Below are 72,089 nucleotides of genomic sequence, written 5' to 3'. Positions count from 1 at the left end.
AAAAATAAAGCTTCAAGTTCCTCATTGTAATTATTACCAACAATTTGACCTCAACCAACCTCATTGACGATACAGCCAAGAAAGCACACCAACTCCCCTTTCCATTCCCGTACTGACCTTTCTGTCCTGGGTCTTCTCAATTGAAAGCTTGGGGATAGAAAAGGATAAATAATTGTTTATCCATTGTAAATGGGACAAATGGAGGAGGGTGGGGGGACATTCTATGTTAGTTACTTTTCCAGTTTTAAGTAACTTAAAACATTGAATTTTCTAATTTAAAAAAAACATTGAATTATCTAATTTTAAATAACTTCCAGATTCAATGTTAGTTATTTAAAATTAGAAAATTAAATGTGTTATTTAAATTAGAAAATTCAATGTTTTTTAAAAATTGGAAAATTCATAGTTACTTAAAATTGGAAAATTCTTCAATCAGTCTGAAGAAAGGTTTTGAACCGAAACATCATCCATCCATTTTCGCCAGGGATGCTGCCTGACCCGTTGATTTACTCCACCACATTGTGTTGTTGTGTCATTTGCAGTTCCCTGCATCAACATAATTAAAGATCTTTCCCACCATTGCCTCTTCTGCCATCTCCTGAGAGCACATACCACCAGATTCAGGAACAGCTTATTTCCCACTGTTATCAGACTCTTGAATGTACCTCCCATATACCAAGGATGCATTTCTGATCTTCCAATTGATGCATTCTTGTTGTGGCCTTCCTACTTTTTTTCATGACACTGCCTGGATGGTATACAAGTTTTTCACTGTACTGTATATCAGTACACGTGACAATAATAAACCAATATCAAGAGATAACCTGTAGGAAGGATCAACAAATGAGGGTAAATGAAAAAGGCAATCACATTGTTAAGAGCGCATTATTGTGCTCCAAACAATTAAGGGAGACGGAAGAAGAACTCAAAGTAAAATTTCTGACAAGTGCAACAAGAGTGAGAATTGTCCCTGAATGAGTGGAGGGGACAATTCTAGATTTAATTTCAGGGAATGAAGTTGGTCAGAGAGAAGAAACATTAATTGCGGATCATCTTTGTGTGTAAGGATCATAACTCAGTTAGATGTAGTATAGTTATAGAAAAGAACAGAGATGAAAATAAATAAAGGATCTAAGATAGACACAAAAAGCTGGAGTAACTCAGCGGGACAAGCAGCAGCTCTGGAGAGAAGGAATGGGTGACGTTTCGGGTCGAGACCCTTCTTCAGAGACCCGACCCGAAAGTTTCGATCCGAAACGTCACCCATTCCTTTTCTCCAGAGATGCTGCCTGTTCAGCTGTGGTACTCCAGCTTCTTGTGTCTTGCTTCGGTTTATACTTGCATCTGCAGTTCCTTCCTACACAATAAAGGACCTAAGAATCATCAAAAATTGACTGAAATCAGCTACCAGAAATCAGTCTTGAAGCAATGGGAAGCATTCAAGGAGAGTAATTACATTCCCTCAAAGAAAAATGTTGGGACATCAGTCATCCACGTCAAATGCCTACTGCATGACAAGTTGCGTAGAGGATTATGGAACTGCCATCAGGTGGTGCCAGCAATGGCTGCCTTGCCAAAAGTATGTCTCGTCCATTCCTTCTTGGTGTTTTATAGTAAGTTAAATGTATGTTTTAGTGTTCTTTAGCTTGTTTTATGTGGGGGGGGGGGTTGGGGGAAACTTTAAAAAAATCTCTTACCTCGACAGGGATGCGATTTTTTTCCGTATCGTATCTCCGTCCGCACTGCGGCCTAACATCGAGGAGTTGGCGGCTTCTGCTGGAGACCGACTTCGGGAGCTCCAAGCGCGGCAGCCTGCGGACTTTAACTTTAACATCGTGGAGCTCGTGGCCCCTGGTTAGAGACCGACATCGGGAGCTCCAAGCCGCAAGAGCTTCGATCGCCCCGACTGCAGATGGTTCAACTGCCCCGACAGTGGGAGAATAAAGAGGGAAGAAGATTAGACTTTATTGCCTTCCATCTCAGTGAGGAACCCGTTGTGGTGGATGTTTATGTTAATTTTTATGTAGTTGTGTGTCTTGTTGCTTTTTTTTAGTATGGCTGTATGGTAAATCGAATATCACTGTACCTTAATTGGTACACGTGACAATAATATACTTTTGAACCTTTAAACCTTTGAATGTTGGGTCTTGGCCAGAAATAGCGACCATCCCTTTACCTTCACAGATGCTGCTTGACCTGCTGAATCCATTTAGCAGTTTATCTATCGCAATAAATAAGTGAACCTTATGTCAGACACTGAGTGGCAAAACACCAAAGTCGACTTGACTTGAATATTGCAGAACGTCTGAACTAGTCGAGATGGATGCAAAAATCATGAACATTGAAGAGAACTTGAATGTGCATTTAAGATTCACGATTCCCAGAGGAAGAGCAAAGAGCGGAGCTGATCTTGGAGGGCGAGTGCACTGCGCAGTGCATGATGGGATTTGAAGTTTTCTTGCTTCTCATTTCAGGTTCCCGAAGGCAATGCGTCAACGTAGAACTACATTTCCCGAGAGGCCGCGGGGTGACTCGCTTCCCTTCCGCATACGGGGCTTGTTTTCTTAGAAACATTTAGTCAAGTATTTCAGATTTCACAAAACCGCCAAAGCCCAGGCCCAGGGGGATGGAGAGCAGAGAATAATGGAGACATAGTTAGTGTGGGGAATGGGGAGGGTGAACTAGGGAGAATCAGGGGGAATGGGGAGAGAGAGAGAGAGTGGAGAAGAGCATGGATATAAGGGAGAATTGAAAGAGAGGGAGAACTAAACAGAATGAGGGAGAAATTGAGGGAACTAGGGAGAGAATGGAGAGGGTGAAAGAGGAATGCAGACATAATGAAGAAGAGGGAGTGAAAATGTGAGAAAAGCACAGGGTGGCAGGCGGAGGCAACGAGTTTGACAGATTAGAGTAGTGGGTCCCAACCTTTTTTAGCTCATGGCCCCCTTGTGCTCTTTAAAATTTTCTGTGCCCCCCCCCCCCCCCCTGACATTATTAGCGGGAAAAAGGTGGGCCCCTTCATTGAACCTGTGGCCCCCTAAATCCCCAAATGTTTCTGTGGCCCCCCTGAGATTTGCCATGGCCCCAGGTTGGGAATCACTGGATTAGAGCAAAAGGGTAACAAGAAGGGGAGGGGCAGGGATAGAAGGAATGAGAAGGATACAGTGAAGAAGTAGGGGGCAGAGAATGATCAGTGAAGGAGCGGCTGAGTGAGGGACAGGAATGGAGAATGAAGCAAAGAGCAAGAGGAGTGACAGAAAATGTCAATAACAAAATGAGAGAGGAGATGAAATGGAAGGGAAAGTGAGAGTCGTCGAGTGATAGGATCCAGATAATGGGATTAGCTGTAATGAGGGGTTGTACAAATTTGGGATTGTTTATTCTGGAGTGATGGAGGCTGCGGGGGACATGAGAGAAGTTTTTTTTAATCATGAGAGGTGTAGATGGGATTTCTCAGAATGGAAATGTCAAATGTTAGAGTGTACAGCCTTAAATTGAGAGGGGAAAGTTTAAAGGAGATTTATGAGGCACGTAATTTTTTTACAGTGAGTGGTAAATGCCAGGAACATGCTGCAAGGGGAAGTGGTTGAAGCAGATAAAATATCAACGTTTCAGAAACAGATACATTTAGACAGCCACACGAAGAGGCAGGAAATTGAAGGATATACAGTAGTTCATGTGCAGGCAGATGTGCATTTTAAATTTGCATCATAGTTGACACAAACATAGACTGGAAAGGCCCATTACTGTGCTCTACTGTTCTGTGTTTAAGATGTAGAGGGGAGATGTTGAGTGACAGAAGATGCAGTGAAACTACGTGAAGCAGATAAATAAGGACTGAAGAAGGATAGGAGGGAGGAGAGGAACAGTGTGTATGAGGCAGAATGAGAAAGATGAATTCAAGGTTTCAAGGTCAGTTTATTGTCACATGTACCAATTAAGGTACACTGAAATTTGAGTTACCATACAGCCATACGAAGTGAAAAGCAACAAGACACATGACCACATACAAATTAACATAAACATCCACCACAGTGGATTCCACATTCCTCACCGTGATGGAAGGCAATAAAGTTCAAGCTTCTTCCTCTTTGTTCTCCCGCGGTCGGGGCAGTCAAACCATCCGCAGTCGGGGTGATCAAAGCCCCCGCAGCCGGCGATAGAAGCCCCGTCGGGGTGATCGAAATTCCTGCGTCGGGGCAGTTGAAACTCTCTCCGCGGCAAGGAGCTCCCGAGTCGGCTTCTTACCGGAGACCGCGGGCTTCACAATGTTAAAGTCCACAGGTCCCACGGTTGGAGCTTTGATCCCCGGCAAAGGGATCGCAAACTCCGCGATGTTAAAGTCCCGCGGCTTGGAGCGCCCGTTGGTCCCCAGGCAGGGTCGCCAACTCCACGATGTTAGGCCGCAGTGGGGATGGAGATACGATATGGAAAAAAAATCGCACCTCCGTCGTGGTAAGAATTCAAGAAGCGAATAGACGATTCAATAGAAAAAGTAAGACAGACAAATGATTAGCAATATGAAATTATCTCAGCGTAGGTTAATCCACACTAAATTGATGAAGGAGGTGAAATATATTTTTTCCTTGTATTATGAGCTAAACTACATTTCCTATGTGGGAAATGGTAGCAGATTCAATAGAAATGTTGAAAGGAGATTGCATTACTACTTGAAGGGAGAATGATTACAGGGTTCTGAGGAAAGAAGACGGGTGTGGGGCTAACTGGTTGTTTAATTAAAAGACCCAAAGCAACTCTGAATGGCTTCTTTCTTTGCTCTGTCATAATGTTAAATATACTATGGCTAAATTGGATAGAACTACAAAATGGTTACAGAAATATTCCAATTGATCTTTGCCTGTTTGACCAGGTAGAGGCTACAAATAAATTACACGGTTCATTATTAACAATTTACATTAACTGTACTGTTGTTTGTTTTAATGCATACCAGCGGGACTGAGTTTTGTGAATGATTAGTACCAGGTCATATTAACACCCCCACCCCGTAAAACCCTAACCCGTTATTTAAACAGCAAGCATAAACTATACTGGAAACCACCATGAGAGATGGAGCTCGCCCCCGACAAGTATGACGGGCTCGGGCCAAAGCCTCCGGGACGCTTGTGCCCCGAAAAAGAGTAACATTTTCTCTGACCAAAACTCACATGGAGGCGAACTTTCCAGAAGGATTTGGAAGCCCGGGACGCGAACCTATCGAGGGTGGAAGACGTTGCAAATGACCGAACAGAATGGCGAACGCTTGCTGTCCTATGCACCCAACAGTGTTGGAGGAACTAAGTCTAAGTTCGTCATATTAGAGCCCTGATTAAATCCATTTGTGCATACTTAAAGGGAAAGTACGTTGAGGGTGCAATTAGAGCCAGAAGCCAAGGCCAATCAATGGTAATAATTGGAATCCAGGTTTTCCCAAAATGTATCTGCAGTTAAGAGGCAGCATTCAGAGGTCAACATAGGAATTAAATTCAAGGGCGTGGACAGAATGGTTATCATCAGTGAATTCAATGATCGACGGTTCAATGACACACAAACCGCAGCACTGATCCATGATTACTCATGCACCAACAATGTCTATCAATCATGATTCATGCCTGGCATTCAACAACCTCACATACTTCCCACGTATTGCCCACACATCTCACAGCCTCCCCACTCAAGCAGCTTTCAGCTATGGTAGGTCCACTACCCATTCCAACACGTAGAGATTCAGAATTGACACGGTGGTACACATTGTCCACAGAGACTTTAGCAAGGCCTTTAACAAGGTCCCATATGGTAGGGTGGTCCAGAAGGTTAGTATACATGGGATGCAGGGTGAGAAAGTAAATTGCATACAAAAATGGCTTGATGGTAGGAAACAGAGGGTGGAAGTAGGGGAATGCTTTTCAGATTGGAGACCTGTAGCCAGTGGTGTGCTATATTAATCAGTTCATTATACTGTTGAACATACATGTTCATCATACATGTTATACATTTTGACGGGAATGTTGGTGATTTGATAAGTAAGTTTGCAATGACACCTAATTTGAAGGTACAGCAGACATTGAAAAACATTGCCTTAGGTTACAACAGGTTCTTGATCAAATGGGATGGGCAAGGGAATAGCAGATAGTATTTAACAGGCAAGTATGAAGTCAAGCATTTTGGAACATATACAAAGCTAGGACATATACATTGAATTGCAGGTCCTGTGGAGTGTTATTGAATAATGAGATGCTGGGATACAACGCACATGATACCGTGAAAGTGACCACACAGGTAGACAGAGCAGTGAAGAAGGCCCAAGTTATGTTTGCTGTCATTGCCTGAGGCACTGAGAACAGGAGTTAGATGGTCATGTTACAGTTGTACAAATTGTTAGGTAGGCTGCACTGTGAGGTTCTGGTCACAACACTGTAGAAAGGATATAATTAAGCTGAAGAATGCAGAAAGGATTCTCACAAATGGTCCTGGCACTGAAGGGCTTGAGTTATACGGAGAGATTAGATAGGTTGGGATAGACACAAAAAGCTGGAGTAACTCAGCGGGTCAGGCAGTATCTCTGGAGAAAACAAATAGGTGACCTTTCGCTTCAGACTTCAGACTGAGACTGTTTTGCCTGGAATGAAAGAGGTCAGGAGATGTACCTTGTTGTAAATATCACCAACAATGTCTCCTGGTCCAACTATGTTGATGCTATGGCCGAGAAAGCGCGTCAACATCTCTACTTCCTCACAACGTACTAACTAAGAGGTTCAAGAACATCTTCTTCTCCACTGTTATCAGATTCTTGATTATACCCCAAATCTTCCAATCTATTTCATTGCAGTCCTTGCAATGTTTCTACCTGCACTTTCTCTGAAGATGTATCTCTATATTCTGCACTGTTTATTTTCTCTTTTGTACCACCTGATGTACTCGTGTGTAGCATCATTAGCCTGGACAGCATGCAAAACAAACATTTTTGCTTCCGTACATATGACAGTAATAAACCAATAGAAACATAAAACGATGAGGGGCATAGATAGGGTAGATAATCAGGGAGTATAAAACTAGAAGGCATAGATTTAACATGAAAGGGTATTGGTTTATTATTATCATGTGTATCGAGATTTCAGGTAAAGGGTATCCTTTACCTGAAAGCTATGTCCTCTGCTACTTCACATATTCAACATGGGAAAAAGACTGACTATTTACCCTGACTATACCTCTCAGAATTTTATAAAATTCAATCAGATCTCCACACAGCCACTGACGGCCTAGACAAAACAAGTTTGTCCAACCTCTCCTTATAGTTGATACTCTCTAATCCAGACAACATCTTGGAGAACATCTTCTGCACCCTCCTCTCCAAAGCATCCACATCCTGTCCAGAACTGTACACAATATTTTAAAGGCCTGATCAAAAATTCAGAAACAGAATGGGAATAGGCAGGCAGCTGTTTGTGCACCTTTCAGTAAATTAGGGGTTAATCTTTTTGCTCAGTGCACTTGTCCGAGATGCACAAACAATAGCCACTATGGAGACCAATTGTTAGCCATTGTCTTGCAACAGTAACCTTTTATTCTAATCTTTTTGAGCAGAGTTGCTGGCACAGTAAATACAGGAATAAAACACTATGGAGGGGCAGGAGGGAAATCTACTTCTCCTCTGCTTTGTATTAATGACATAGTTTTAATTTTTTTAGCAAATAATGATACTCATTTTAAACATTTCAGAAAGGATAAAATGTCATGAGTTAAGGAAATAAAGTAATGAGGATTTGAAAAAAGGATGTAAGTAATATTTATGAGATTTATTTTTGCATATTCCCTCAGGCCGATTGCAAAATAATCTGTCACAGACATTTTTGATTTATTTCAGCTGTTAACCTGGAGACTCTTTTTCAAACAAAAGGTGGAGGGTGCATGGAACAAGCTGCCAGAGGTGGTAGTTGAACCTGGGATTATCCCAACATTTAAGAAACAGTTAGACAAGTTCATGGATAGGACAGGTTTGGATGGATATGCACCAAACGCAGGCAGGTGGGACTAGTGTAGTTGGGACATGTTGGTCGGTGCGGACAAGTTGGGTCAAAGAGCCTGTTTCCACGCCATATCACTCTGACTCTTTGACTCTATGACCAGAGAGTGACTGGCTTCACTACAGATGTTATGCAAGTACTTGAGAGAAAACAAACTGGATTGATGTTTAAATTGGCAAAATAAATTCTTCAGTAGGTAGATACAAAATGCTGGATTAACTCAGCAGGACAGGCAGCATGAGAGAAGGAATGGGTGACGTTTTGGGTCGAGACCCATCTTCAGACTGACGTCAGGGGAATGGGCGGGACAAAGATAGAATGTAGTCAGAGACAGTAAGACTGGTGGGGGAACTGGGAAGGGGAGGGGATAGAGAGGTGAAGCAAGGGATATTTGAAGTTAGAGAAATCCAATCTCACATTGGTGTGTAAACTAACCAAGCAAAATATGAGGTGCTGTTCCACGAATTAGCGCTGGGCCTCACTCTGACAATGGGGGAGGCCCAGGACAGATAGGTCAGATTGGAAATAGGAGGGGGAGTTGAAGTGCTGAGCCACAGGGAGATCAGGTAGGTTAAGACACACTGAGCAGAGGTATTCAGCGAAATGATTGTCGAGCCTGCACTTGGTCTCACCGATGTAGAGAAGTTGATACCTGGAACAGCGGGCACAGTAGATGAGGTTGGAGGAGGTGCAAGTGAACCTCTGCCTCACCTGGAAAGACTGTTTGGGTACTTGGATGGAGTCGAGGGGGGAGGTAAAGGGACAGATGTTGCATCTCCTGCTGTTGCAGGGGAAATAGACAATAGACAATAGAAACATAGAAACATAGAAAGTAGGTGCGAGAGTAGACCACCAGGTCCGTCGAGCCCGCACCGCCATTCGCTCATGGCTGAACACTAAACAGACACACTTACCCACAAACAGTAGACACAAGACACAGAACACAAGACACTACCCTCCCCTTTATACCGCTATCACCCCTCTCCACCCCAAAAAACCTCGTGATCTCCTGGGAGAGGCAAAAAACCGGATAAAAACCCAGGTCCAATTCGGGAAAAAAATCCGGGAAATTCCTCTCTGACCCCAATCCAGGCGATCGACACTTGTCCAGGAGATCACTCAGGTCTTACTATACTAACCATACCTAGGTCCATATCCCTGCCCTCTCCCCGTAGCCCCTTATCCCCTTGGCAGCTAAAAAACCATCTATTTTAGTCTTAAATATATTTAAAGTTTCTGCTTCCACTGCTCCCTGGGGCAGTGAATTCCATAAATTAACCACCCTCTGGGTGAAGAAGTTCTTCCTCATCTCCGTTTTAAAAGAGCCCCCCCTTATTCTGCAACTATGTCCCCTAGTTCTAGTTTCCCCGATCATTGGGAACATCCTCGGTGCATCCACCCGATCAAGGCCCCTCACGATCTTATATGTTTCAATGAGATCGCCTCTCATTCTTCTAAACTCCAAAGAGTAGAGTTCCAGCCTACTTAACCTTTCCTCATATGTCAATCCCCTCATTGCAGGAATTAATCTTGTAAACCTTCGCTGCACTGCCTCCAGGGCTAGTACATCCTTTCTTAAGTATGGACCCCAGAACTGTACACAGTATTCCAAATGTGGTCTCACTAATACTGTGTACAGCTGCAGCAAGACCTCCGTGTTTTTATACTCAATCCCCCTAGCAATAAAGGCCAAAACTCCATTGGCCTTCCTGATTGCTTGCTGCACCTGCATACTAACTTTTAGTGATTCATGTACTAATACCCCTAGATCCCTTTGCGTTGCATTACAACGCAGCTCCTCCTCATTTAGAAAATAACTTGCCCTATCATTTTTTTTCCCAAAGTGAATGACTTCACATTTATTAGTATTAAACTTCATCTGCCAAGTTGTTGCCCACTCACCTAGCTTATCTATATCCTTTTGCAGACTCTTCCTATCCTCCTCATCCCCTACTTTTCCTCCCATTTTTGTATCGTCCGCAAATTTTGATATATTACACTTGGTTCCCTCCTCCAAATCATTTATATAAATTGTGAACAACTGGGGTCCCAGCACCTACCCTTGCGGAACCCCGCTAGTTACCGGTTGCCATCCCGAGTATGAACCATTTATCCCCACTCTCTGCTTCCTATTTGTTAGCCAATCCTCTACCCATGCTAATATATTACCCCCAATCCCATAATTTTTTATTTTTAGCAATAGTCTCTTATGTGGCACCTTGTCAAAAGCCTTTTGGAAGTCCAAGTATACCACATCCACCGGTTCCCCTTTATCCACCCGGGTTGTTACTTCCTCAAAGAATTCGAGCAGATTCGTTAAACAGGACTTCCCCTTCACAAAACCATGCTGGTTCTGTCCGATGAAGTCATGTTTATCCAAGTGCCCCGTTAGTGTTTCTTTAATAATTGTCTCTAACATTTTACCCACCACCGATGTTAGACTAACCGGTCTATAGTTACCCGCCTTCTGTTTACTTCCTTTTTTAAATATAGGTGTTACATTGGCCATTTTCCAATCCACTGGGACCGTTCCTGCCTCCAGGGAGTTTTGGAAAATTATCACCAATGCATCCACAATCCCCACCGCTATCTCCCTCAAGACCCTTGGATGTAATCCATCAGGCCCAGGGGATTTATCCTCCTTCAGTCTCATTAATTTCCCTAATACCACCTCCTTGGTGATCTTAATAGTATTTAGCTCCTCCATTCCTACCGCCCCCTGTTTATCCAGCGTTGGAATATTTTTTGTGTCTTCTATGGTGAAGACTGATACAAAATACTCGTTTAATGCCTTTGCCATTTCCATGTTCCCCACCAACAACTCTCCAGTCTCACCCTCCAATGGACCAACGTTCACCTTAGCCACCCTTTTTCTTTTTATATAGCTATAAAAACTCTTACTATTAGTTTTTATGTTGTTCGCTAAATTCCTTTCATAGTCTATTTTCCCCGTCTTAATTAATCTCTTAGTTATTTTTTGCTGACCTTTAAATGCTTCCCAATCCTCTACCCTCCCACTATCTCTGGCTACCTTATATGCCCTTGCCTTCAGCCGAATACTATCCTTTATAGTTTTACTGAGCCATGGCTGACTGTTCTTACCCTTACCCCTTTTTTTCTTCATAGGAATAAATTTTTCTTGAAGGTTATACAGTAGACCCTTAAACGTACACCACTGCTCATGTACCGTCTTATTCTTGAGTCTGCTATCCCAGTCAACTTTGATCAGCTCATTCCTCATACCTTCATAATCCCCCTTATTTAGACTAAGCACCCTAGCCTGAGTTTCAACCTGCTCCCCTTCTATTTGAATATGGAATTCGACCATATTGTGGTCACTTGTTCCCAACGAGTCCCTAACTATGACATTTTTAATTAATCCTGCTTCATTACACAGGACCAGATCCAAGATTGCCTCCCCCCTTGTCGGTTCTGTGACATACTGTTCTAGGAACCCGTCTCTAATACATTCTATAAACTCTTCCTCTAGTCTACCCTGCCCAGTTTGGTTTGCCCAATTAATATGAAAATTGAAGTCCCCCATGATTACAGCAGTTCCCTTTTTACATGCGTCAACTATTTGCAGATTTATGTTCTGACTAACAGCGTCACAGCTATTTGGAGGTCTATAAATTACACCCACTGGTGTTTTTTTCCCCTTGTTATTCTCTATCTGTACCCAAGCTGTTTCACTATCCTGATCCTTCAACGCAATATCCTTCCTCTCTATTGCCGTTATTCCCTCCCTTATTAAAAGGGCCACCCCTCCTCCCTTTCTTTCCTGTCTATCTTTCCTAATTGTCGAGTACCCCTCTATATTTAACTCCCAGTCCTGATCCCCTTGCAGCCATGTCTCCGTAATGGCCACAATATCATAACTATATATACTTAATTGCACCGTTAATTCATTTATCTTATTACGAATACTCCGTGCATTTAAATAAAGCACTTTCAGATGATTTTTACTACCCTTCCTTTCCGTTTTTGCCCCTTTTACATCTAGAGCTTTATCTTCACACATTCTGTCTCCTGTCACATTTTGACTTTCCGCTTCCCCACTGATACCCTGCTCTATTTCCTCTACCCCTGCCGTTATTACCCCCCTTGATACCTCCCCCCCGCTACTTAGTTTAAAGACCTCTCTACTGCCCTAGTTATATGATTTGCCAGGACCCCAGTCCCAGCACCGTTCAGGTGAAGTCCGTCCTTACAGAACAGATCCCCCCTGTCCCAGTACTGGTGCCAGTGGCCCAAGAAACCAAACCCATTATTCCCACACCAGTCTTTGAGCCACGCATTCAGCTTTTTAATTTTACGTACCCTCGCCGATTTGGCCCGTGGCTCAGGTAGCAATCCGGAGATCAGTACCCTCGAGGTTCTGCTTTTTAATTTATTCCCTAACTGCTCAAACTCCTTCAGCAGATCCTCCTTCCTCGTCCTTCCTATGTCATTGGTCCCCACATGGACCACGACCACTGGATCCTCCCCCTCCCACTGCAAATTTCTCTCCAGCATCGCAGAGATATCCTTAACCCTAGCACCGGGTAGGCAACACAGCCTTCGGGACATGTTCTGCTGGCCGCAGAGAACCCTATCTACCCCCCGAATAATACTATCCCCTATCACTACGGCATTTCTTCTAACTCCCCCCTCTTGAATGGCCTCCTGATCCACGGTGCTGCAGCCAGGTTGCTCATCCCTCCCACAGCCCCTGATCCCGTCCTTACATTGGGTAAGAGCCTCGGTCATGCTTGTCAGGGACAAGGGCTGTGGCTCCTGCCGCATCTCCTCCTGGTTCCCCCTACCTGCCTCGCTTATGGCCACACCTTCCTTTCCTTGCTCACTGCCTACTGAATTAGTTAAACTGGTCGGTGTGACCATCCCCTGGCACAAAACATCCAGGTAATACTCCCCCTCCCTGATGTACCGCAGCGTATGAAGTTGGGTCTCCAGCTCATCAATGCGGAGCTGGAGTTCCTCTAGCCTCAAACACTTACTGCAGCTGTAGGGATCTTCTACATCAATGGTGTCGACAAATTCCCACATCTCGCAGTATTGGCACATCTCCTGACCGCCCATCTTATATAAGTAATTAACTGGTCCTATTTAAGAATCCCCTACTGTATTGATATACCCCTTATTGATATAATCCTACCTCCTATAAATGGGAAAGTACTCACCCCAGCCGTAAATTACCTACTGGTTTGGCTGTCTAGTGGTAATTCCGTCCGCTCTTCCTGTCTGGTCCACTGCTCCCTTGCAGTGCGTGGCAAACCTCTTTGCCTCTGTTAGTCTCTCGAGCCGCGGCTCCGTCCGTCCTCCCTCGGCAACAGCACCTGTGGGTGCAGGAGTAGGCCATTCGGCCCTTCGAGCCAGCACCGCCATTCAATGGCTGATCATCCCCAATCAGTACCCCGTTCCTGCCTTCTCCCCATATCCCCTGACTCCGCTATCTTTAAGAGCCATAGGGCTCTCTCTTGAAAGTATCTGTGGAGGGGGTGGTTTGGGTGGGAAAGGACAAGTTGACCAGGGAGTTTCGGAGAGAATGGTCTCTGCAGAAAGCAGAAAGGGGTGGAGATGGGAAGATGTGGCGAGTAGTGGGATCACGTTGGAGGTGGTGAAAATGTTGGAGGATTATATGCTGTATGCGACGGCTGATGGGGTGGAAGGTGAGGACAAGGGGGACTCTGTCCTAGTTACAAATGGGGGGAGGGGGAGCAAGAGCGGAGATGTGGGATATCGAGGAGACCCTAGTGAAAGCCTCATCTATAATGGAAGAGGGGAACCCCCGTTCTTATACATTCTTCAGTATCTGATGAAGTAATAATAGCAATTGAAATGGAATCCAGGAATTGAGAAACTTCTTTATTTTCTTCGGGAATCAATCTCTTTATAGAAATAAAGGTCTCGACCCGAAACATAGTCCATTCCTTCTTTCCAGAGATGCTGCCTGTCCTGCTGAGTTACTCCAGCTTTCTGTGTCCATCTTCTGTTTAAACCAGCATCTGCATTTCCTTCCTACACATCTTTATAGAAATAAAACATCGATCTGAATTTGTTACAACCTTTAATTTGACTATAGTTTACGGTTTGAGTGAATGAAAAGCATTCTTCAGGACTTATAATCGACAAAACCAGGTCATCAATGCTGCATAATTTTGACTTTTATAGATTTTCACAGAGATGCAGCATCAGAGGAATCACTGCTTCTGAAGGACATGATTGAAGGTGACATGAATTAGACAGCATTCTATAATATGTCGTTTCAGCCAATATCAAATAATATATGTTCGCTATCTGTATGATTATATATCTGTTTTGTCATGGAAGAAATATTATTAATCATAGAAACTACAACGCAGAATGAAGCCATTGTGCCTGTCTCTTCAACAAATGCTGGATTTTGCGATCGTTTTAAGTCTATTATTTAGCTCAGGGATTCAGATAAATCAATTGAGTGAAGTGTGTAACAGTTATTTGGATGTCATCCAAGCTTTCCTAACCTTTTCACCTTATGATTGTGCCGGTATGTGAGTGAAATAAAAGGGAATCCGTCCTAATAACAGGTACAAGATTCAGTCTTGATTCCAGAAATGTCCCTGATAATCTTGTTACATCACAACTGTTATGTCACAATAGGCCTCAATATTTGTGGATTGTGGAGAATAGAAATGGCCTATCCTTCCCCCTCTGCAATGTTGACTCCTGTTGCAGAATGCATATTAATCGTGGGCAAGGCATTATTTAAATTACTGCCTAATTTGGTTTGCAGGAGAACAATAGGCATAGATAATAACTTGCAAATAAAGAAACAAGCCTTGATGCAATCAGATAGTATGCATGCTATCTACCGTACACCTATAAACGTCTGATAGAGTATTTGGAGACATACCAAATCTCATCAATCTGCCAAGGAAGTAGAGGAAATGATGAGCTTTCTTCGTGATGGATCATTGTGCTGGGCCAAGGACAAATCTTCAGGGATGTACACACCTAAGGACTTGGAGATGTTGATTCCACTGCTGCCCCGCAGATGAAGACAGGTTCATGGAACCCGGCTTTCTTCCTGAAGAACTGTACTCTGTCGCAATTAAAGCCATAATAATGGGGGCAGAGTGGAATTAAAGCAAAAAGTGGCCAGAGTACAGGAAAGATTATGCAGAAATTATATCTATTTAAACTCATGAGATTACATTGCAAAATCACTAACTATAAATGATTCAAAACAGGATATAAAAAGGGAAGTATAATGAAACATGTTGCAGAATTATATCTAAAGTAATAAACTACATATAACTGAGCTCATATGAATAATGTGTTTTAAATGTAACCCACGTTTTATTTTTCATTATTTCCTTGAACAGAAAACTAATGCTGCAGAGACATGCTGACTTTAATTTTAAGTTTCTTACTATGTCTTAGAGTCTCAGCATGAGGGCAGCATGTGAAGCTGAGGTAGAGGTTTAGCCATGGTTTTATTTAAATGACATGTCTAGGATTGTGGAGCTGTTTAGATTACTCCGCTCACATTTCTTATGTCCTTCTACTCACCTCGCTTCAAGCAGAGGGCCTCATTGTATGAGGAAAATAGTCAGCCACCTGGTGGATTTCCAACAGATTTAGAGCTGTGATTACAACTTGGGGGGTGTGCAACACCATGGAGTTGTTGTGATATAGGAGCAGTGTGCAGGAAGATTGAGTGCTATTTGTGGCTGAGGTGGGCTATGTTGAAATTGGGCCAGGAGCAGACCTCATCCTTTTAACACCTAATTTTTTTGTTATTTGATAAGCTGCCCAAGTTCATCGTTCACCAGTGAGCTTAACCTGCTCTTAGATGTAGACACAAGGAACTGCAGATAGTTTTCATCCTGACCTGAAACATTATCTATCCATGTTCTCCAAAAACGCTGCCTGACCTGCTGAGTTAAACGTGCTCTTATCCCGATTGGGTCCTAAGGATATGAGTGGTGATTTGATTAAAATATATAAATAATGCTTGATAGGTTGAATGCAAGAATGAGACTTCCCCCGGCCATCGTTTCTAGAAACAGGAGTCATTGTTTCAAAATGAGAAACCTAGCCAATTGCAACAAAAATGGGGAGAAATCTCTTCTCCCAGAGGATGGTGAATCCTTGGAATTCTTGACCTAAGAATGCTGATGTGACGCTGTTACTAGGTATATCCGAGACAGAGAACTGTCGATTTTTTGCATAGTAAGGTAATTAATAGATATGAGAATAGTGGAGGAAAGCGATGCTGAGGGAAAATATCAGCCATAGTATTATTGAATGGTGGAGCAGTTGCGATGGGCTGAATGGTCTACTCCTGCTTTTGTTCGTTGATGTTATGAAGTCAATTCCCATCTGATCAATCAGGCCCGAAGCAGTTCAGGGTGTTCCAATTGTAAGCGGCAATCTACAAATTACAGATTTTTTTTAACAATTGGTTAAACCACTGACCTTCACAAAGATTCAAAAACTATAAAAAATGATATAAGCTCTTGAACATATTAAAAGTTAACTTTTGAATACAAAAAACACTCACTAGAAAATGCTCAGATAACTATTAAATATTATTAAGTATATTAACTCAAATTAAAATTGTAAATATCAATGTTATTTTCTTTTCTCCCTTGTCAATAAAATTCTGCATTCAAATAAATAGGTCTCTAAGCTTGTGCCAGGCTCAGTGTCAGATTTCTGATCCTCAGTGCTGGGAAATCTGCAAAAGTTGTCACTCATCCTCTGGAATGCTGCCAGCTGACTAGAAGTTTGGCTCTTCCACCGTTACAAGGAACCTCACTTAGTTATGTGGTATTAGCAGGCACCTTCCACCTAGAACTGGCAGCTTTTGGCAGGTGAACCAGGCCATTGTGGAGTGGGCAGCAGCAGTCCACAAGCTTTACTCCACATTCAGATAAAACTCTCTTGAAAAGAAACATAACTTTTGCAATTTCTGGTTGGGCTCTCGTAGATATTTTCCGTGTGAACTGTTTTTATTTAGGATCTGATATCACTGACAGGGACAGCATTAATTGTCTTATCACTAATTGTCATTGAGAAAGGTGATGCCAAGCTTTATTCTTGACCACAATAGTCCTTTTGGTGAAGGTTACCTACAGCAGTGTTGACAGGTAACCCTAGGATTTGGACTCAGCAAATAAAGGACCAGCAATATATTTTCAAGTTGGGATGGCGTGTAACTTAGAGGGAACCTGCAAGTGGCGGTGTTTCCCGATGCCTGAAGTATTTCTTCTTTATGCTGGTGTTGTAGGGGATTTGGAGAGCCTGTGTGATTAACTGCAGAGTTTTTGGTAGATCATACATAGTGCAGCCACTGTGCCCCATAGGTGGAGAGAATGAATGTTGAGTGTGGTATGTGAGATTCCAATCAAATGAACTGCAGGGGTCAGGGTGTGTTCAAGCTGCACGAACTTGAATGTTGTTGGAGTTGCACTCGTCTAAGCAAATGGTGATATTCACATGTTGCACCTCCCCTTTAATCATGAAAAAGGTTTTTTTTAAAACATAAAGATCTAAAATAACTATCTAGAATGGATAGGCGGTGTTTGGGGTTGAGGCCCTTCTTCAGACCTGACACAAAACACTCCATTCCCTCCTGAGACTTAAGTGTACTGTTGTTATAGATTAACTGCAGACTTTTTTGATTGCTTATACTGTAGCTGCACTGGTTTGAAATTGATAGTTTGTATTGAGAGAATATTACATATTGCTCACTGTCAACGTGAAATGTTACTATTGCACTTGTAGGTGCAACCAGTGGGTGTTCTTTCCATTGTCGCTGGGCAGAGAGACATGGTATCTGCTGGCCATCCGGGGCCATTCCATATCTGGTGGGAACTGTAGTGGCCAGACTGCATCCTGGACAGTGGGAATAAGATTTTTATTTAAATAATATATATAAAGTTATTATAAAACAAAAAGCACACAAAACGGGGAGCCGTCTGTGAATGCAAAATAAATGGAATCGACCTCATTTGGCACCAAGTGCATTCTGCGATGAATCAGGCTGTGTTTCTGGCCATGTGCATCTCATCTCTTCCACTCTCTGCACTAATGATGATTTCTTCATTGTTCGCTGCCTGCAGAAATTACTATCTAATCCACGCCCTGCACTGTTTCTCTTATACGTAGGGCATTCTTACTTAGCCACTCACATCATTATAGTCAGTACTGACAGAAGCTAAGCAAACTTGGCAATGTTTTCCCTATTCTGGAAGTCTGAAATAAAAGCAGAAATTGCTGGAGAAATGCTCATGTCATTGTGTATCTGTAGAGAAAAACTTTCAGTATTTCATAACAACTTTCCTTAGTGTGCCCAAGAAGGAACTGCAGATGCTGGAAAATCGAAGGTACACAAAAAAGCTGGAGAAACTCAGGGGGTGCAGCAGCATCTATGGAGCGAAGGAAATAGGCAACGTTTCGGGCCAAAACCCTTCTTCAGACTGAACCTTCCTTATTGCGCCCATTGCTTCATTCTTTACTACATGCACTTCCATGTATTGGCCATTCAACATTTCTTGCCTGACTGGGAATGGTTCTACAGTTTTGCACAACAGTGTGCATGTTTCTCGCCTTATATTTTTCTTGTAGTTGCCGCTTCTTCCTTCACTCCTAGATTCAATAAGTAGCTTGACCTCTGATGAGAGAATCTTTCAAATCTGCAAAATTGTAAATATCACCTGAAGATTTTAGGTCCTTTAGGGAAATATTAATGGATTCTTTCTGCTCTCACTCATGAGTAAGGTAATGCTAGTGGTCAAAATTTTCATTTTTAGATGTACTTGTATTGCATCTAAAGTATTCTCCAGGCACTCAGTTGGGGGCTTCATGGCAAGGGATTGTGAGATACAATAACATTTAAACTTTTATCTGCTCTGGTTTATCTTAGGGTGGCACAGTTATGCAATGATAGAGATGCTGCCTCACAGTGCCAGAGACACAAACCCAGACTCGATCCTGACCTTGGGAGCTGTCTGTGTGCATGTTATCCCTTATGACCGTGTGGGTTGCCTCTGTGTGCTCCAGTTTCCTCCTACATCCCAAAGCGGGACTCTGCTAGCGCCCGCCGGGGGCTCCAACAACAAGACCCGGAGCGCGGCCTTGCACCACCCGGCGCGGCGTTAATGGCCGTGGGACAATTACCATCGCCCGCTGGGGGCTTTGACTCTGACATCGGGAGGGGAATTGGGGAGTGCAGGGGAGCGATAAGTTTTTGCCTTCCATCACAGCGAGGAGGAGATGCGCTGTGATGGATGTCTGTGTAAATTGTGTTGTGTCTTGGGTCTTTTTCTTGTGTGTATGACTGCAGAAACAACATTTCATTTGAACCTCAATGAGGTTCAAATGACAAATAAAATTGTATTGTATTGTATTGTATTGTAAGACATGCTGCTTTGTATGTTAATTGACCTCTGTAAATTTCCCCGAGTGCGTAGTGAGATAACTAGTGTGAACGGGTGATCAATGGTTGGCATAGACTCTGTGGGTCGAAGGACCTGTTTCCATTCTGTATCTCTAAACCGAACTGAAACTATCTGCCAGATTCAGCTCAATATAGAGTGCAAATTCTTCCCTCTTTTGTCTCCATTCTTTAGATTACTTACCTGGAAATTCAGAGGTTCAAGCAACTTTGATTGATCCAGCATGTACTATCTACATTGAATTGCAAAGTTTGTAGTCTGCTAGCGTGCATTCACAGGCAGAATATCACCGGGTGCTTTGTGTTCTAGATCAGGTGTGGCATCCAAATGTTACCATTCCATCAACCAGATGTTCACTACACAACCTCCAACCTTGTTCAATGCATTCTGATGCTCCTGATGTGGCCTCCTTTACTTCAGCGAGACAAAGTGTAGACTAAAATAAGTAAAATGAACAGAGAGGTCAAACTTTAGATTCAAAAGGGGAAGGATAAGTGGACAATATAAGAGACTAATCTGGAGAAAGGGCTGAGTGAAATCAATGAAAGACACACAGTGCTGGAGTGGGTCAGTGGGTCAGACAGCATCCCTGGAGAACATGGATAGGTGACGTTTCGGGTCAGAATCCTTCTTCCGAATGAAGTGCAGTCTGAAGAAGGGTCCTGGCCTGAAATGTCACCTATCCATGTTGTCCAGGGATGCTGCCGCTGAGTTACTCCAGTATTTATCTTTTTTTATAAACCAGCATCTGCAGTTCCTTGTTACTATGATTACAATCTATAAGAATGTCTGTGTTCTTACAAGAAGGAAATTGAAGGCAGTAATTTGTACTCAGAATAGTTACCTATTTTTAGATCTAATTCACTGTCTGTTGCCTTTCTTTCAATTTGGGCTGTCATGTCAGAGAGGGGACTATTATGGAGAATAAGAAGTAGAATAAATCAGTGCACATACTATTAATTTGCTCCACATTACTATCAGTTGTAACCCAGTAATAACTTATTTGTCTCGGAATCAACAAGGTTGTGAGTTCAAGTCCCATCCTCAGCAACTTGCTCACATAATCCAGGTGGATGTTTCAACAGAGCACTGTGAGTGCTACACAGCTAAAGGTGTATTTCTTCATTTAACTGATGTCCATGTGCTCTGGAATCATTGAACATTAACCCACACAAGGAGGCCATTTACCCCATTAAGTCCATTCTTGGTTTTTGATCCATTTGTGAGTGGAGTAGCTTCTCTCGTTTCATTCTGTCCAAAACCATCACGGCTTGTGCATCAATCTCAGCATTCTCTACCCCAAGGAGAGTAACCTCAGCTCTTCCAGTCTATCCTTGTATACATCTTTTTTGGAGAGAATCACACTGCCCTATTTTTTAACAAGTTGATAGTTTTCCCAAAAGGACACAAAGTGCCGGAGTAACTCAGCGAGTCAGGCAGCATCTCTGGAGAACATGGATAGTAACCTTTCAGGTTGGCACCTTTCTACAGACTTCACCTTTCCCATTGTTCTGACTATTATTATCTTTCAACTGAGATAATTAAACAATGATTTTCCATTATTGCAGTGTGCAAATCAATCACCATGTTAGCTCAATTTTTAAAAGATCTGGATATCAAAAGCAATGAATTAATTTAAGGCATTACACAAATGCTGATCTTTCTATTTTTTCTCTTTCATTATTGCTGCTATTACTGCTTTTCATAACTAATCAAACTTCAGCACGCTTCGACAGTTCTTCTAAGTTGCACATAAAACCAAAATTGAATTAAAATTCAATTCCATTCTAGAGACCAAAGTAATCTGGCTCAGTGTTTCCCAGGTGGAGAGGAAGGATGGAAACATTAGTTTCTCTAATCTTGTATCCTCTGTACTTGTGGTTAATGGATTCTTGCTGGTTTTGGCTGCAACGTCTTCCTGGCTGAATAGCAAAGATCACAGTTGAACAATATGTAATTTTTTTCCACATTGATTGACACCGCTGTCACTGTTCCACAGTATTAGTCATCAGCTTCAGAACCAGAAACATTAGGGAGGAAAATGTATAACATTCTTTGGCTTGGAGACTGCCACTTAGTGGTTGAAACTTAAATAAGGTTCCAGCGTGAACTGGCTTTCATTCCTGAGCACTCCTGAGCTATCCCCAGAGACTGTACCGTGCTAGGTCATCTGGAAGAGGCTGTTGAGGTGTCTAATAACAGCTTATCCGTGGTTTAAAGTTGAATGCATTTTGTCATGCTTCAACCAAACCATGGCTGCCTCGCCAACAGTCTGTCTTGTCCCTTCCTTCTTTGTTGCTTTATTAGTATGTGTTAAATGTATGTTTTAGTGTTCTTTAGCTTGGCTAATGTGGGGGGTGGGGGTTCATGAAAACTTTTTTCAATCTCTTACCTCGATGGAGATGCAAATTTTTCCCCCGTATCGTATCTCCATCTGCACTGCGGCCTAAGCGAGGAGCTGGCAGCATCTGCTAGAGACCGGCGGAGCTGGCGGCCTCTTCGGGGAGCTGCAAACGTGGGGGCCTGCGGACTTGCCAACGTGGAGCTCAGTGTTCCCTGGTTTGAGACTGACTTCGGGAGCTCCAGGCCGCAGGAGCTTTGATTGTCCCAATGCGGGAGCTTCGATCGCCAGATGAGGGAGCTTCCATCGCCCCGATTGTAGATGGTTCGACTGCCCCGACCGCGGGAGAATAAAAGAGGAAGAAGTTTGGATTTTATTGCCTTCCATCACAGTGAGGAATGTGGGGAATCCGCTGTGGTGGATGTTTATGTTAACTTTTACGTAATTGTGTGTCTTGTTGTTTTTCCTAGTATGGCTGTATGGTAATTTGAGTTTCACTGTACCTTAATCGGTACACGGGACGTGACAATGAACTGGCCTTTTAACGGAGCAGGAGAGAGAAGCAGAGATATTTAAGGAGGGAATTTCAGCACCTTAGAGATCATGGAGGTTATCAAGGACAGTGCAGGTCGGTGAGCACAGGAGGAATGAGTGAGCAGGACTTTGTGCAAGTTACGATACTGCAGCAACACTCTTGTTAAATGGGCATGAGGAAACAGCGCATGTAGCAACGCCAAAAACAACATTTACCTTCGTTTTTCAAATATCACTGAATATGAAAGGAGAGTTCCCCACAAGGGTTCCAGAGCCGGAGGTTAATGCCATTATTAAAATACTATATAAAGTATGAGGGTAACTTAATTTTCAAACAAAATAAATTTGTCTAGAAATTGGTATTCATTCTATTTATGGAGTGGTTTCTGTAATGCTGACTTTTAATTAAAACTGCCCGCAAAAAAAGAGAAAATTGGTGACAAGCCCAGTTAAAAATTCACTCAGCACTTGTCAGCTGCAATCATGTGTGAAAATCTTCTGTGCCTACTTCTTGATTCTACAGCTTGCGGAGCATGAAGCTGCCACATCATTGGTGACCACGCGTGCTGGGCAACGCCTGAAGGAACACCCTTCCTGGTAGCCAGTGTACACAGCAAAAAACATTGCCAGTGAAATAAGGGTCATTTAGAAATTGTACTGTTGCAACGCCGCTTGGGGGCTCATGTTGTCGACCTCCCCGTGGGTGAGCCCTGTCAACTGACCTCACTCAGGCGAACGACAACAAACAGAGACAGCAGCAGCTTAGCGCCAACCCGGAGCATGCGCCTTTTTTAGGGAGGGCACCTACAGATGTCGAACCGGATGGCATCACCCTGCTGCAGATTTCTGCTGCCTCAAACGCAAGAAGAAGAAGAAGAACGCTGCTTGCGGATAAAAATAGAGCAGGGAAGTATGAGCCTGACAGAAGCCAGTGGTAAAACACTTTAATTCATTCCTCCTTGCTGAAGGGGAAAAGATTTAATAGGAATCTGAGGGGCAACTTTTTCACACAAAGGATGGTGGGTGTATGGAACAAGCTGCCAGAGGAGGTAGTTAAATGACTGCCCCAACGTTTAAGACACAGGTACATGGATAGGACAGGTTTGGAGGGATATGGGCCAAAAGCAGGCAAGTGGGATTAGTGTAGCTGGGACATGTTGGCCGGTGTGGGCGAGTTGGGCTGAAGGGCCTGTTTCCACACCATATGACTCCATGACTCTATAAATCTATGTATGGACTGAACCAGGTCTGTGGCACTGTGAGGTGGAAGCCCCATCAGCTGCACCACTGGGCTGCCCTGCTATTCAATGAAATTAGGTAGTACTATAGATAAGTACAATAAGAACAAAAATCATGTAGAATAGGTAGACGGAAGGGGAAAGATACAGAATGGAGAATATAGTTCCCAACATTATGGCACAACAGTTCCAGAGACAAAGTCTGCAACGAGGTTTGAGAGAATCAGTCAGTACCCCAGCTTGTGGAAGGACTGTTCAGAAGCCTGATAACAGAGGAGATGAAGCTGTTCCTTATGCCCCTGTCACACTTAGGAAACCTGAATGGAAACCTCTGGAGACTTTGCGCCCCACCCAAGGTTTCCGTGCGGTTCCCGGAGGTTGCAGGCGGTTGCCGGAGGTTGCAGGTAGTGGAAGCAGGTAGGGAGACTGACAAAAACCTTCGGGAACCGCACGGAAACCTTGGGTGGGGCACAAAGTCTCCAGAGGTTTCCGTTCAGGTTTCCTAAGTGGGACAGGGGCATAAGTCTAATGGTTTGTGCTTTCAAGCTTCTGTATCATCTGCCTGATGGGGACAGGGAGAAAAGGGAATGGCCGGGATGAGACAGCGCTTTGATTATGTTGGCCACTTTCCCGAGGCAGTGTGAAGTTTAGATGATGTCAACGGTGGGGAATCTGGTCTGCATGATGGACTGGGAAACATTCACAACTCTCTGCAATTTCTTGCATTCTTTAATTAATTGATAAATAAAACAGGGTCCAACTCAAGTAAAATAGTAGGGGTAAGGGTAAGATACAGAATGGAGAATATAGTTCTCATCAATGTAGCACGACAGTTCCAGAGATAAAGTCCAATGTCCGCAATGAGGTAGAGGAGAATCGGATAACATCCTAGCTTGTGAAAGGATCATTCAGAAGCATGACAATGGAAGGGAAGAAGCAGTCCCTGAGTTTCAATATGCATGCTTTCAAGCTTCTGTATCTTCTACCCGATCTTGCTAATCTAATTACCAAGATTAAATAGATGAAACGCAACAGTATGTTTTCTATGGTACATCTATAGAAATTTAAAGGAATCATTCCAGGTATGCCAATTCTCTCCTGAGAAAATTGAGGCGTTGGTGTGCTTTCTTGCTTGTCGCTTCATTGTGGTTGGTCTATGACAGATGGTGGGTAATACTTATGCCAAGGAAATAGATGCTCTCAAACATATCCACTTTCCAACCATTGATGCTGATTGGGGCAATGTACTCCATCACAATTCCTGAAGTCAACAGCTAACTCCTTCATCTTGCTGACATTCAGGGAAAGAAACAGTACTCTCTCCTGGGGAAGTGACCCAACATTGAGACTCTGATTACTCATCAGGATAGTGGGGATACCCACACCTCTAGGAAAACAATGATTGAAGAAAGCAGCTCACGGTCACCTTCTCAAGGGCAACTACCGGTGGCAATTGAACAGTACTTGGGTGTATACTTAAAGGCCTGTAACCTGCAAGGCTACAGATCCAAGGCTGCAAAGTTGGATTAAGTTGAAGGGATCTCTTGACCGGCACGGACTTGATGGACCAAGTGGCCTCTTTCTGTGTTCTGAATTTTCTCAGATTCATCGACTGATGCCACCAATAAAGCCAGTCATCATGGCGGTATCTCATTGTCAGCTGAGTTACAATTACTGTAGTAAAACACAACATGCTGGAGTAACTCAGCAGGTCAGGCAGCATCTGAGGAGGAAATGGAGAGGCCATCTTCCTAGTCTGAACCTTTTCAGCCAATCTGAAGAAAGAACCCGACCCCAGAACTGCCTATCCACTTCTTCCACAGATGCTGCCTAACGCACTGAGTTACTCCAGCACTTTGTCTTTTGCTCAAGATTCCAATAGCTGCAGTTCCTTGTGTCAACAATTACTGTTGGTTGCTCCTCTGAGCAGTTTCAGGAGAATTCAGCAGAGCCACCTGCAGGGAATAGATGATATTGCAGCAGTCTGAAGAAGGGTCTCGACCCGAATCATTGCCCATTTCCTTCGCTCCATAGATGCTGCCTCACCCGCTCAGTTTCTCCAGCGTTTTTGTCTACCTTGCAGCAGTTAGGAGTCAGCTGCAGTAAAACACAATATAAGTAGAGTGAGTATTGGTGTCTTTATTGTAGGGAGGAACTGCAGATGCTGGTTTAAACCAAACATAAGCACAAAAAGCTGGAGTAACTCAGCGGGCCAGGTAACAAATCTGGAGAAAAGAAATATGACATTTCAGGTCGAGATACCTCTTCAGGGACTCGACCCGAAATGTCACATATTACTTTTCTCCAGAGGTGCTACCTGGCTCACTGAGTTACTCCAGCTTTTTCTGTCTATCTTCTGTTTGTCCTTATCTCTTTAAAACAAGAGCTTGTGAAGTTCAGTTACAATTATAATGTAAGAAGCACGGCAGTCAATTGAAACATACCAAATTCCCACAACAAGTTGAACATTTTTATTTTGGTGATGTTGTTTGCATAAAAATACTACCAGGAAAGAATTCTGAGGTTCAATAACACATTTAATAACAACTCTCGTTGACCAAAGTGCTTTACAATAATGCAGGTACTAACATGCTACAAACAGTGGTACATGGATCAACAATACATACATAAATACATACACTCAGAGGACCTCAAGAAAGGCTTGAGAGTAGAAATAAGTCTAGACTTAAAAAAGTTGATGGAGGGGGCAGTTCTGATGGGTAGTGGGATGCTATTCCATCATCTAGGTACTGCAACCGTAAAAGCGCGTTCGCCCCTGAGCTTATGCCAAGACCGCGGGATGGTCAGTAACCCCAAGTCGGCCGATCTGAGGGACCTGGAGGTTGTATGGTTGTATGCTCATTCAATATAGGCCTTCCTAGCATTCTTAGGTAGTGATCCTCAGCACTAAATTTGTCTGTTTAAATTCATGTGGTCATGTGCCTAGAATCAGATTTGTCCCCAGAAACAAGCTTAAGCGATAGGTACAAAAAGCTGGAGTAAATCAGCGGGACAGGCAGCATCCCTGGAGAGAAGGAATGGGTGACGTTTTGGGTCGAGACCCTTCTTATGCAGCTAGGTTGTGGCTACCATTGTGTGAGAAATGCTGTTACATTTAACGCAGAGTGTGGCTTATGCTCCAGGGTAATACAGTTCATACTACTCTCCAAATCTTACATTTGTTTTGTGGATTTCATCAACATCTTCATGGTTAGCTTAATGAACAGAAAAGAAGAGGCCAATTTTACACGGCATTTATTCATGAATTAACCTGCGGTGAATTGCTCTAGGAACAGTGATGCTGTTTGTAAGCAAATGCACAAAGTCACATTTTTTGTTGATATTGGCAGCAGGTCATGCTCTACTCCTACTCTGTGAATAGGCCTCTGTGTAACTTCTTGTCCTGTGATGTTGTCTCATTTCATCAGAGCAGTGCTGTTTGTACGAGTCCTGAACCCACAACCTGACCAGAATAACAGCGAGTCCTGACCAAAGAGAAAAGTGACTGCTGGCTGTTAGTAATAGTTTCGAAAATGGGGAAATAAGGAGAATAGTATTGAAGTAGAAGGATATGCTGACAATGTTAGATCTGGAAGGAAAGAAAGCTTCTGGAGTGGCACAAATGCTGGCTCAGCCAAATAACTGCCTTGTGCTGAATTTGCTAAATTTAATCAAATGGCAATAGGGATTTATCAGTTATATCCCTTTGCCTCTTAAATCTACATTCACTCTTTGCAAAGGGTTTCTCTGATGTGTGCTCAATGCATCTAGAATATCCCAGTAAGTATTGATCACAAAGAGTTGAGATGCCTCTCTGTTATGTGCATACAGATCTATTCATGGTTTGTGTTGAACAGGAAAGTGGTCCGTGCTACTTCAAAGCTCCAGACTGGTTTGGCCACCTCCAGCTTGTTCGATCTTAGGAAGTGGACTGGAAACTGGTTGCCTTGCCACCAGAGAGACACTTGGGACCCTTAATGCTCTTATCACCCAGCTTGCACACTGCAAGCTACCTAACGGCAGAGTGATCCTGATCAGGTCTTTTTTGATATCCTGTGTTTGATGGTGGGTGAATATTGGGTGGGATGCCATGAAAATGTGGCTAGTTCTTTTTCAAATAATGCCACGGAATCCTTTACACCTAACCAAGCTGAATAGATGTCTGAATAACAGCACAATAGACAATAGGTGCAGGAGTAGGCCATTTGGCCCTTCGAGCCAGCACCGCCATTCAATGTGATCATGGCTGATCATCCCAATTCAGTACCCCGTTCCTGCCTTCTCCCCATATCCCCTGACTCCGCTATTTTTAAGGGCCCTATCTAGCTCTCTCTTGAAAGCATCCAGAGAACCTGCCTCCACCGCTCTCTGAGGCAGAGAGGGTGGTGAGCACCTCCCAAGTGTTCTGCATTCCTTGTTGTACTGTGCAGGAAGTCATCATTGACCCCGAGGGATTGCCAAGGGAGAAGTGGCCTGCTAGTGACAGCATGAACTGTGCGCTCAGATCACAGAAGCAAGACACACAAGTCATGACCATGGCTTGCAGAGTGACTGCAGTAGCTGCTGTAACGGAAAGGTCCAGATTGTTGAGGGATAGGATGAGATGAAAACCAAGGATTTTATGAGATGGCCCTTTTAATCACCCAAGAGGACAATAACTGACTGGAGAAAAAGGAGAGCTGCTGAGAAAGTCTGGATCAGTCACCCACTGTCTCCACAGATGCTGGGTGACATGCAAAGTTGTTTTTAGCAGTGTGCCTTTTGCTCCATGTTCCTGTATCTGCACTCCCTGTCTCTAAATCCTACAACTATTGAGAAATTTAAAAAAAATAACAAACCCTGCATCTACTGGAATTGTGAAGTAAAAACAGAAAATAGTGGAAAAACACAGCAGGTCGGGCAGTATCTGTGGAGAGAGAAACCAGTATCCCTAAAGGCCGTGTTTCAGGGCGAAACCCTGAATCAGGATTGTTGGATTCGGTGTGCTGGATAGACCATCATCAGCAGAGGTTCTTGAGTACAAGGTAGGGATTGAGGGGATGAGCAAACTGTGAGGTCAGGGTTGAAAGAACCGTCAAAAGAGTTCACAAGATCAGAGCAAAGCCACAAAGTAGTATCCACATTGTCTAGAGGTGCAATAGAAGCGGAGGTGTGATCCCACAGAGCATCACCATCATCATCACCATCATCATCATCATCATCATCACCATCATCATCACCATCATCATCATTGTTGAAAACATTAGCGACGCAGTGGTGCAGTTTCCAACAGGAACGGTGATGGAAGCACCACACATCTCTGTCCTCCAGTCCCTGCAGACTTCCGCCGCTGGAAGTACAGGATATTGGCGTGTGTGTGCTTTATCATCATTCCTTACAATGCTATGTACGATAGTGATCGCAACTTCTCCTGAAGTGTGGATGGCCTTTGGCTCGCTAGAAGCTCATCCGCCCTTTGACAGGTCTTGTTTTTGGTCCTGCTGGGGGTCCACTGCCCCCTCCTCACCTGGCAAACCAGGCGGAGAAGACGGTTTATGACAATAGACACTAGGTGCAGGAGTAGGCCATTTGGCCCTTCGAGCCAGCACCGTCATTCAATGTGATCATGGCTGACCATCCACAATCAGTACCCCGTTCCTGCCTCCCCCCCCCATATACCCTGACTCCGCTATTTTTAAGAGCCCTATCTAGCTCTTGAAAGCATCCAGAGAACCTGCCTCCACCACCCTCTGGAGGTTTAGTTGCCGACTATCCGACCATGGAGCAGGTAGCACGGGATTACATGGTACCCGTGGCGGGGGGAACTCTCCATAACCTCACCATGAGCATATACTTGTGTAAAATGTGCAACTCCACCCTGGTCAACTCTCACGGCTTGTATTTCCTTCAGTTCGTGGAAGAGCAGTAACTGAGCCAACACCACCTGCTTTACACTGTTGCCATTGTCAATATTATCCCCAGAGTGCTCAACATACCATAAAAAAAAGACAGAAATAGCTGCCTTCAGAATAATGCATCAGTTGTTTACTGATACTTTGGGAAGCTAGCGATTAAATTTCAGTCTTTTACTTACTCCGTGTCAATTTAAAAAAAAGTGGGTCTACTGTTGTCTTAATAAAAAGAAAGCAGGGCTGTGACAGGTGAAGAATAAATGCTGCAAATACATGGGCAGATGACTGCCCCTCCAGTCTATCCATGCTACTGTTGGCCCTCAGACAAGGAACCATTCCTGTAACTCCTTTCTCCAGAGCTTCCACATTCTTCCTGTAATGTGGTGGACAAAATTGAACACAATCCTGCAGCTGAACTGGAACGTGTTCTCTGAAGGTACACAAAAATGCTGGAGAAACTCAGCGGGTGCAGCAGCATCTATGGAGCGAAGGAAATAGGCAATGTTTCGGGCCGAAACCCTTTGGTTTCGGCCCGAAACGTTGCCTATTTCCTTCGCTCCATAGATGCTGCTGCACCCGCTGAGTTTCTCCAGCATTATAGTGTACCTTCGATTTTCCAGCATCTGCAGTTCCTTCTTAAACACTTTGTGTTCTCTGAAGGTTTGGTTACCTGTTTTTATACTTTATCCCTCTGTTGATAAAGCCCAGAAATGTTTGCCTTATTTTCTCAACCTGCTTTGCCACCTTCACAAACTTGGTCTTCTCCTGCGTCACTTTTAGAGCACCATCCCTTAACCTGTATAAATGTTTTTCCGCAATCTTCCTACCAATATGCATCACCTCACACATCTCCACATGAACTTCATTGACCATCCATTTGCCCATTCCACCAACCTGTTTATAAGTTGCTGCAACCGGAGGCAATGGTGGACTGGCCAGGGCGTCAGCTTGCCCGATGGCAAGTGGGCCCCTGATGAAGTGATAGCAAGTGATGGCAAGTGGGCCCAATTTAAATGATAGCATTGTAGTTATGGGTGGGCCCCCTTTGTCTCCTGGCAACCAATATTTTTAGACCCAGTCCGCCACTGACCGGAAGTCAGTTCTCTGGATACTTTCAAGAGAGAGCTAGATAGGGCTCTTAAAGATAGCGGAGTCAGGGGATATGGGGAGAAGGCAGAAACGGGGTACTGATTGTGGATGATCAGCCATGATCACATTGAATGGCAGTGCTAGCTCGAAGGGCCGAATGGCCTACTCCTGCACCTATTGTCTATTTATAATTCATAATGACTTGCATCACTAAGTTAACTCATTAATATATATATTTTTTTAATCCCATTGCCTCATGAATGTTGATCAAAAATAGCAATGGCCCTAATACTAAACCACCCCCTCCCCCAGTACTTTCCCCTGTACCGCAGGAGATATAATACCTGTCCCTATATCTCCTCCATCCAGGGATCCCAACAGTCCCTCCAGGTGAGACAGATGTTCATGTGCACCTTGTGTAGGAAGGAACTGCAGATGCTGGTTTAAATCGAAGTTAGACACAAAAAGCTGGAGTAACTCAGCGGGACAGACAGCATCTCTGGAGAGAAGGAATAGGTAACGTTTTGGGTCGAGGCTCTTCTTCAGATGTGCACCTTGTCTAACCTCATCTATTGCATCCGATGTTCCCGATGTGGTCTTTTGTACATCAGCGAGACCAAGCACAGAGTCTTTGACCATTTCATCGAACACCCATGCTCAATCTGCCAAGGCCTGTAGGGTCACCTGGTTGCTATCCATTGTAACTCCTCTTCCCATTCCCATACTTACCTTTCTATCCTGGATCTTCTCAATTGCCAGAGTGAGACCACACGCAAACTGGAGGAACAACACCTCATATTAAGCTTGGGTAGCTTACCAACCCAACGGTATGAATGTTAAGTTTTCCAATGTTAGCTAACTAAATAACCCTCCCCATTATCCTTTTCCCATATTACCCCCCCACCCTTCCCCTTCCCCTTCCCTTTACCCCCTCTCTTCCCCCTCCCCTCCCAGTCGCCCGGCTGGACTTGTACCTATTTCTCCCCTTCCCCGTCCGTCTCTATATTCCTTCCTCTATCTTTTCACAATTCTTCAATACTTTCGTCTTACACATTCTGTCTTTTCATCTCAGTCCTTTATCCAACCATCTGCCTATCAAATAACCCTCCTCACCTATGTTTGCCTATCAAATAATCCTCCTCACCTATTACCTCTCAGGCTTTGTCCTGCCCTCTTCTCTTCCAGCTTTACTGCCCCCCCCCCCCCCCTCCTCCTAACTTACAATCTGTCTGAAAATCAACGATTCATTGCAACCTTACATTCACACTTAGCCAACTTCATATCCATCTATGTGTCCATCTTAACTTTACTGTTAAGCCAATTACGTGGCAACTTATCACAAGACGTTTGGACACCACATGGACTATGTTTGTTAGCTTCATCAACTCTATCTGTTAAAATTCACTTTGACTAAACACAATTTGCAACACAAATCTGTGCTGACTTGTCTTAATTAATGCATTTTTCTCCAGGCGACTATTAATCCTGTTGTGGATCAAAGTTTCGCAAATCTTTCCCACCACAGAAGTCAACCTGATTGGCTTGTAGTTTCTGGGTTTGTCTTTACTGCCATTATTGGATAAGGGAATGACATTGGCTATTCTCCAGCCGTTTGCCATCACTCCTTTGTCCAAAGAACCTTGGAGCATAATAATATTATTCGGAGCCGGCCAAGGCACCTGTACCTAAAGCATCCTCCTGTACAATATGTGCTGGCAACCTACTTTTCCCACTAGGACCATGCCTTAAGGACAACATGCAGCTCTGAGTCAGTTGCACTGTTCTAGCGGAGCTGGCTGCCTCTTACTGGCATCTTCTCAGAATCTTACACATGGTTACCTCCAGTCAGAGACCCCTCTTCACAAAGAAAAAAATTTCATTGTTCCGTTTTGTGACATAAGACGATAAAATATGACAATATGACAATGACTCTCTTTGACTCTGCCAGTAGGGAAAGGCACGAAGGCTATCAGAGCGGACAGACATAGGAACACATAGCATCAAAGCCGGCAGCTGAAGCCCTCAGTAGCCCTATCGCGGTGAGTGTTGAGAGAGACTGTGAGATAATTCCAAGTGAGATGATCCCAGCCAAGCCTGAATTGCCCATCAGATCCAGGCCATAAAGTCTCTTTTGGAGCCAGGCCCACACAACTTGAGCTGCCTCTAGGATATGCCTGTATTTCCCATGTGGCCTTCTCATGCCCACTCACCACCTATTCACGTCAGTCTGACTCTTGAACATGCCATGACAATACTTTCTGACATCTCCCAGTGAGGAGCTTCTCTCGTTGAGGTGTCCCAACCCAGGTGGACACAAAGAACTGCAGATGCTGCTTTTCTACCAAAGATAGACACAAAGTGCTGGTGTATCTTAGCAGGTCAGGCAATATCTCTAGAGAAAAAGAATGGGTCTGAAACATCACCCATCCTTTTCCTCCAGAAATGCTGCATGACCCGCTGAGTTACTCCAGCACTTTGTGCCCATCTCTTGTCCCTACACAGGACCTGCGGTAGAGAATGCTGCATGGGAGCAGTCCTGTTTAGCGGGTTTTAAAGATGCTTCATGCTTCCTGTCCATCTGGACTTCAACTTCAGTCCCAGAACTAAAAGGACAGCAGATGATGAGGTAATCGAGAGTCTGTTGTACATCAAAATCATTTGAGTTCTGATGTAATGTTTGTAAATTGGAATCTAGTGCAACCAAGCCACAAGCCTGTGTATATTCTATCCTGCACTTAGACAGCTGTGGAAACTTCCAACATGTCAAGCAAGCCATTAGTTCCTTGTAATGCCAAATGCAGTAAAGTGTGAAATGGTGAAATTCATTGAAGCAGCCATTGGGATCAAATATGTGTATCTTCCTTTCTGCCTGCAAGATCAGCTCAGGACTTGACTACATGCCTGTACTCTCTTTTCCATTCTAAACATCCCACAGATCATTTATTTTTATTGCTCATCTGACTATCTGATATCAATTGGACTTTGTATTTAGTTTCTCCTGGCTAGATCTTATAGTTTGCAATACTGCTTCCCTGTCATGTATCCTAGTTCCAAGGATGGGATAAGTATTGTCTATGCAGCAAAATTATCCCCCTGTCATCCACATCCTTTTGCGCCGTATCTCAATGCCATGCCCTTGTCAGAACTATGGGTGATATCTCCAACACTCTTTTCAATTTGTAAAGTAACTATTTGTAAAGCTATATTTAAGAGGGAGTTAGATGTGGCCCTTGTGACTAAAGGGATCAGGGAGTATGGAGAGAAGGCAGGTACAGGATACTGAGTTGGATGATCAGCCATGATCATATTGAATGGCGGTGCAGGCTCGAAGGGCCGAATGGCCTACTCCTGCACCTATTTTCTATGTTTCTATGTTTCTATCCAAATTCATCTGCCCATTCCCCATACATAGAAACATAGAAAATAGGTGCAGGAGTAGGCCATTCGGCCCTTCGAGCCTGCACCGCCATTCAATATGATCATGGCTGATCCTGTACCTGCCTTCTCTCCACACCCCCTGATCCCTTTAGCCACAAGGGCCACTTAAATATAGCCAATGAACTGGCCTCAATTACCTGGCAGGGAGTTCCAGAGATTCACCACTCTCTGAGTGAAAAATGTTTTTCTCATCTCGGTCCTAAAGGATTTCCCCTTTATCCGTAAACTGTGACCCCTTGTCCTGGAGTTCCCCAACATCGGGAACAATCTTCCTGCATCTAGCACATCGGGAACAATCTTCTTGCATCTAGCAGGATGCTAGATCCAGACTGGTCTTTCATTCTCTGTTCAACAAACTCAGAATATTTTTGACTGAATTTGCAAATTCTTCACATTCCTTCACTCTTCTCTTTCTCTGCGACTTATTTGTTCTTTGTCCTCTCAACCACTATCTCTTGTGCATCTTTCCTCAGTCCCACCAATTTTGGCAGAATTCTCAGCTATCTCAGCTATTCTCTCTCTGATTCCCTCTGCCAAACTTTCTGTCTCCACTTAAATACCTTCTCAAATCTATCTTATCGCATAATCATTTTAATTATCTCCTAGCCTCTTGATCTTAATGCTCAGTGTCTTGCTGTCTCATGTACAATGTTCAGGGTCTGGTTTGGTAACATTTTAAATTGAGGAATCTGGGCAAAAGGTTATGCTGTACAGTGAAGATCAGATGTGATCTGCCATTTCACATCATGTTGCTATTCAATAAGTTTTTAAAGTGTACGATTGTAAGAGAGCTAGAACGAGTGAAGGAACATGGTCCATGGTATTGGCACCTTGGGTAAAAATGTATGATTTTAACAAAGCAAATGATAAGCCATATCTTTAAAGAGCTGCCCTTATCTGTATTTGGAAAGCAGAGGAGGACAATGGCTGAGGAGATGAGTAATTAGTGACTTTGGCCTATGTTGAAGCCTAAAGCAATAATTAAGTGAATGGTGGGGTGGGCGGGGGGGAGAAGAGGAAAGAAAGCTAAAGCTAATCATGGGTCTTAGGAAAGAGTTGAGTTTTAAGGGGGTAGGGTTAAACATGGGTTAATAAGAGCAAGCTTCAAAGCAGCAGGGAAGCAAATGGATGGTAATAGGGCACATAGGGAAAGAAGGCCTGTGGAGTGCAATGAAGGTATTAGAAATATATATCAGAAATGCAGGTCAATATGTCGACACTGCAATTTCGTAAACTTTGTGTGTGCAATTTAGAAATGAGGATATAATCATACATGCAACCTCAGCCTCTCCTCTCCTCTTCACTTCACTCCATGGGATCACTGCCAAACACCCATTCCAGTTATGGTAGGGTTAGTCACAGTCTAAGATGATCAGAACGCTGGAGCTAGAGCAGGCCAGTGATTTCTAACCTGTCTTGCTAGTCAATATGATCATGACTTTTTTTCTATAACATTCAGTTCCCTCAATTTAAACAAATATATTTCCCTTATTTTTAAATGCACTCAGGGACCCTGTTTCCATAACCACCTGGGGTGGGTAGTTCTGGAGGCTAACCATCCTCTATGAGAAGATCCTGTGCTCCTCAATTTTAAATGACCATCTCTAAACTTGTAACTATTGTAACTTCCTCTTGTTCAAGGGAGATACAAGGGATTGCAGATGCTGGCGTCTTGCGCAAAAAAATAAAGTGCTAGAGGAAGTCAGAGGGTCAGGCTACATCTGTGAAAGAAAATGAAAAGACACAGGCAGCATGGGTTAGATATAAAATAAGTCTTCTCTTCTGGGACAAGGATACCCTATAGATAACTCTCCATCTCAAGGGACAGGGACAGCACGGATCAGGGTAAGAATGAGTCTCCTCTCTTGGAACAGGTGCAGCATGAGTTGCAGAATAAATCTCCCTCTCCCGAGATAGGGAATTAAAAACAGAAAATGCTGCCAATGTTTAGCAGGCCAGGCAGCATCTGTGGAAAGAGCAGTGCGATTACCATTTCAGATCAAAGTCCCTTTGACAGAATCAGTTATCTGTATTACCTACATATTACATTTTTAGTGATTCATGGGTAAGGGCCCTTTGAACACCAAAACCTTTAAACCATCCACCATTTACAAAGGACTCTGCATTTCTGTTTGTCTATCAAAATGGATGAGCTCACATTCTGTTCCATCTGCCAAGTCCATGCCCATTCACTTAACCTGTCTTTATCCACATGAAACTTGGTTTATACTCTCTAGAATTTAGGAGATTGAGAGGGGATCTTATAGAAACTTACAAAATTCTTAAGGGGTTGGACAGGCTAGATGCAGGAAGATTGCTCCCGATGTTGGGGAAGTCCAGGACAAGGGGTCACAGCTTAAGGATAAGGGGGAAATCCTTAAAACCGAGATGAGAAGAACTTTTTTCACACAGAGAGTGGTGAATCTCTGGAACTCTCTGCCACAGAGGGTAGTCGAGGCCAGTTCATTGGCTATATTTAAGAGGGAGTTAGATGTGGCCCTTGTGGCTAAGGGGATCAGAGGGTATGGAGAGAAGGCAGGTACAGGATACTGAGTTGGATGATCAGCCATGATCATATTGAATGGCGGTGCAGGCTCGAAGGGCCGAATGGCCTACTCCTGCACCTAATTTCTATGTTTCTATGTACCCTCTTGACCCACTCTGTCATCAACTTTGTATCATGAGCATGCTCGATTATATTTCACTTGGTTCCTTCATCCAAGTGTTCAGTATGGATGGTGAATAGCTTGCATCCCAGCGTCGATCTCCATGACCACCCACAAGACCACCTACTTCCCAATATCTCAATGAGCCATTTTCTCCCCTCTGTTTCCTGACAGTGATCCATTCCTTAATCGAAGGTAAAATGTTATCCTCATCCAATGTGCTCTAATATTCTTCCGTAACTCCTGTGTGGCACCTTATCACAGAACTTCTGTAAGTCCAAATGCAACATATCCTCACCTACTGCTTACTATCTCTTACCAGCTTTGTCAACATGGATTTCTTTTTATCAATAGTTGTTGACTGCCTAGTCCTATTATCATTTTCTAAGTGCCCTGCTACCACTTCCTAAATCACCTACTAGTGTAGCTGGGATATTGTTGGGCAAGTTGGGCTGAAGGGCCTGTTTCCACACTATCACTCTATGACTAAACGCCACTATTGCAGCGTGTTCCAGGCACTTGCCCTGCACATCTCTTTTACATTTTGCCCCTCATAAAGACATGTCCTCCAGTTGAATTTTCACCCTGGAGAAAGGTTCTGACCCTTTGGTTTGGTGTTCTGGTTGATGATAACTGGTGCATCTAGTATCTCTGCAGCCAAAGCATTGGGATACAGGCGATCTGGTGACTGTCAGCCCTATTAATTATTCCATATACCGTTGTGTTTTTTTTACCAGTGCTAATTTATTTCAGCTCTTCATTCACCCCTTCCCGCCGAGGAGTTGCAAAATGAATGGGGAGCGGAGGCAGGGTGAGGGAGGCAAGGCAAGATGCTGGAGAGAAGCCACCAGACCTCAAGCCTGTTCTCCGGGCAGTCCTCTGCACATCTGCCCTCACATCTGTGTTGGGGTCCGAGCCCACGGCCCTCTGGCTGTGGGTTGAGAAGGGTTTGAGACTAGGCAGGTTGAAGGATGGAGGGAGGTCGGCGGCAGAGGGAGCTGGGGGCAGGTGTATTCCCCCGCACAAGAAGCAGCTCCTCGTCCACATGGAAAGGGTTCTCCGCTCCCAGCTCCACTCGCCACCTGGAGTAACCTGTTACTGTGTGTACAGCCTTCACGCTGCTGCTGGATGCGTCCCCTCACGCGGTGTGTGGAGGAGCTGCGGTTACCGACTAGGGTCAGGGCGAAGAGGTGAGCGGAAATGTTCACATTACATCTGCTAGGCAGTTATTGAAACCAAAGCCAAAGTAAACCCGGCCGAGTGGCGGTCTCCGGCATAAAAGCAGCAGCGGGTCGTGCGGCAGTCGGGAGTGATCACTGGCGGGGAGAGAGAGCCCCTGAGTCTGCACACGCAACCCCAGTGCACGACAGTGCACGCCGACCCTCCTCCACACCACCCTAGTGCACAACGAGCCTCGTGGACGCGACCCCAGTGGGCACCAGTGTACACCATTCCAGTGGACCCCAGTGCACACCGACCCCAGTGAACATTGTGAACGCCGACCCCAGTGAACATTGTGCACTCGACCCCAGTGAACACCAGTACCCATCATTCCAGTGGACCCCAGTGCACGCCACCCCAGTGGACACGGACTCCAGTGCACGCCGATCCAGTGGACACGGACTCCAGTGCACGCCACCCCAGTGGACACAGATCCCAGTGCACGACGATCCAGTGCAGCGGCGGGACGGAAGAGCGTCTGAATTCGACATCGCGGTAAGTTTCCAATCCACAGTGTAGTCAGTTGCAACTAATCGGGCATCTGGGCTGCCACAGGCACTGGCTGGCCCATCCTGTCAAGCTTCCAGCCCTCCTGTGTGACAACATCTGGGAGCAACAGCCTCGGCTGCAGTGTAAAAAACACGCTCCACAACAGAGTAACTTTCGCATAGATAGTGCTGACATAACCAGGGACTTGATGAAAAGATAAGAGTAAATGGAACGGAAACGGGGAGTGAGTTTGTTGGGGTCCAACAGTGGAAAAGTAACAGGTTGATGGCCACTGGCACTGACCTTTAATTGGCTGATGTAGGTTGTCTAGGGGAGAGTTGATGGGAAAGTGGAGGGGGGGCGTGAGGTAGCGTTGAGTCGATGGGCTGATGATTCGGAAATATGGAATGATTAAGAATAGTGCTGTAGTGTGGAAGCTATGATCAACCTGCCCGTCCTTGAGTGTTGCAAACACCCAGAGGGAACTCACATGGTTACAACAAGAGTGTACAAACTCCACACAGACAGCGCCGGGGGTCAGCATCGAACCGGTGCTACAGGAGCTATGCGGCAGCAGATTTGCATGTGAGAGTCTGTTTACTGAAAGGCCATCTCGCCAAATGACATGCTCACTGCAGTTCAGCGCCACCCTCACCTGAGTTCCACACTCAGAGGAGAATCTAGCACAGGTCACCAGCTCTACATGAGTAAATATCGGTGGCCAGTTTGGTTTAGTTTAGTTTAGAGATACAGAATGGAAACAGGCCCTTCGGCCCACCGAATCCACACTAACCATCGATCACCCATTCTCACTAGTTCCACATTATCCCACTTTGTCATCCCCTCCCTAAAACACTAGGGGTAATTTACAGAGGGCCCATTAACCTACAAACCCGCTAGTCTTTGGGATGTGGGAGGAAACCAGAGCACCAGGAATTAACCCACACGGTCACAGGGATAGCGTGCAAACTCCATATAGATAGCACTTGAGGTCAGGATTGAACCGGGGTCACTGGCGCTGTGAGGCAGTGGGTCTACCAGCTGTGCCATTCTACTCACTTGGGGAGTCTAGGACCAGGGGTCATAGCCTCAGAATTAAAGGACGTTCTTTAGTCAGAGGGTGGTGAACCTGTGGAATTTATCACCACAGAAGGTAGTGGAGGCCAAGTCAATGGATATTTTTAAGGTAGAGATAGATATATTCTTGATTAGTATGGGTGTTAGGGGTTATGGGGAGAAGGCAGGAGAATGGGGTTAGGAGGGAGAGATAGAATGGCAGAGTAGCCTTGATGGGCCAAATGGCCTAATTCTGCTCATATCACTTATGGACATGACGTTCTTACCATTGGTTGCAACCCAGAGTTCTGGACCATTGATCCAGAGACATGAGCTCAAATCCCATCTGGGGAATTTAAATTCAATTAATTAAATAATCTAGAATCAGAAGGATAGTCTTCATACATTTAGGATGTATTTCCAATTTTCCAATCTAACTGCACATTCTCAGGTGGTAACACTATACTGCGCATTCTATTTATTTTCTCCTTTGCATGACCCCTTGTACTGATGTGCGGTGCTCTGAGTTTCTGTGCCTGTGATGCTATTGCAGTAAGACTTCCATTGTACCTGTACCTGTACCTCATGCATATGTCAATAAACCTGATTGACTTTATGATATGATCTGGCTGGACAGCACACAAAGCAATATCTTCTCTGTATCTTGGTAAACCAATATCAATACCAGCGACTGTGAACTGTTAGTCCAGGCCTCCTTTGATAAAGGAAATCTGTTGTAGTTATCCACACTGGCCTCGATGTGATGGATTCAATAATGCCATCTTAGGACTTGCCAGGATGGGGGTCAACCATGGCCAATGTTCCACTTAATTATGCACATTAAAACTACATGAAGAGTACTCGCATGGTTAAAGTGGAGCCTGCAGAATCAGTCAAATTAAAATTTGGAATTCCAGGATAAAATGCACCAGACTTGCTGAGCAGTTCCTGTATTTCGGTGTTTCATACACAAATCACCTTGGTATTGGTTTATTATTGTTATGTGTACCGAGATACAGTGAAAGACTTTGTGTGTTATCCAGTTATCCCTGAGTACACTCAAGCCATATACATGTACAACAGGTAGTGCAAAGAGAAAACACCAGAGTGCAGAATATAGTGTTACAGCCTTATAGCACTACAGTACTTGACCCATTCAACAGTGCCCACCTTTCTGATATTATGATGCAGTGGTGTTGGAAATTGAACTCCCTCATCACCCTCCCCCCTGCTCCACCTCTCCCCATGATGTGCCGACTGATTCCATACCAATTTGAAAGCTGGTGGACTTCCACCGCGCATGTGAATGAGCACATATATCCGCCCAACACGTCGCAGTAAGAAGCAAGAAACTAGCTAGCGTGTATCCGGGGTTCTAGGTCAGCATTAAAGTGACAATCTACTGTAAAATAAGTTATTTTAAAATAAAGTTAGAGTTATGGGATCACACTGCACAGAAACAGCCCCTTCGGAATGGAGGGATATGGATCACATGCAGACAGAGGAGATTAGTTTATGCTGGCACCATGGACATTGACATTGTGGGCGGAAGAGGCTGTTCTTGCACTGTAATGTTCTATTTATTGCATGTTTCATTCAGCCTGCATGTTGAAACTTCATTACATTGAGTTTACTACCTAATTACACATCGCTCAGTGTCATCCTTAGACACTTCCTTATGAAGGTTTTGTACGGTTACTGGAGCAAGAGTAACTTGACCTGGTGCAATTAATCATCAGTCTTCTAGGTCAAGTTACCAGCCTGTTGCTGAGGCACATCTATCTCTACCTCACAGTATAGAGTACCTTACAGAGTAACCCTTATGGTCCTTTTTGGCATGTCAAATATTAAACTGTTCAAGGTACCTCAGAGTAGTCAGTCTTTTTAGTTTAGTATAGAGATACAGTGTGGAAACAGGCCCTTCAGCCCACGCTGACCAGTGATCACCTGTACACTAGTTCTATCCTGCGCAGTAGGGATAAATTACTGAGGACAATTAACCTACAAATCTCTACATCTTTGGAATGTGGGAGGAAACTGGAGCACCCGGAGAAAACCCTCAGGGAAAACATCACAGGGAAAAAACTCCGTAAGAACAGCAACTGTAGTCAGGACCAAACCCGGGTCTCTGGCGCTGTGAGGCAGCAATTCTACCGCTGCCCACTGTATCATCAGTGGTCTATTTCCTGGGCCTTTTCACATCAGTTGCTTCCACAGAGTAAATAGCGGTAAAAAGATGTGAGATACAGCAAGACATTAACAAAGTAAAACCAGATAGTTATTTTGAAAAGGTTCACAGACACCCTTTCTGATTTGGAGTGAGAGGCTTTACTATGTTCATGGGTGTGGAAGCTAAAGTGAAATGTACCAAGCAACCAGCGAATTTACTGTTTCCAAGTGACAGAAATTCAAACTTGGACTAGAAAACTTGGACCATCTTCTGATGAGTAGCAAATGTGAGGGTGAAATTCAAGGGCAGGTTGGAGTGGGCATGGGGTTGTGCAGAACAGATCGAAAGCAGTCCATGTCTCCGTCACCAGAATGATGTTGGTCACGTGATATACTGCCACTTCGCCAGTTTCAACAATAATTACACCAGATGATGTTTCATTGGCTGGAAGTTGCTTTAGGCTGACATGAGAGGAACATCCAGAGATATGCTGGTAAATTTCTTATTGTCTTGAAAGGTTTTAATCCCCAGGGATGGTGGTGGAGGCAAGTCAGCAGTGATGTTTAAAAGGCCTTCAGATAGGCACATAGATCTGCAGGGAATGAAGAGATATAGAGCATACGCAGGCAATGGCCATTAGTTTAAGAAGGAACTGCAGATGCTGGAAAATCGAAGGTACTCAGCCTGAAGAAGGGTTTCGGCCCGAAACGTTGCCTTTTTCCTTCGCTCCATAGATGCTGCTGCACCCGCTGAGTTTCTCCAGCTTTTTTGTGTACCGGCCATTAGTTTAACTTGGCCTCATCTTGGGCATGGACATTGAGGGTCAAAGGGCCTGTTCCTGTGCTGTACCGAAGATAGACACAAAATGCTGGAGTAACTCAGCCGGAGAGGCAGCATCACTGGATAAAAGGAATGGGTGATGTTGAAGGGTCTCGATCCAAAATGTCACCCATTCCTTCTCTCTAGAGATTCTGCCTGTCCCATTGAGTTACTCCAGCATTTTGTGCCTATCTTCGGTTTAAACCAGCATCTGCAGCTCCTTCCTACACATTCCTGTAGAGAAGAGAAAAACGCAGTCACAGGGAGAACATGCAAATTCACACAACAGCGCCAGAGGTCGGGATCGAACCTGTGTCTTTGGAGGTCTGAGGCAGCGGCTATACCAGCTGCACCCCTGCACTGCCATTCTTTCATGTAATCACCTTTTTTCCTGCCAAACACAGTATTACAATATCGCCCATTAATTCCCTCCACAGATGCTGCCTGACCCACTGAGTTACTCCAGCATTTTGTGTTTCACAGAGACAGTGCAGCACTGTTGGAACTGCTGGCCATTATTATACAGCTTTATAGGAACTTGTTGAGGACAAATTGCCTGTACACTTCCCCACATTTACCACAGTGAACTGGATACTCCAAAAACTGACCGTGAAGTGCTTGACAATGCATAGCTCTTTCATCTCTGTGAGAACATTTTTACCTCTCTGATTTTATTAAACTACGTGTAAATTGATGTAATTGAATTTTGAATTAAAATTAAGATAAAATCCCACTTCTAAATTTGTGTATAGAACAGTGCGAGAGAACATGATTTGAGCCTGCATGATCTTGAGGAGTCTTGACAGGGTGATGGGAGGTGATGTTTCTTCTTGTGTGAGAATCTCAAATGCATTTGTATTTGTGTTGCAGGACGGAAGGGGCTGAACACCATCGCCAGTGCAGGGTTCGGCCATGGAAGGTGTAGGAATCCAGTGTGACTGAGCTGGCTGGCTCAGTCGGGGCAGATGGCTTTCCCCAACTGCAAGTACGAGCTGGATCAGGAACACAACAGAGCTGTCCCAGAGACAGGTACAACCTTATGTCAGCCGGGTGCGGTTAATCATAGGAACGTGTCAGTAATGTCACTGTGGCGCCTGTGAATGATGAATTGTACTCTGTTCAAAGGCTTGTCTTTGATATTTCTGGTCCTTCTCCATCTTATCAACGACACTTTGATCCTCTGAACATTTTTCACCTGTTCCACATCGTGTTCTGCTCCCTCCTTCCTGCAGCCTTGCAGTGTTTCTCTCCTATTTGATTATTTATCAAACTCCTTGCTTCCTTCGGTCTCTGTTCTTACTTTCACTGCTTGCAGACCCCAGCTCAGAGTCATTGCCACCTTGTCCATTCTCCCAGCACCAGCGTGCTCTGAATTTCACTCCACCACCTGGCCTTATTTTGTCTCTGTCAAACAGGCCATAGAGCTGAAGCCTAAACATGTTCCATGTTGGCCGTAGTTACATTGACGATAATCTCCTGCATTGTTGAATATTTAACTTTTTCTTGAAATAAATGTGTCTGGGCTAAGGAAATTTGGCATGTCTCCAGTGGCTCCATTTCTACAGATGCACTGAAGAGACATTCTCTCCTGATGCATCACAGATTAGTTTTAAAGCTGCTCTACCCAAGACCACAAGAGAATACAATTCAGTCCAACACACAAACCAGCCTCCCACCTCCCCCATCCACTGCATGTACACTTCATGTGGAAACGAAGAACTGTGGATGCCGGTTACTACACAAAAAGACACAAAGTGCTGGAGTAATCAAACTGAAGAAGGGTCTCGACCTGAAATATCACCTATCCATGTTCCCCAGAGATGCTGCCTGACCTGCTGAGTTACTCCAGCACTTTGTGTCCATTTCATCTATACTTCATGCTGCTTCAGGAAAGCAGCCATCATGGTCAAGGATCACTCATACTCCAGTCATTCTTTCTTCTCCCCTCTCCCATCGTACACAAGATACAAAGCCTGAAAGCATGTACCACCAGATTCAGGAACACCTTCTTCCCCTTTATTCTCACACTCTTGATCAAAACCTTTCATAAGCCATTTCATAAGAATTCCTGATCTTCCAATCTATCCTGTTGAGGCCCTTGCACTTTTTTAAATCTGCACTTATCCGGCAAGTGTAAAAATATATTCTACACTCTTTATTTTCTCTTTTGCATTAGATGATGAGCACATGTATGATCTGAACTGCCTGAATAGAATGCAAAACCATGTTTTTCACTTGATACATGTGATGATTATAAACCAATACCAAATGTACACTGCTTCTGCAAATTGGTTCTGATCACCTCAAGAATAAATTCCTTCTGCAAACAACCATAGACTGAGAGCATGTATGGTGGCCATTCAGTCTCTTGTGCACGTGCCATCTCTTTTTAAAACATGGATCCAATGAGTCCAGTTCAACTGCTCTTTCCTTTCAAGTATATATCTAATTCCTTATTGAAGTTTTCCATTGAATGTGTTTCGACAGCTTTCCTGGGCTGTGTGTTTCAAATTACAAAACTCATTGAATAAAAATATTTCTCCTCATCTGGTTATTTTGCTGATTTCCTTAAATTTGCAACTTCAAATGAGACTCCTGCCACGGGTAATAATTTCTCCTTAGATGAACTGTTCTTCCATTTGACAAAGATGTTGAATGATTCCCTCTGAAGGAAGGAACTGCAGATGCCGGTTTAAACCGAAGATGATACAATTATACAATTTATTTGTTGTCATTTGAACCTCATTGAGGTTCAAACGAAGTTTGGTTTCTGCAGTCAAACACGCAAGTAGAAGAACCAAGACACAACACTATTTACACAGACATCCATCACAGCGAATCTCCTCCTCACTGTGATGGAAGGCAAAGTCTTATCTCTCCCCTGCACTCCTCGTTCTCCTCCCGATGTCAAAGTCAAAGCCGCAAAAAGCTGGAATAACCCGGCGGGTCAGGCAGCATCTCTGGGGAAAAGGAATAGGTGATGTTTTGGGTCGAGGCCCTTCTTCAGACAGAGAGTCACGAGAAAGGGAAACGAGAGATATAGACGGTGATATCGAGATATAGAACAAATGAATGAAAGATTTGCAGAAAACTGACGATGATCAAGGGAAGGTGGAGCCCACAATGGTCCATCGGTGATTGCGAGCTATACAGACAATGAAATTGAACAGGACGACAGTGAAACTAGTACAACGACTAGGGTGGGGGAGGGATAGAGAGAGAGGGGATGGAAGGGTCACATGAAGTTATGGAAATCATATTCATACTGCTGGGTTGTAAGCTGCCCAAGCGAAAGATGAGGTGCTGTTCCTCCAACTTGCATTTGTATGACGACTAAGGTGGGGTTTCCCTTTCAGGTGAGGCAGATTTTGCTCTGAACGCTGCCTGCCGGGGGTTGTACATGCCTTAACACAGCGTGTATTTACATATCGATGGCCGGGAGCAACTCTGCCACCTTCCTTACTCACTAATAACAAAAAGATTGAGTTGAATGTGCCAAGTAACTGAGTTACTAATGTGTCATCTTGAGAAACAGCATTTTAACAGGAGATAACTCATAATGATTGATCTGTTTTATATTTCAAAGGATTCATTTTGCAGGTGTGTCCATGGTCAGGAGTTGGAGGACAGGAACATTGCATTTCAAAGAAACATTTGTCTGTCAATAGTGTAATAACACTTTAAATGCTGAAAATTAACCCTAGAATTATTATCGTGCATGTTTTCTTTCTGAGGGAGGATTTCGTACAGATTTAAACATCTAATTTTGAACTCAGCCACCTGTGCCAAGCTGCTGAAATCACATCTTATTTCTTTCTATGTGAAGCATTGATTTCAGCATGAAATAACTTGTTATACAGGCACAAGAGGCAGGCACTTTTCTTACAGACAAATCACCAAGCTCTTTGACCAGTTCATGTATTGTAGGTGGAATTGGTCGGGGAAAGAACATTGGCCAGAACTTGCCTGCATTTTCATAATGGGGATGGAAAGTGAATCCAGAGAAGTCTTCCTATCTTTGAGAGGAGGTCCAGATAATTGCAAAGGAAGGTCGTGGCTGTGGCAAGGGGTGTCTGTGCAGTGGTATTTCCTAGCACTAGGTATTGAGACCACTGTCCCTAATGCCAAGAGGTCATATATATTGACAATTAAAACAATGAAACTCTTACCTGCTGCAGCTTAACAGGCCTGTAAACACAATATACATAGATAATGTAAAATAAACACAAAAATAATAAATTAATAACCCCAATAATACTGATACAAAGTCCTTAATTAAAGACAGTCCATAGTTGAGGTTAGTGTTGTGGAATGTTCATGAGCTGGCTGGTTGTTGGGAAGAAGCTATTTTTAAACCTGGTATTGTATGTATTAATAGCCTGCACCTGTAAATACAGAGCATTATCCCACTCAGGTGTGAGAAAAATCTCAGATGTAGTAAAGAAAGAGTACAACACTCTTCAGAAAGAATGAAATGGCAGACAAGAAACTCAGTAGTGCAGTGGTAGAGCAGCCTTTCATCACCAGAGACCCAAGGTCGAGCCTGACTACAAATGCTGTCTGTGCGGAGTTTGCACGTTCTCCCTTCCTTCTTTCCGGAGATGCTGCATGCCCCGCTGAATACTCCAGCATTTTGTGCCCAATAACATAGGGTTTCCTTTCTCTGCTGCCGTGCAAACTATAAGCCTTGCAGACTGCAACAGTCAGTCCACGGACTCCAGTCCTCAGTCAGTGAAAGGATCTATCCACATGCAACTTTACAACCTGCACCATGTACCACCGCACAACAGATGTTTACACAGGTACTGTTTAAAGGGCAGCCATTCTTGCCGTAAACTTACAATAACACCAAAGGAGGCCCTTCAGCCAAAAAGAGCCATGCTGGCCCGAAGGGGGTGAAGCCCCATCAGTTTCATTCTCTTCTCTCTCAACTTCTCCCTGGCTCATTTTGCCATTCACTTTTTCCCAGTGGAAATGTCAATTACACGGAGGCCATAGCTTCAATGTGGGGGTGGGGGGGGGGGGGGGGGCGGAGCTCAGAGCGGATCCATGAAACCAGATTCTTACACAAAAAGTGGAAACACACAGGCAGTGGAAGAAAGTGGTGGAAGCTGATACTATAGCAAAGTTTAATAGTCATTTAGACAGGTCCATGAACAGGCAGGGAACAGTTAGATCATGTGCAGGCAGATGGGATTGGTTTAGATTGGCATCATAGTCGGTGAAGACACGGAGACTGTTCTGTGTTGATCTATTTTCTATGCAGAGAAGATTACAGTCAGGATTAAGGACCAGTGAGTCGTACAGTACATAAACTGGCCCTTCACCCCGACTCATCCATGCCAAGCATGAGGTCGGGCTATGTTAATCCCATTTACCCGCAATAGATCCTGTATCCCTCCATGCCTTTCCTATCGAAATATATGTCAAAATATCCTTTAAACCTTATAACGAACAGTCTGCTGGAGGAACGCAATGGGTCAAGCAGCATTTGTGGGGGAAGGAAGTGTTGACGTCTCAACGCCCTGATGCAGGGTTTAGACTCAATACGTTGGCAGTTTCTACAGTAGGCTGCAGGAATATTTACTAACTCCCATTTTGAAACAGCACCAAGACATAAGAATGCAAAGCTTCCTGAATACTGCGTTGTATATTTTTAGGCCATTTGAAAATAGTTGAGTAGTTTCTGTGTTAATATTAGAGGAATTGGAGGCTAATTCACTGAACACTCATTGTGAATGCCTGGGCAATGTTAGTGCCACTGCTAATCTTATGCAATGTCATTTTTGGTCTACACCTTTAAGAAAGATTAGTCGTTAGCAAAATTTAAAGTCATAAAATCGCATAGCATGGAAATAGGCCCTTCGGCCCAACTGGTCCATGCCGACCAAGATAATCTAAGTGTCTAAGTGTCTAAATGTCCAAGTGTCTTTTTAATTGCTGGCTGGCTGGAAAGTTAATCTGTCACAAGTGACATGTAGTTGAATGCCAGTTTACCGCGTCCAGTTACTGATCCTACATATGTTAGACGATGCTTAAATTATGTCAGTAGCTGGCTGCCCGTTGAATCTGTTCCCTGATTCACTCTGCCCTTTGAATTCGCTTGGCTGCATTTTAAGGCAGCTGGCTACATTAAACCGCAGCTGGGCTTTTTTCCAACTAAATTACGTGTGGCAGAGTTGATACGCAAGGGGAGTGATTGAGGATCAATTGGTACAGCATTCTCTCCCAGCGACCAGCCACAGATTCGCATTGGCTGCACCTGCCATGATTGTATAACCACTCTGAAGAAAGGTCTCGACCCGAAACGTTACCCATTCCTTCTCTCCAGAGATGCTGCCTTTCCTGCTGAGTTACTCCAGCTTTTTGTGTCTATCTTGTGTATAGCCGTTCTTATTAGTTTACTGTGAATGTTCGAACAGCGTCACCACCTCTACAGGCTGCACGTGTAAAAGAGCAGCCACAACAGATTCACACCCATTTTTAATCAACATGGCAAAATAAAACGGATGCGCTGGCACATGGCGCAGGGCAGAATAGCCAGGGAATTATGCTAAACCCGTAGAAAGCGTGAATTCAGCCCACACCTGGAAAAATGCCAAGTCCTCAGAGCAGTTGGAGTAAATACATCAGAACGCCTCTGAGATTGCAGTTGTGGAGTGGCAACCCAGAATGGGGCTGTTACCCACCGAGCAGCGAGGCTTAGAGAAAATCTATCAGGATAAAAAGCAAAGCAGGCCGTGTTCAGCTTGACAACGACAGCACTCAAAAAGGAACAGCTGGTGCCTCATCCGGACCTCGGGTGCTGTCTGTGTGGAGTTTGCACGTTCTCGCTGTGACCGTGTGGCACCATGCGCCCCACTTTCCTCCCACATCCCAAAGAAGTGCGGGTTCGTAGATTAATTGACCTCTGTAAATCACTCCCTAGTGTGTAGGGAATAGTTGCAAAAGTGGCATGACGTAAAACTAGTTCTATATAGCGGTCGGTGTGAGCTCGGTGTTCAGAAAGGCCTGTTTCCACGCTGTGTACATTGCAATCAATTAAAACGTTTTGAAATTAGAGTTATTAGTGACATTTTTGTGCCAGGGTTGGGGGAAGTGATTGGGGAAAGAGGATTGAGGTCAGACTGTAAATAAAGGTTTTTATGCAGCGTGGATAGGAGTAGGGCTGCATTTCTGAATGGAGTCAAGGAAGCCTTTATTGCAGAAATAGTGGGGGGGGGGGGGGAAAGGAAAATTGCAGGATTAAATATCAGGATTGCAGACTATAAATGTTGCATTAACTAGATTGTTCTTCAGAAAATCTGGCACAGATATAATGGGTAGAATAGCTTCCTGCCTGCACTGGAACAAGATCTTGTGTTCTGAAATGAGCAATGTGAAGCTATAATTTGAAGAGATCTAACTTCTCTGCAGTTTTTCTGCCTGTGACGAGGGAAACGTTGGGAGATTGGTGTGTTAGTTCCCTTGGTGGGAAAGCCAAAAAGAACTGACATCAAGCAAATAACATGTCATGGTGAAATTAATTAACGCCTAAGGCTTGCATTACAAGTTGGTCTCAAGTCAAAAGCTCAGAAAGACAACACCTTGCGCCTGACAGCAAGTTCCATCACAGTCGGCCTGAAATGAGCTTGCTGTTTGGTTAGGTTGGCTGCGAACGGTTTATGAAGTGTTTGTCAGTTTGCATAATATCGGATGACGGCAGACAGCAGTGCGGAAGCCACTGCCCTGTCTCGCCTGGCGCAGCCCCAGAGGACGATCAAGTGTTGGCAGTCAGGCAACACTGATGGGTGGGACAGTGTAGACTCTTGCCCAGAGTAAGGGAATCGAGAACCAGAGGACATAGGTTCGAGGTGAAGGGGGAGAGATTTAATAGGAGTCTGAGGGGTAACCTTTTCACACAATGGGTGGTGGGTGTATGGAACGAGCTGCTGGAGGAGGTAGTTGAGGCAGGGACTATTGCAGAGATAATTAGACATGTATATGGATAGAAACATAGAAAATAGGTGCAGGAGTTGACCATTCGACCCTTCGAGCCTGCACCGCCATTCAATATGATCATGGCTGATCATCCAACTCAGTATCCTGTACCTGCCTTCTCTCCATACCCCCTGATCCCTTTAGCCACAAGGGCCACATCTAACTCCCTCTTAAATATAGCCAATGAACTGGCCTCAACTACCTTCAGTGGCAGAGAATTCCAGAGATTCACCACTCTCTGTGTGAAAAATGTTTTTCTCATCTCGGTCATAAAAGATTTCCCCCTTATCCTTAAACTGTGACCCCTTGTTAGAAACATAGAAACACAGGACGGGTTTGGAGAGATATGGGTCAAAGGCAGGCAGGTGGGACTAGTGTATATGGGACATATTGGTCGGTGTGGGCAAGTTGGGCCGAAGGGCCTGTTTCCACGCTGTGAGACTCTATGACTCGATAACTTTGTAAAGCACGGCTCACCCTCCCACCCACCGTGGCAATCCTGCCCCCCCTCGGGCTGGCCACAGTTCTCTCCCGCCCTATCCAAGAGGCCAAGCTTTACAATGAGCAGCGGGATGTTTGAATTCAGGGAGAATATTGATCCAGGTGCCCACCAAATTCAGCATAGGAATTCAGCATGGGACAGGAGTTTTAGTTTAGGTTACAGATACAGAGTGGAAACAGGCCCTTTGGCCCACCGAGTCCGAGCCGACCAGCGATCAGCACTACACTAGTCCTATCCTATGTACTAGGAACAATTTACAGAAGCCAATTAACCTACAAACCTACACGTCTTTGGATTGTGGAACCGGCCACCCGGAGAAAACCCACAAGGTCACGGGGAGTACGTACAAACTCTGTACAGACAAGCACCCGTGGTCCTGATTGAATCCGGGTCTCTGGCGCTGTAAGGTAGCAACTCTTGTTCACAGGATACACGTGAGGGAGCTCACCCCATGGGCTGGGGGCCAGTGGTCACTCCAGGGGTCTGGTGCCCAGCAGGAATGTGTGTCGAGCACGGGGAGAAAGCTTGGACATGGTACTTTTGGCCTTGATGGCTTGCTTGTTTTCCACAGGTTTCCTGGCGAGCGGGGTGCCCCAGATGTCAGTACACAGAGCAGCGTGCCCCGCTCCAGCAGACCTGAGCTACCTGCCCGCACTGCTGGACGGCAACCCGACCGTGTGCCGGCGGCAGGGTGACCCGCAGCGGCAGCTTCTACACACCGTGAGTATTTCTAATCTGCACACAACTGCATTCCCAGTCGCGCCCAGCACTGCAGGAGCAGCCCTGCATCCTGCACCCTCGCACCCTGCACCCTCGCACCCTGCATCCTGCACCCTCGCACCCTGCACCCTGCACCCTCGCATCCTGCACCCTCGCACCCTGCATCCTGCACCCTGCACCCTCGCACCCTGCACCCTCGCACCCTGCATCCTGCACCCTCGCACCCTCGCACCCTGCACCCTCGCATCCTGCACCCTCGCACCCTGCATCCCGCACCCTGCACCCTCGCACCCTGCACCCTCGCACCCTGCATCCCGCACCCTCGCACCCTGCACCCTCGCACCCTGCATCCTGCACCCTCGCACCCTGCACCCTCGCACCCTGCACCCTCGCACCCTGCATCCTGCACCCTCGCACCCTGCACCCTCGCACCCTCGCACCCTCGCACCCTCGCACCCTGCACCCTGCATCCTGCACCCTCGCACCCTGCACCCTCGCACCCTCGCACCCTCGCACCCTCGCACCCTGCACCCTCGCACCCTCGCACCCTCGCACCCTCGCACCCTGCACCCTGCACCCTCGCACCCTCGCACCCTCGCACCCTGCACCCTCGCACCCTGCACCCTCGCACCCTCGCACCCTCGCACCCTGCACCCTGCACCCTCGCACCCTGCACCCTGCACCCTCGCACCCTCGCACCCTGCACCCTCGCACCCTGCACCCTCGCACCCTGCACCCTCGCACCCTGCACCCTCGCACCCTGCACCCTCGCACCCTGCACCCTCGCACCCTCGCACCCTCGCACCCTCGCACCCTGCACCCTCGCACCCTGCACCCTCGCACCCTGCACCCTCGCACCCTGCACCCTCGCACCCTCGCACCCTCGCACCCTCGCACCCTTGCACCCTGCACCCTGCACCCTCGCACCCTCGCACCCTGCATCTCGCACCCTGCACCCTCGCACCCTGCATCCTGCACCCTCGCACCCTCGCACCCCCTCTCCCAAATGACCATCTCCATCCGCCGACATCCCCAACCAGCAACTCGTTTCTCTCCCCTACACCTGGGCTCCTGCATTGAGGCTTTCAGGAGCAACGCAACGCGAGCACCAAATCCTCAGACCAGTTTAACCTGACATTTAGCCAGGGCTGTAGTACATCTGGTGCAGTTCATCCGATGTTCGGGACTCTACGATGCTTGCAGTTGACAACAGTTATTCAAACTAATCATTCGCGTGAGCAGAAGCAGTCCAAGGGGCAGAGTCTTGCCCGAGTCAGAATGTTGTGGAGGTAACATTCACCAGGGGGACCTGAACATATGTTGAAACCACAAAGCCAGTGTGAGGGGCACACCTGAGAGGGCATGCACTCTCCCAGGGCACACCTGAGGATGTACACTAATGAAGGGCACACCTGAGTGAGTGCACACTGTCACAGGGCACACCTGAAGATGCACACTAACGCAGGGCACACTTGAGGATGCACACTATTGCAGGGCACGCCTGAGGAAGCGTGCACTATCGCAGGGAATGCCCGAGGGTCTGCACTAATAAAGGGCTCACCTGTAGGAGTTCCCATAGAAACATAGAAAATAGGTGCAGGAGTAGGCCATTCGGTCCTTCGAGCCTGCACCGCCATTCAATATGATCATGGCTGATCATCCAACTCAGTATCCTGTACCTGCCTTCTCTCCATACCCTCTGATCCCTTTAGCCACAAGGGCCACATCTAACTCCCTCCTAAAACATTGTCACACTATTGCAAGGCACACCTGAAAATGCACACTTGAGGATGCACACTAACGCATGGCACACTTGAGGATACACACTAACGCAGGGCACACTTGAGGATGCACACTACCCCGGGTACACCTATACAGTGGTTTTACGTACGAGTAATTGCTCCTAAATCGGCCTCTCACAGTGCGGTGACCTATACATATCACAATGATGTGACAGCTCCCTACTTGGTTCTAATCAATTGGATTAAGAATGTAATATGCAGAGGCTTCTCTGTCAACAGCCTCACAATGAGCTGATGATAGAATGCATCCTTTGCAACACAGGGGCACAATGTACAGTACAAATTACACCTGCCGCTGCATTTAAAGTGCTGCAGGAATAGTTCAGCAAGTTCAAATACTTGGGGAAGCAAATCAGATAATCCAGTAAAAGAGAAAGAATCAAACACAGGTTCAGTGAAGGAAATTGCCCTCGGTGCCAGGGAGCCAGTGTGAGGCCACTGCTGGTCAACACACACACACCTTTAGCCAATGAAGCTGTAAATCATATTATATTAAATCCTATAGATAGACACTGATAGATTGAGTCTGAAAAAGGGTTCCGACCCAAAACCTCACCCATCCTTTTTCTCCAGAGATGCTGCCTGACCCGCTGGGTTATTCCAGCACTTTGAGTCTATCTTCGGTGTAAACCAGCATCTGCAGTTCCTTTCTACACACTTAATTTCAATCCTTCTGCTTTAAAAGTTGAAGTGCAGAGGGAAGCGATGAGAATTCAAGTTACAGACACAACTGCAGGAGACGTTGGCTGGAAAGTGAATTGTAGACGTCTAGGGTGACCTGTGACACCTAATCTCCAGGGATAGATTTCCACAAGTGGTTCCAGGCCATCGAAGGATAAGGTTGCTCGACTTGGAATGCAGTATTCCCAAGGGGCAGATGACTGCCAATCAATTTACTTCCTCAATTACAGCCTGGATAAGATGACACATCATTGGGAGGTCCCTGTGTTACCCTCTCTCTCTCTCTCTCTCTCTCTCTCTCTCTCTCTCATTGTACCTCAGGATTCCTCCTGTAAGCCCCCTCTGCACTGGTGCAGAGTGAAGATTGAACCAGGGGACAGGGGCTTGACATTTGGGAAAGTTACCCCATTCTGCTACTGTTATCCCCAGAGAACCTCCACATAGCATCAAAAACGAGCAGGGTTGTGGTCTCCCATAAGTCGTTAGTTGGAATATAGAACACAGAACAGTACAGCACGGGAACAGGCCCTTCGGCCCACAACATCCGTGCTGAACACGATGCCAAATTCTACTAATCCCCTCAGCCTGCACATGTCCATATCCCTCTATTCCCTGTATATCCATGTGCGTCTTAAACACCACTATTGTATCTGCTTCCTCCATCACCCCTGGCAGCCTGAATCAGACACTTAATACTGTATTAAAAAAAAACTTGCCCCGCACATCTTCTTTAAGCTGTCCCCGTTTTTTCATTAAAGCTATGCCTTCTAGTCTGGGAAAAGGTTGAGACTATCTACCCTATCTATGCCTGTCATAACTTTATATACTTCTATCAGATCTCAAATGCTCCAGGGAAAACAATCCAAGTTTGTCCATGTAGCTAACACCCACTAAACCAGGCATCATTCTAGTCAGAGTCATAGAGTCTTACAGTGTAGAAACAGGCCCTTCGGCCCAACTTGCCCATGCCAACCAACATGTCCAATCTACTTTAATCCCACCTGCCTACATTTGGCCTATTTCCTTCTAACCCTATCCTATCATGTACCTGTCCAAATGTTTTTTAAATGTTGTGCCAGTAGCTGCCTCCTCTGGCAGCTCCTTCCATATACCTACCACCCTTTGTATAAAAATGTTGCCCCTCAGATTCCTATTAAATCTTTCCTCCCCCGCTTTAAACCTGTGTGTTCTGGTTCTCAAATCTCCTACTCGGGGCAAGAGACTCTGTGTGTTTACCTGATCTATTCCTCTCATTATCTTATACACCTCTATGAGATCATCCTTCATCCTCCTGTGTTCCAAGGAATAGAGTCTTCAACTGCTCAACCTCTCCCTGCAGCTCAGGTCCTCGTCTCTAGGCAGATTCTTGTAAATTTTCTCTGTACCCTTTCCAGCTTAACAACATCTTTCCTAAAATAGGGTGGCCAAATCTGTACACAATAGTCTCAATGTGGCCTCGCTAATTTCTTGTAAACCTCTTCTGCACCTTATCCGAAGCCACTACATCCTTCTATGATGTACTGACCAGAACTCTACACAATACTCCAAACGTGGCCTGTCCACAATGTGTATATAGCTTCACCATGACTTCCTGACTCTGGTACTCTGTGCCCCGACTGATGAAGGGAAGCTCGCCGTACGCCTTGTTTTCCACTCTATCTGTGCTTCTTGTATGCTTCTATTCCAGGGCCAGAACTGCAAGGATGAGAGTGAAGCGCTGGTGGGCTGTGGGTTTGAGCAGACTGCCCTGAGCTGCCCTGAGCTGCTGCACTACCGCTCTCCAGCAATGCATGATTACTGCCCCGCTCCTGCTCTGCTGCAGCAGGTATGCCCACTGCAGGGGACCAGCACCAATGCAGCCATCTCGGCCCATCGCATGGACACCAAATGATCAGATAAAATCTGCAGCCTTGCCTGTGGCTGGGAATGGCAGTGCCCAATTGTTAAACATTAGAGCAGACACAACATTTTTTTAGTCAATTGTCAGGTGCAATACTGGGTAAAAGTGTACAATTACTGCAGGCAAAATATGCCCAACACCAGAGGGATCATGTATCTATCTGTACACTGTAATTGGCTCAATTGTAATCGTGTATAGTCATTCTGCTGATTAGTTAGCAAGCATCAAAAGCTTTTCACTGTACCTCGGTACACGTGACAATAAGCTAAACTGAATGGATTAAGGTGTTAATCAGTTCTCCCTTCTGAAACGGGTGCAGAATTTAGTTTAGTTTTGAGATACAGCGTGGAAACAGGCACTTCAGGCCACCTAATCTGCACCGATCTCCGCACACTAACACTATCCTACACACTAGGGCCAATTTACAATTTTTACCCAAGCCAATTAATCTACCAACCTGTACGTCTTTGGAGTGTGAGAGGAAACCAGAGCATCTGGAGAAAACCACGTAGGTCACGGGGAGAACATACAAACTCCACACAGACGGCACCCGTAGTCAGGATCGAATCCGGGTCTCTGGCGCTGTAAGGCAGCATCTCTATCGCTGCGCCACCGTGCCGACCCTACTGCTTGGACATATATTGAGGGGCTGACATCTGGCTAAAGACCCCTGCCTGAGATCCGTCAGCAACCAGGCAAGCTCCAACTAGTTCTTCGAGCTCTCCAGCAACCCAACGCCTCCGGTCCTAACAGCAATGGCCGGAGATTGTCTAGTGACAAAGTAACATTTGCCACTTGCGTTATTTTGTGAAGCACCTCCCTCTGCCTCCCACTCCCCAGTACCCAGGCTGAGAGCCCTGGTGTCTTGTTCTGAGTCTAACAGTCACCTGGTGAATCCCAACCAGTATATATCCAGAGCTTACATGGATGAGATGAGATGACCCAATTTTAGCTGCCATCCCAGTCTGCTGATCAATAGGTGGCCATCTGGGTTCCAATGCTTCCCCCATGGGTGTAGGACTGGAGACCCAGTGTGTTGTGCACAGAGCTACAGGTGTGAATTACATGATAGATGTTATTAAGCTGAAAAGAATGCAGAGGGCGCTGCCAAGACTCGAGGGCGTGAGCTATAGGGAAAGGTTTTGCACACAAGGACTTTATTCCTTGGAGCACGGGAGGCCGAGGTGCAATCTTATATAATCATGAGGACATTGGCAGGGTGAATGCAGAGGAAAATCAGGAACTAGAGGGCACGGATTTAAACTGTGAGGGGAGAGATTTAATAATAAGCTGAAGGGCAACATTTTCACACAGAAGGTGGTGGGTATATGGAATGAGCTGCCAGAGGAGGTAGTAGGGCATTTGGACCACTACATAGATAGGAAAGGTCTAGAGGGCTATGGGCCAAACACAGGAAAATGGGACTAGCTTAGATGGGGCACCTTGGTCTTCATGGCTGAGTTGGGCTCAAGGCTCTGTTTCCGTGCTGTATGACTCTATATCTCCTTCAGAGTGCGTTCCACTGACAAATAGAAACATAGAAAATAGGTGCAGGAGTAGGCCATTCGGCCCTTCAAGCCGAATGGAATACTATCATGCTGGCATGAACCTGCCACTGAACTAGGAATCAGCAGAACACAGTGATGGAGCTGCTTGAGCTGCTGTGTCACAGCACCAAGAATCCGGGATCGATCCTGACCTTAGGTCCTGTTTGTGTGGAGTTTGCACATTCTTACTGTGACTGCATGAGTTTCCTTTGGGTGCTCTGGTTTCCTCCCATATCCCAAAGACCTGCGGGTTTTGTATGTTCATTGGCCTCAGTAAAATTGCCCTTGGTGTGTAGGGATTAGATGCAAAAGTGGAAGCGCGTAGAAAAAGTGTGAACATGATCGATTGTCAGCATGACTCGGTGGGTTCAAAGGCCTGTTTCCTTGTTGTATCATTCAATGCAATTCAATTCAATCCAATACTGTGTTTTCTCTCAGATACATGTTTAGACTCTGGGTTTATAGGAGCAGAAACAAGTTGCTTTTATGTATTGCCTTCCTGAGGAGAGTTATCAAATAAGATTTGACCAACCCATGTAAAAAGTATCAGGATATATGGCCGACCAAACCAACGTGCAAACTTTTACGGAGGATCATAAATGAACACGATGGAATCTGGATATACCAGAGTCAAGGACAGAGGACAGGTCTTGGGGGATATGGGGCCAGATCAGTTTACAGACATAGGGAGTGAAGAGGTCACTGAGGGAATTGAAAACAAGAATGAGAACTGTACAAGTATTGGTTTTACAGGTTTGGGAGCTAGAGAAGATCAGGAAACTGGGGAATACAAGGTATACGGGAGCTGGATAGCTCAGACACAAGCAGCGGAGGTGAATGTGGTTGGGGAAGATGTAAAGGCTGGCCAGTGCTGGGTTATTGAGTGTGAGCTTTGCAAGATGAGAACAACTTTACATTTCAAATTAGCTTTACATGTGAGGATGTTGAAATGATAGTTCCAGAGACATACTGGTCTATGCAGATCCAAGTTAGTCTTTGACTTCAGTCCAGACATATAACTGTTGAACTTGTCTTTGTTTATCAGTACCCTGCTATGACGGGTTACTCTGGGGGTATCCCACCGACTGTCCCGTACTCTTACCAAAGGATTGCACCTCACGTTAACCAGGATATGCACCACCTGCTCTACCCCAAGCCCATCTACTCATACAGGTAAAGTCAGCCCCAGTGATCGGCCTACCCTTGTGACTGTCACCCTGTTCAAACTGGTACTGATGCTAATCTGAGGCAAGAAGCTGACCGTCACGAGACTGCGTAGGAAAAGTGGGCCGAGCGGCCTGGTGGATATTCAGTAGAACTTGTGCCTGTGTAAGAAATGAAAAGGAGGCAGCATTGAAGCAGGGCTCAAAAATACAGGACTGAGGTCTGCATGTAACTTTTAAGAAAACTCTTTGAAATCCATAATTTTGAACAAATCTTTGGTTGTGTCTTAATATCGGAGGTTTTGTAACTGGGCGGGGTTGAGGCTGTACAGGGATTTGAACAAAAGATTCATCATCACTTAAAATCTAAATATTGCTGTATCAGGAGCCAGGGGGTGTTGGGGGAGTGGGCTAGTGGTGAGGAGTGGGCTAGTGGTGAGGAGTAGGCTAGTGGTGGGGGAGTGGGCTAGTGGTGAGGAGTGGGCTAGTGGTGAGGAGTGGGCTAGTGGTGGGGGAGTGGGCTAGTGGTGAGGAGTGGGCTAGTGGTGAGGAGTGGGCTAGTGGTGGGGGAGTGGGCTAGTGGTGAGGAGTGGGCTAGTGGTGGGGGAGTGGGCTAGTATTAGAGGAGTGGGTGGCGGTGGGGGAGTGGACTAGTATTGGGAGAGTGGGCTAGTGGTGGGGGAGTGGACTGATCCTGGGGGAAGTGGTGTTGGGGAGTGGGTTGATTTTGGGTAGTGGGATAGTGATGGGGAGCTGGTTGGTGTTGGGGGAATGGGCAAGTGTTGGTGGGATGGGCTGAGGGGGGGTGATCTGGTCCTGGGGCAACTGGCAATGGGGGGGGGGGGTGGATGGTGTAGGGGTGGGTTTCTAAAATACCTTCAAGTTGGTCCCTGGGTCAAATCAGACGGAGATTGTGTGAGAGACCAAGCAGCTGGGAAGGGATTTGTTTTGTGTCAATAACAAGCACATTCCCTCAGTGTGTCCCTGCTTCCTCTCAGCATTCTGATCTTCATGGCTCTGAAGAACAGTAAAACAGGGAGCTTGCCTGTCAGCGACATCTACAACTTCATGACTGAGCATTTCCCTTACTTTAAGGTAAGATTCCACCCCTGCATTTTGATCGGACAAAACAGCTTTAACTAACTACATGTCTCATTGAGCAAAGCACTGAGCTAGTCAGGACCTGTTACCACCGGCAGCTCTGTGTAGCACTTCCAAGGACTCAAGCAGTGAGAGTGGGTGCAACAACCACAACCACCTTATAATTGTAAACGTCATTGAAATCCAAGCTATTTACTTACAAAAGATAGACCCAAAAAGCGAAACGAAAAACGAAAGCCAAAAACAGAAACGTTACCCATTCCTTCTCTTCAGAGATGCTGCCTGTTCCGCTGAGTTACTCCAGCTTTTTGTCGATCTTCGGTTTAAACCAGCATCTGCAGTTCCTTCCCGCACAATTTATTTACTTACAAAAACAGTTCCGCTGAGTGAATTGTGGTAGTTTACATGGAGGGAATGAAAGCTCCAGGGAGTTCCTGTGTCTGGACAACCTGTCCTGGGACGATGCGAAGAGCTGGGAGGAGATGAGTGAGATTAACCCCCCACCCCCACCAATAACAATCACTGTTGATGATGTTATACATCTTATTGTGGATCCAAAAGCATAGATCAGACAAAAAGAAGTAAGTAATGATCATGTTCAGGGAATTAAGAAATCCGATCCCATACAACTGCAGTTATATCCATTATATGGGCCACAGATAGGGAGAATTCATAGTCTTTTCCCCAGAGTAGGGGAATCAAGAACAAGCAGTCAAAGGTTTAAGGTGAGAGAGGAAAGATAAGAACCTGAGAGATAACTGCTTCACACAGAGAGTGGTGGGTATATGCGAGGAGCTGGCAGATAAAGTGGTTGAGGCAGGTACTTTAACATTTAAAATACTTTTAATTTGTGTACCATGAATAGGAAAGGTTTAGTGAGTCAAGTATAGGCAAATGGGACTAGCTTTAATGGGCATCCTGGTCGGCATGGACGAGTTGGGCCGAAGGGCCTTTGCCCATGTTGTAAGACTCTATGACTCAATCTGATGCATCATCGTACATCTAACTGTCAGGTGAGCAGGTACAATAGTCATATTCCTTGCATATTGCAAACCTGTTCCACAAAAGGTGTTTCTAGTCAATAGTTTATGTTGAGTTCCCGTCATTCCACGCCCCCTCCCCCCACCCCCCTGTATCATTGCACGCTCCTGCTGCAGGAACCCCCTTGAGTGTTTAGCTCAACAACCCAACGCCTTAACTATCAACAAGCTGCAGTGACCCTGTGTGACCAGCAGGTAGTGCTCAATCACCACACGCAGCACGGAGAACGTCCAGCCCCAAACCCCTCACAGCGCCGGAGAACTGGGTTCGATTCTGACCTCAGGTGCTGTCTGTGTGGAGTTTGCACGTCCCCCTTGTGATCATGGGTGATCCTGTTTCCTCCCACATCCTGAAGACGTGCAGGTTAATTGGCTGCTGTAAATTTTCCCTGATGTAAAGGGATTGGATGAGAAAGTGGGATAACATGGAACTGGTATGAACGGGTAATGTGAACTGATGGGCCTGTCTCCATGCCGTATCGTGCAATCAAATCAATCACTCAATCTTTGCCAAGGGCAACATGAAACTGCAGAATATTTATCTCCTGGGGTCTCCTGAATCTACACCTGAGCGCTGATCCCCCTGTACCCAGGCACAATGATTAATTAATGCTGTGCTAACCACATGACTTCTGATTCCCTTAATACCCTGGTCGGTACGGGCTTGACGCGGTGTTATTAGCCCCTGTCCCACTTTCCCGAGTTACTCACGAATTCTCCCGAGTTTTCCTCTTGATTCAAACTTGGAGATGCCAGCCGGAGGTACTCGGGGCTATTTTTTTTACTCGTGGACATTTTCCAACATGCTGAAAAAATGTCCCGACTAAATGCCCCTAGTACCTACGGCTGGCATTACGAGCCGCTACGAAATATCCACGGAATCCTACGGCCTCGCTACGGACATTCTCCGAGTTTGAATCAAGTGGAAAACACGGGAGAATTCGTGAGTAACTCGGGAAAGTGTGACAGGGGCTGACTATGAGTTCCATATGTACGGCGTTTGTACCTTCTTCCTGTGACATGCGTGGGTTTTCTCTGAGATCTTCGGTTCCCTCCCACACTCCAAAGACGGACAGATCTTATAGGTTAATTGGCTTGGTATGATTGTCCCTAGTGGGTGTAGGATAGTGTTAATGTGTGGGGATCACTGGCCGGTGCGGGCTCGGTGGGCCGAAGGGCCTGTTTCCGTGCTGTATCTCTAAACTAAACTAAACTAAAAAGCCTGCAAACTATCAATTGCTGCATTAAGCAACTGATCTTTGACTGTGACCGAATGTCCACAGCCCTCTGGGGGTGAGAATTCCAAAAATTCTGAGTGACAACATTTATCCCATCACAGTCTCAAACAGCTGACGCCTACTGCCGAGACTGATGCCTATTCCTAGACCTCGCAGGAAGCTGGCCGGCCTGTCGAGAAAACCCTGGAAGAAATGAGATCTCCGGTTTTGCAAAGCTCCAGAGAACACAATCCCAGTCTGCTCAATCTTTCCTCATGGAGCCTGCTATCCCTGGGACCAGAAGATGGACACATAATGCTGGGGTAACTTTATGGGGTGGGGGGGGGGGGGGGGGTCAGGCAGCATCTCTGGAGGAAAGGACTAGGGTCGGAACCCTTCATCAGCCCCACGGCACTTCCCAACCCAAAACGTCACCTCTTCCTTTTCTCCAGAGATGCTGCCTGACCCGCCGAGTTACTCCAGCATTTCGTGCCTACCTTCAGTATAAACCAGCATCTGATGTTCCTTCCTACACATTTCCTCTGGCACCAGTCCAGGGAACCTGCACGCCCTCTGTGTTTAAGAAGGAACTGCAGATGCTGGAAAATCGAAGGTACACAAAAATGCTGGAGAAACTCAGCGGGTGCAGCAGCATCTATGGACCGGGATCGAAACGTTGCCTATTTCCTTCGCTCCATAGATGCTGCTGCACCCGCTGAGTTTCTCCAGCATTTTTGTGTACCTGCACGCCCTCTGTGGCAGCTGCACTTTTTTAAGATTATGAGGCCCCAAACTGAATTTAGTGTTCCAGGTGTAGTCTCACCAAAGCCTGCAGTTACATGCCCAGGCTACTCCGACATCACCTCCAACCACCTGACACTAGCCACAGGCGCATGAGGGTGTGAATGAGTATTTTCCACCTAGAGTCACCGTGGAGAATTCAGGTTGGGGGATGGTACAATCCTGCAGCAAAATATAGTTGAGACGGTATTAGATATCTTAGTGAGTTTATATGTGCATTAGAGCCAAAAAGCCCATCGGCCCATCACATCTATGCCCACTATCTTCATCAGCCCATGTACCAACCTTCAATGCGTTGGCAAGACTATTGGGAGTCACCGCTTAATATCTAAACACCTCTGAACCATTGTGTGAGAGTCTGCCTTCACCACCTCCTCGTGTACTAGAAGGGCCGAGATGGCCTGTTTCCGTGCTGTAATTGTTATATGGTTATATGGTTACATTCCAGATTCCAACTATCCTCTGGGTGAAAAGATTCTTTCTCAGATCCTCTTTAACCCACTTGCATCGTTTCCTGCATCCATGCCATCTAGTCTTAGATACCTCTGATTTGGAGAAATGTTTCTAACTGATCACGCTCTCCACATATCTCTCATCGCGATGTATATCAACCCCCACCTCAAGCTTTCTCTACTTCATGGAAAACGAACCCAGACACAGTGGGTGGAAGGGTCGGTTACTGCGCTGTTTGTCTCCTTGACCACCCAGCACATTCTCCCTCGAGTCACTCACTGTCTTATGTTGAAGTTTATCGCTGGTCGTATATCGTAGTCACTGGGTGTAAATCCCGATCTGCATTCCCAACCTTGGTGTGGGAGATCTTCATCAGAAACACTGCAGCGGTTCCATGGGCAGCTCACGCCCATCTTCACTAGGGCAGTAAGGAGTGGGCAATGACTGCCAGCAACACCCAGATCCCCAGAAATGAATGTATAAGACCATCTATCTATGAATAATAAGACCATCTATCTTAATGGGAGCCCATCTCCAAGCCTGACTACCAGCATTAACCCACAGCCCATCAACCACGGCCCAAAATGTGGGGGGTTGCAGGTTAATTGGCCTCTACAAATTGCCCCGTGTGTGTTGGGAGCGGATGAAAAAGTGGGATAACATGGAACTAATGTGAATGGATGATCAGCATGGACTGGATGGGCTGAAGGTCTTGCTTCCATGCTGTATCAATCAAACTAAAATCTCCATCACTGACCCCCATTTTCATGACATGGCATCAGTGCCAAAATACAGAGCCAGCCCTCACCCAGACTCGGTGAAGGCAGTGTGGAGGTGGTGACTGAGGACTTGTTGGCTGGCAGTCATGATGCCTGAGTCTGTGGAATTCTCTGCCTCAGAGGGCGGTGGAGGCTGGTTCTCTGGATGCTTTCAAGAGAGAGCTAGACAGAGCTCTTAAAGATAGCAGAGTCAGGGGAGAAGGCAGGAACGGGATACTGATTGTGGATGATCAGCCATGATCACATTGAATGGCGGTGCTGGCTCGAGGGGCTGAATGGCCTACTCCTGCACCTATTGTCTATTACTGACCGTCACTTTGAGCCCCGGGTTCTGCCGACAATGGGACGGGGATAGGCAGAGCCTGGTGAAGTAAAAACCACGGTGTGTGCCCTCGTTGTTGCAGACCGCACCGGACGGCTGGAAGAACTCCGTGCGACACAACCTCTCCCTGAACAAGTGCTTTGAGAAAGTGGAGAACAAGTTTGGGGGCAACTCGAGGAAGGGCTGTTTGTGGGCCCTCAACCCCAGCAAGGTGCAGAAGATGCAGGAGGAGCTGCAGAAGTGGAGGAGGAAAGACCCCACAGCAGTCAGGAAGAGCATGGCCAAGCCAGGTGAGTGGGGAGCCCGCGGTTGCCAGCCTCGCCAGTGTTGCTGCTGGGCTCCATCTCCTCAGGAAGTCCCTCGGGTCGAGGGTGACCTGCTCCAACTCCAGTCCATGGGCTCCAAGGCTGCTGATTAATTCATGTTATTATTAGAGGGTGGCACAGTGGCTCAGCGAGAGAGTTGTTGCCTTACAGAGCCAGAGACCCAGGTTTGATCCTCACCACCGGTGCTTGTCTGTATGGAGTTTGTACTTTCTCCCCATGACCTGGTGGGTTTTCTCCGCGATCTCCGGTTTCCTCCCACACTCCAAAGTTGTGTAGGTTTGTAGGTGAATTGGCTTGGTATCATTGTAATTTGTCCCTAGCGTGTGTAGGATAGTGTAAGTGTGTGGGGATCGCTGGTTGATGCAGACTCGGTGTGCCAAGGGCCTGCCTCCATGCTGTATCTCTAAAACTAAAACTACAAAAAAAAATTATAGGAGCAGAATTAGGCCATTTGGACCATCAATTCTACTCCGCCATTCATTCATGGCTGATCTATCTTTCCCTCTCAACCCCATTCTCCTGCCTTCTCCCCATAACCCCTGACAGACACCCTGACTATTCAAGAGCACTGATGAGGCCAGTGTGGGAACCACAGACAAATGGGCAGGATGTGCCCAAGGGATGGGTGGGTGGGTAGTTTTTTTTCATAGAACAGGCCCTTCGGCCCACAACATCTGTGTGACCATGCTGCCAAGTTAAACTAATCGCCTCTGCCTACACCTGATCTGTATCCCTCTATGCCTCCACTATCACCTCCAGCACAGAAATTAAATTGCTAATTTCTCTGATTAACGTGTGGCTTTAAAGGATAAAATCTGAGAATTCTGCCTTCCTGCATCTTAGTAACCAGACGGCACACAATACTCCAAGTGTGATCTCTCCAGTGTCTTGTACTGTTGTAACATGACATCCTAGCTCTTAGGGGAGAGACAAGACTTTGCCTTCCATCACAGTGAGGAGGAGATTCACTGTGATGGATGTTTATGTGGATTGTGTTGGTGTGTGTCTTGGTTCTTTTCTTGTATGACTGCGGAAACCAAATTTTGTTTGAACTTCATGTGAGGTTCAGATGACAAATAAACGGTATTGTATTGTATTGTAGACTCAATGCCTTCTCTGGTGAAGGCAATTGTGCCAAATGCCACCTTTGCCACCCGTCTGCACATGCCACCACTTTCAGGGAATCCTTGTATCTCTAGGCCTCTCTGGCCTCCAACATTCTCCAGTCCTCTACTATTCACTATGTTTACCCTCGCCTGGATTAACTTCTCAAATGCCTCACTTTGTGCTTGTCTGATTTGCTCTTCGTTTTTCCATTCGGTCTAGATGCTGTTATAACCTTCCTCGCTGTTCCACCTCAACACCAATTTTTAAGTCAACCATAACATTACTAATTATGTCACCTCAATTCTCATACAAATCATTAATATTGACAAACAACAGATCTAGCTTTGATTAACCACTGGTCGCTGGCCTCCAGTATGAAAAACATCCCTACACTACCACCCTTCGATTCCTTCCACCAAATCAATATTATATCCAAATAGCTAGCTCACCCTGGATCCCATGAGTGCTCAATTTTCCAGAGCAGCCTGGCGAAAGGCCATGTAATCAACATCTACCACCCTGCCCTTGTCAATCCTGTTGGTCGCTTGTTCAAAAAAAATCTCTCAAATCATTGAGGCATGATTTCCCACACACAAAGCCATGCTGACTATCCCTCATCAGTCCTTGCCTTTCCAAATGCAGGTAGATCCTGTTCCTCAGAATCCCCTCTCGTAATCTTCCCGCCACTGATGGTTAGGCTCATTGGCGCATCCTTGCCTTCTCAAACAAAGAGCATCTTGGCGGCTAGCCGCCCTCCAGTCTTCAGGTACCTCACCCATAGCGAAGAGAGAAAATCTCTTCCAATGCCCCTGAAGATGGGGATTATTATACCCATATTTCCCATAGTCCGGTTTGAGGATTCATCCACCATCAAGTGCCACAAGAGTGCCGACACCTCCTCTTTTGTAATATTGATCTTTCGGGACATCTCCATTCTCTTCCGTGAATTCCCAGCTTCCATGTCCTTCTTCATGGTAAATACAGATATCTATGACCACCCCTATCTCCTGCAGCTCCTCTGGACTCCTCAGCCAGCAGGAACACCCTCCCTGGATCCAGTCTGTTGATCCCACCACAAATTTTACATGCTCCAAGTGTGGTTTATTCAAAGTTCAACATTAGTTACCTACTTTTCAAATTCCATTCCTCTAGAAATAAAGCCTGCTTAATCCGCTTCATTTTTTAATAATCTTGCTCACAGATATGCAGGGACTAGAGAGATATTGGGTCACGTGCAGGCGGGCAGAGGAGATTAGTTGATCCGATCATCATGTTTGACTCAGTCATTGGGCCTGTTCCTGTGCTGTGCTGTTCAATCTATGTTCATTGAAATCTACGGGAGAAGTCAGAGTGACCAGTGGGGGTGAGTGAGGGTGAGCATTCCTGTAGAATATTTCTGTGTATGATAATATCATTATATTCAACTGTTTTTAACAGATCAACTGGATAGATTGATTGGAACAAAGCCTGATAATAGCAAGTCTCCAGTGATGGTGCCACCTCCCGTACACCTTGAAGCTGGGTTGTGTTCCTGGGACACTCCCCACTCCCAGTATCTGGGCCAGGTTCAGTCTCAGTGCCCACCGGCCCACCCTCGACTTCACCCACACGGCCGGGGCAGAGTTCGGGCAAACGCCCGCCTGGACCTCTCCAAACGTAGATCCCTGCCTCAACCTCATCGGCCTGGGCAGAGCAGAGCCCTAGACGAGGGCGTGCTGGAACCATGCCGGTCAGGTCAGAGCCTAGCGACCCACAGCATTGCTCACAGCAGCAGCCACCTGCACAGCCAGCAGCTGGTGGCCAAGGATGCACGGGACATCCTCGTGGAAGGAGATCCCAGCACGGACATCGATGCCCTTAATCCCAGTCTCATGGACTTCGAACTTCAAGGTAAACCCCAGCCTCAGGCTGATGACACTCCTGGATAAAAAAGGCTTGGGTTTAAATGTGGAGAGAGATGTGGTCGCTGTGGGTTAACAGTTTCAAGCTGAGGACAGCCTTCCTCTGATGCTTCAGTTGATGATTGTATGCACACACACACATACATGCACACACATACGAGCACACACATACGAGCACATACACATGTAAATATACACACGTACACATACACACACCAGGTGTTGAGTTCAGGTCCTGCCCTTTGTTGTTATCCGATGTTTATCTCCACATTAATCTCATTCGCCCTGGTATACAAGCGAGCTCCTGCTCTTCATCATTGGGATTCAAGCTCGTATATGAATAACTCCAATGAATAAGTTTGCTGACAATGCCAAAATGGGAGGAGTGCAGTGAGGAAGGCTGCCAGAAGATACAGTGGCGTATAGACCAGTTGCTGAGACTGGTGGAAAAATGGCAGATGAAGTTTAATGCAAGTAAATGTGAGGTGTTGCACTCTAGGAGTGGAGTCAAGGGATATGGGGAGAAGGCAGGCACGGGTTATTGATAGGGGATGATCAGCCATGATCACAATGAATGGCGGTGCTGGCTCGAAGGGCCGAATGGCCTCCTCCTGCACATATTTTCTATGTTTCTATGTTAGGAGGTTGAATGCAAGGGGAGATTTTACAGTTAATGGCAAGACCCTCAACAGCATTGATGTGCAGAGGGATCTTGAAATACAGATTTTGCTTGGGCAGCTTACAACCCAGTGGCATGGATATTGATTTCTCTCATTTCAATCAACCCCTGTATTCCCTTTCTCTCTGTCCCTCCCCCACCCTTGTTGCCTTGCTAGTTTCACTGTTGCCCCTCATTATCACCTCTTCCACCAATGAACCATTGTGGGCTCCACCTTTCCTTGGTCACCAGGGCCAGTTCTGATTTGTTCTGTATTTTTTCCATACCTCTAATTTCCCTCTCTCAACTGTGTCTGATGAAGGGCTACCTATTCATTTGCTCCAGAGATGCTGCCTGACCCACTGAGTTACTCCAGCACTTTTTGTCTACTTTGGGCTCATGGAGTTGGTGGTAATGTACCAACATAGATTAAGAATCGGTTATCGGACAGAAAGCATAGAGTGGGAATAGCGTATGCTTCCTAGGCTGTCAGACTGTGACCAGTGGCCCATCACAGGGGTCGCTGCTCAGACCCCAGCCACTCACAACCTAGAAGATCAACGAGTTGGCTGAGAGACCATATGGCTTATTTCGAGCTTTACTGACAATAATTGTGTGGGGGAGAGGAGGAAGTGAAGAGACTTGAGGGGGATATGGAGAAGCTGAGTGAGGTCAGAGCAGGTGGAACACGGCATTGCCAACTGAGATGGCCAACACCCACTATAGTGCACTTGACAGTGCAGTTATTTTTTTAAATGAGGCGAGATCGGGTGGGGTTGATGTTGACAGGGGCCTGGGTGCCATTAAACAGGACAACAAGCAGCCACATAACCAGCAGTCAAAAGGCAAATGGTACGATAACCTTTATTATGAGGGAGTTTGATTACAGGATGAGAAAATCTTATCAGAATTGTACAGGGCCTTAGAGAGGCCACACTTAGCTACTGTGCTATCAGTCTCCTTACTTAAGAAAGGGTAGAGTTGCCAGAGTGAGTGCAGTGAAGCTTCATCAGACTGCTTCCATGGAAGTTGGGAAGATCTTCGAGGAGATTGAGCAGAGTGGAGGCTTATTGCCTAGAGTTTAGACAACTGGGAGGAGACCTCATTGAAACATACATCCCTCCCTCCCTCCTGTAGCCCTATTTTCCCTGGTCCTCGATGTACATCACATGTGCTCTGAAGACAAGACTTCCCACACGGGTCCCCCTGAGATGTCTTCCTTCGTGCCGACCTGCAGCTTCTCAGTGCACCAGGGCATTGGAAAGCAGCAGAAGACCTCTGTCTGAGAGGCAGTGGGGACATTGGCTTCACTGGCAATGCCCGTATCCCGACAAACCAATAAACAGTAGACAACTTTATCAAACACCTAAACATTTCACTTCAACTCTCCAGCACGTTGGCGCGCTGGTTAGCAGGCAACTCTCATGAACAGGTGAAAGAAAGAAACAGAATTTGAAAAAATACAATTCATAAACTATCACAGTCACTTTAGGAATGTTGACTAATTATCGAAGAACTAGGTGCACAAACAGTAGTTACATCCTTTGGATTTTGATATTAAAAAGCAGAGTTCACACATGGTATCGATGCATTGAAGATCGGGGCCAGCAGTATTAATTGATGCGTGCAGATAATTTGACCTCAAAAGATCATCCCAATCAGAGCATTGTTCAATTTGCCCGACAGGACAGATGAAAGGTCCTGGTGTAAAACAGTTGTGAACTGTTTTCCTTTCCACACATGCTGCCCGACCTGCTGGGGGTTTCCAACATGTTCTGCTTTTCATTCAGATTTCTAGCATCAGTTGTCACCAGTTGACACAGATCGGGCTCCTTGTCTGTCTTTAAGTTGCTGTTGATTCTTTACTAACATTAATTTGAATCCTTTGCAACATTAGAATTTGTGGATTTGACCTCCCAGTGTGCCACTGATTTTGCTGATTTAATCTCTGTCCCCCCCCCTCCCCCACTGACAGGTAACCTGTGGGAAGTGCTGAACGATGAGAGTTTAACCCTCGACCCGCTGGTCTCCATGGTGATGTCACCACAAAGCACCTCGCTGGTTCCATTCTGCTGGGCAGAGGTGACCGGGCTGGGCCAGGCCTGGAGCTCGGAGGGCAGCCTGGCTGAGCCTGGGCTGCTGGAGATGTGTGGGGGCAGTCCAGGCTCCAGGCCCTGCCCCATGGAAGGAGGCACCAGCCCCACGCACTGATGTAATCAGCCAGTCAACTGCTGAGAAACAACACAACCTCAAGCGCCTCACATTTCGCTTGGACAGCTTGCAACCCAGCGGTATGGGGTCTCCACCCAAAATGTCACCCATTCCTACTCTCCAGAGATGCTGCCTGACCCACTGAGTCACTCCAGCTCCTTGTGCCTGTCCCAGATTGGACAACCACCACTTTGCCAAAACCCACTGAAGCTGCTCCCAGGGAGAGGTGCTCAACACGCACACATATTTAGCCAATCACAGTGCAGGACAATGCTTCGATACAACAAATCATAGCACAAGACGCGGACACACGGCCAATCACGGTGCTGAACATGGTTTGGACACAGCCAATGGCGGTGCAGGAGAATGACGTTACTTACAGCAAATCAAAGGCGTTGATGCTTTTGTTTGTGGGATACCTCTGGGAAGGATGTCTGGATGAAAGACTCCTTCCCTGGGCACAACTGCTGCCAAAGAGCAGGCCACGAGCTCCCTGGTGTTGCACGCTCCACATTGGTGAAGTGGTGGGCTCCCTCCGAAATAACATCACCGGCCACAAATTTCAGAGGCAATAACTATTGTCCAAATTCAAACATTAAGCTAATCTCTTCTGCCTACACGTGATCCATATCCTTCCACTCCCTGTAAATCCATGTGCCTGGTAAATGCCACTATTGTATCTGCTTCCATTGCCAAGCAGTTTGTTCTACATTTTGCTCTGTGTAAACAAAAATATCCCCTTTAATCTTTTCCCCTCGAATCTTAATCTTATGCATTTGGTCTTTAATATTTCTACGTTGGGGAAAAAGGTTCGGACGGTCTACCCAATCTTTATTTTATATACTTTTATCAGGTCACCGCTCAATCTCAGACGCTCCGGAGAAAACAATACAGGGTTGTCCAACCTTTCCGTATAGTTAATACCCTGCATTCCAGGCATCATTCCGGTAAATTGCTTCTGCACCCTCTCCAAAGCCTCCACATCCTTCCTGTAATGGGTTGACCAGTACCGCACACAATATTCCACAACCAAAGACCCACAAAGCTGCAAAGCGACTTCCTGATTGTTATCGGTGCCCCAACTGGTGAAGGCAAACAGACCAGAGGCTTTTTCTGGAGTCAGTGTGAGGGTATCAGTGTGTGACTCTGTGGCGCGCGTGCTAGTGTGACTGTTCACCACATCTGTCCCTCGGTCCAACCGGAGACCAGTCTCGTGGGGAACAGCATTGCTGAACCCACCCACCACGGAGGCGCCGATAAATGCAGAACTGTTTCAAATTACGTGCCTTTTACTGACGGAAACTTGTACATATTTTATATTAAACGGTTTGAAGTGGCCACTGTGTTCTAGTCTGCTGCCTCTGGAAACACTCAGCAGGTCGGGCAGCGACAGTGGAGGGAGGAGTGGACCTCAGGCTCAATTGTAACAGCGTGCACTGTCTTTATTTATAACTCACAATC

At 45.7% G+C, this 72,089-nt stretch overlaps 1 protein-coding gene and 1 long non-coding RNA gene across 2 annotated transcripts; both read left to right on the top strand.

Annotated features, from left to right (window-relative positions):
- The first annotated feature begins 3,103 nt into the window (after nt 1-3,103).
- LOC116989206 lies at nt 3,104-3,807 on the top strand. The gene is made up of 2 exons (XR_004416172.1): nt 3,104-3,250; nt 3,287-3,807. It is a non-coding gene; the product is annotated as an uncharacterized LOC116989206 (long non-coding RNA).
- A 54,350-nt stretch (nt 3,808-58,157) lies between these two features.
- Nucleotides 58,158-67,898, top strand: foxn1 (forkhead box N1). The gene is made up of 5 exons (XM_033046380.1): nt 58,158-58,403; nt 58,595-58,722; nt 59,711-59,807; nt 64,508-64,715; nt 67,296-67,898. The coding sequence occupies exons 1-5, from the start codon at nt 58,158-58,160 to the stop codon at nt 67,784-67,786; spliced, it is 1,170 nt and encodes a 389-aa protein (XP_032902271.1). The 3' UTR covers nt 67,787-67,898.
- The last annotated feature ends 4,191 nt before the right edge of the window (nt 67,899-72,089 follow it).

The sequence above is a fragment of the Amblyraja radiata genome, chromosome 28 (assembly GCF_010909765.2).
Source record: "Amblyraja radiata isolate CabotCenter1 chromosome 28, sAmbRad1.1.pri, whole genome shotgun sequence".
Taxonomy (NCBI): Eukaryota; Metazoa; Chordata; class Chondrichthyes; order Rajiformes; family Rajidae; genus Amblyraja; species Amblyraja radiata.
This window is presented reverse-complemented; position numbering and strand designations above follow the sequence as displayed.

What these genes read in the sequence shown, in the direction of transcription:
- foxn1 (XM_033046380.1), top strand. Translation starts at nt 58,158, where the DNA reads ATGGAATCTGGATATACCAGAGTCAAGGACAGAGGACAGGTCTTGGGG. An exon ending in AAGCCCATCTACTCATACAG is followed by an intron (nt 58,723 to 59,710) that starts GTAAAGTCAGCC and finishes GCTTCCTCTCAG; the next exon opens with CATTCTGATCTTCATGGCTC. An exon ending in AGCATTTCCCTTACTTTAAG is followed by an intron (nt 59,808 to 64,507) that starts GTAAGATTCCAC and finishes TCGTTGTTGCAG; the next exon opens with ACCGCACCGGACGGCTGGAA.